Raw genomic sequence first — 67,917 nt, 5'->3', positions numbered from 1 at the left:
TCGCGTGGCCCCACAGCCCGTGGGGCTGCGGGCTTTGTGGCGGCCGTCAGCCTCCCCGCCACCGGCGCCCACCAGGTGCAGCCGCGCCAGCCTGCGAAGCATTTTCCGGTAGGGCCACGGCTCTGACGACAACTCCCAAGCCCGAAGAGCCAGGAAGGAAAGCCATGCCTCGTTGGAAAGCTCTTTGGCAGCTGCTCACGTGGCCCCACAGCCCGTGGGGCTTCGGGCTTTGCGGCGGCCGTCAGCCTCCGCGCCACCGGCGCCCACGTGGCGCCGCTGCGCCCGCCTGCGAAGCATTTTCCTGTAGGGCCGCGGCTCTGGTGGCAGCTCCCACGCCCGAAGAGCCAGGAGGGAAAGCCGTGCCTCGTTGGAAAGCTCTTTGGCAGCCGCTCGCCTGGCCCCACAGCCCGTGGGGCTGCGGGCTTTGCGGCGGCCGTCAGCCTCGGAGCCACCGGCGCCCACGTGGCGCCGCCCCACCAGCCTGCGAAGCATTTTCTGGTAGGGCCGCAACTCTGGCGACAGCTCCCACGCCCGAAGAGCCAGGAGGGAAAGCCATGCCTCGTTGGAAAGCTCTTTGGCAGCCTCTTGCGTGGCCCCACAGCCCGTGGGGCTGCGGGCTTTGTGGCGGCCGTCAGCCTCGGAGCCACCGGCGCCCACCAGGTGCAGCCGCGCCAGCCTGCGAAGCATTTTCCTGTAGGGCCGCGGCTCTGGCGACAGCTCTGACGCCCGAAGAGCGAGGAGGGAAAGCCGTGCCTCGTTGGAAAGCTCTTTGGCAGCCGCTCGCCTGGCGAAACAGCCTGTGGGGCTGCGGGCTTTCCGGCGGCCGTCAGCCTCGCTGCCACCGGCGCCCATGTGTCGCCGCCTCACCAGGCTGCGAAGCATTTTCCGGTAGGGCTGCGGCTCTGACGACAACTCCAAGGCCGAAGAGCCAGGAGGGAAAGCCGTGCCTCGTTGGAAAGCTCTTTGGCAGCCGCTCGCGTGGCCCCACAGCCTGTGGGGCTGCGGGCTTTCCGGCGGCCGTCAGCCTCGCTGCGACCGGCGCCCATGTGTCGCCGCCTCACCAGGCTGCGAAGCATTTTCCGGTAGGGCCGCAACTCTGGCGACAGCTCCCAAGCCCGAAGAGCCAGGAGGGAAAGCCGTGCCTCGTTGGAAAGCTCTTTGGCAGCCGCTCGCCTGGCGAAACAGCCCGTGGGGCTGCGGGCTTTGCGGCGGCCGTCAGCCTCGGAGCCACCGGCGCCCACGTGGCACCGCCCCACCAGCCTGCGAAGCATTTTCCGGTAGGGCCGCAACTCTGGCGACAGCTCCCACGCCCGAAGAGCCAGGAGGGAAAGCCGTGCCTCGTTGGAAAGCTCTTTGGCGGCCGCTCGCCTGGCGAAACAGCCTGTGGGGCTGCGGGCTTTGCGGCGGCCGTCAGCCTCGGAGCCACCGGCACCCACCAGGTGCAGCCGCGCCAGCCTGTGAAGCATTTTCCGGTAGGGCCGTGGCTCTGGCGACAGCTCCCACGCCCGAAGAGCCAGGAGGGAAAGCCGTGCCTCGTTGGAAAGCTCTTTGGCAGCCGCTCGCCTGGCGAAACAGCCTGTGGGGCTGCGGGCTTTGCGGCGGCCGTCAGCCTCCCCGCCACCGGCACCCACCAGGTGCAGCCGCGCCAGCCTGCGAAGCATTTTCCGGTAGGGCCGTGGCTCTGGCGACAGCTCCCACGCCCGAAGAGCCAGGAGGGAAAGCCGTGCCTCGTTGGAAAGCTCTTTGGCAGCCAATCGCGTGGCCCCACAGCCCGTGGGGCTGCGGGCTTTGTGGCGGCCGTCAGCCTCCCTGCCACCGGCGCCCACGTGGCGCCGCTGCGCCAGCCTGCGAAGCATTTTCCTGTAGGGCCGCGGCTCTGGCGACAGCTCCCACGCCCGAAGAGCCAGGAGGGAAAGCCGTGCCTCGTTGGAAAGCTCTTTGGCAGCCGATCGCGTGGCCCCACAGCCCGTGGGGCTGCGGGCTTTGTGGCGGCCGTCAGCCTCCCCGCCACCGGCGCCCACCAGGTGCAGCCGCGCCAGCCTGCGAAGCATTTTCCAGTAGGGCCGCGGCTCTGGCGACAGCTCCCACGCCCTAAGAGCGAGGAGAGAAAGCCGTGCCTCGTTGGAAAGCTCTTTGGCAGCCGCTCGCCTGGCGAAACAGCCTGTGGGGCTGCGGGCTTTGCGGCGGCCGTCAGCCTCGCCGCCAACGGTGCCCACGTGGCGCTGCCGTGCCAGCTTGCGAAGCATTTTCCGGTAGGGCTGCGGCTCTGACGACAACTCCCAAGCCCGAAGAGCCAGGAGGGAAAGCCATGCCTCGTTGGAAAGCTCTTTGGCAGCCGCTCGCGTGGCCCCACAGCCCATGGGGCTGCGGGCTCTGCGGCGGCCGTCAGCCTCGCCGCCACCGGCGCCCACGTGGCGCCGCTGCGCCAGCCTGCGAAGCGTTTTCCGGTAGGGCCGCGGCTCTGGCAACAGCTCCCACGCCCGAAGAGCCAGGAGGAAAAGCCATGCCTCGTTGGAAAGCTCTTTGGCAGCCGCTCGCGTGGCCCCACAGCCCGTGGGGCTGCGGGCTTTGCGGCGGCCGTCAGCCTCGGCGCCACCGGCGCCCACGTGGTGCTGCCGCGCCAGCTTGCGAAGCATTTTCCGGTAGGGCTGCGGCTCTGGCGACAGCTCCCAAGCCCGAAGAGCCAGGAGGGAAAGCCGTGCCTCGTTGGAAAGCTCTTTGGCGGCCGCTCGCCTGGCGAAACAGCCTGTGGGGCTGCGGGCTTTGCGGCGGCCGTCAGCCTCGGAGTCACCGGCACCCACCAGGTGCAGCCGCGCCAGCCTGCGAAGCATTTTCCGGTAGGGCCGTTTCTCTGGCGACAGCTCCCACGCCCGAAGAGCCAGGAGGGAAAGCCGTGCCTCGTTGGAAAGCTCTTTGGCAGCCGCTCGCCTGGCGAAACAGCCTGTGGGGCTGCGGGCTTTGCGGCGGCTGTCAGACTCGGAGCCACCGGCACCCACCAGGTGCAGCCGCGCCAGCCTGCGAAGCATTTTCTGGTAGGGCCGTGGCTCTGGCGACAGCTCCCATGCCCGAAGAGCCAGGAGGGAAAGCCGTGCCTCGTTGGAAAGCTCTTTGGCGGCCGCTCGCGTGGCCCCACAGCCCATGGGGCTGCGGGCTATGCGGCGACCGTCAGCCTCCCTGCCACCGGCGCCCACGTGGCGCCGCTGCGCCAGCCTGCGAAGCATTTTCCTGTAGCGCCGCGGCTCTGGCGACAGCTCCCACGCCCGAAGAGCCAGGAGGGAAAGCCGTGCCTCGCTGGAAAGCTCTTTGGCAGCCGCTCGTGTGGCCCCACAGCCCGTGTGGCTGCGGGCTTTGCGGCGGCCGTCAGCCTCGCCGCCAACGGTGCCCACGTGGCGCTGCCGTGCCAGCTTGCGAAGCATTTACCGGTAGGGCTGCGGCTCTGACGACAACTCCCAAGCCCGAAGAGCCAGGAGGGAAAGCCATGCCTCGTTGGAAAGCTCTTTGGCAGCCGCTCGCGTGGCCCCACAGCCCATGGGGCTGCGGGCTCTGCGGCGGCCGTCAGCCTCGCCGCCACCGGCGCCCACGTGGCGCCGCTGCGCCAGCCTGCGAAGCGTTTTCCGGTAGGGCCGCCGCTCTGGCGACAGCTCCCACGCCCGAAGAGCCAGGAGGAAAAGCCAGGCCTCGTTGGAAAGCTCTTTGGCAGCCGCTCGCGTGGCCCCACAGCCCATGGTGCTGCGGGCTATGCGGCGACCGTCAGCCTCCCTGCCACCGGCGCCCACGTGGCGCCGCTGCGCCAGCCTGCGAAGCATTTTCCTGTAGGGCCGCGGCTCTGGCGACAGCTCCCACACCCGAAGAGCCAGGAGGGAAAGCCGTGCCTCGTTGGAAAGCTCTTTGGCAGCCGCTCGCCTGGCGAAACAGCCTGTGGGGCTGCGGGCTTTGCGGCGGCCGTCAGCCTCGGCGCCACCGGCGCCCACGTGGCGCTGCCGCGCCAGCCTGCGAAGCATTTTCTGGTAGGGCTGCGGCTCTGACGACAGCTCCCAAGCCCGAAGAGCCAGGAGGGAAAGCCGTGCCTCGTTGGAAAGCTCTTTGGCGGCCGCTCGCGTGGCCCCACAGCCCGTGGGGCTGCGGGCTTTGCGGTGGTTGTCAGCCTCGGAGCCACCGGCGCCCACGTGGCGCCGCCCAACCAGCCTGCGAAGCATTTTCCGGTAGGGCCGCAACTCTGGCGACAGCTCCCAAGCCCGAAGAGCCAGGAGGGAAAGCCATGCCTCGTTGGAAAGCTCTTTGGCAGCCGCTCGCCTGGCGAAACAGCCCGTGCGGCTGCGGGCTTTGCGGCGGCCGTCAGCCTCGGAGCCACCGGCGCCCACGTGGCGCCGCCCCACCAGCCTGCGAAGCATTTTCCGGTAGGGCCGCAACTCTGGCGACAGCTCCCAAGCACGAAGAGCCAGGAGGGAAAGCCGTGCCTCGTTGGAAAGCTCTTTGGCAGCCGCTCGCGTGGCCCCACAGCCCGTGGGGCTGCGGGCTTTGTGGGGTCGTCAGCCTCCCCGCCACCGGCGCCCACCAGGTGCAGCCGCGCCAGCCTGCGAAGCATTTTCCGGTAGGGCCGCGGCTCTGGCGACAGCTCCCACGCCCGAAGAGCCAGGAGGGAAAGCCATGCCTCGTTGGAAAGCTCTTTGGCAGCCTCTTGCGTGGCCCCACAGCCCGTGGGGCTGCGGGCTTTGTGGCGTCCGTTAGCCTCCCCGCCACTGGCGCCCACCAGGTGCAGCCGCGCCAGCCTGCGAAGCATTTTCCGGTAGGGCTGCGGCTCTGACGACAGCTCCCACGCCCGAAGAGCCAGGAGGGAAAGCCGTGCCTCGTTGGAAAGCTCTTTGGCAGCCGCTCGCGTGGCCCCACAGCCCGTGGGGCTGCGGGCTTTCCGGCGGACGTCAGCCTCAGCGACACCGGCGCCCACGTGGCGCCGCCGCGCCAGCCTGCGAAGCATTTTCCTGTAGGGCTGCGGCTCTGGCGACAGCTCCCACGCCCGAAGAGCCAGGAGGGAAAGCCATGCCTCGTTGGAAAGCTCTTTGGCAGCCTCTTGCGTGGCCCCACAGCCCGTGGGGCTGCGGGCTTTGTGGCGGCCGTCAGCCTCGGAGCCACCGGCGCCCACCAGGTGCAGCCGCGCCAGCCTGCGAAGCATTTTCCTGTAGGGCCGCGGCTCTGGCGACAGCTCTGACGCCCGAAGAGCGAGGAGGGAAAGCCGTGCCTCGTTGGAAAGCTCTTTGGCAGCCGCTCGCCTGGCGAAACAGCCTGTGGGGCTGCGGGCTTTCCGGCGGCCGTCAGCCTCGCTGCCACCGGCGCCCATGTGTCGCCGCCTCACCAGGCTGCGAAGCATTTTCCGGTAGGGCTGCGGCTCTGACGACAACTCCAAGGCCGAAGAGCCAGGAGGGAAAGCCGTGCCTCGTTGGAAAGCTCTTTGGCAGCCGCTCGCGTGGCCCCACAGCCCGTGGGGCTGCGGGCTTTGCGGCGGTTGTCAGCCTCGGAGCCACCGGCGCCCACGTGGCGCCGCCCCACCAGCCTGCGAAGCATTTTCCGGTAGGGCCGCAACTCTGGCGACAGCTCCCAAGCCCGAAGAGCCAGGAGGGAAAGCCATGCCTCGTTGGAAAGCTCTTTGGCAGCCGCTCGCCTGGCGAAACAGCCCGTGCGGCTGCGGGCTTTGCGGCGGCCGTCAGCCTCGGAGCCACCGGCGCCCACGTGGCACCGCCCCACCAGCCTGCGAAGCATTTTCCGGTAGGGCCGCAACTCTGGCGACAGCTCCCACGCCCGAAGAGCCAGGAGGGAAAGCCGTGCCTCGTTGGAAAGCTCTTTGGCGGCCGCTCGCCTGGCGAAACAGCCTGTGGGGCTGCGGGCTTTGCGGCGGCCGTCAGCCTCGGAGCCACCGGCACCCACCAGGTGCAGCCGCGCCAGCCTGCGAAGCATTTTCCGGTAGGGCCGTGGCTCTGGCGACAGCTCCCACGCCCGAAGAGCCAGGAGGGAAAGCCGTGCCTCGTTGGAAAGCTCTTTGGCAGCCGCTCGCCTGGCGAAACAGCCTGTGGGGCTGCGGGCTTTGCGGCGGCCGTCAGCCTCGGAGCCACCGGCACCCACCAGGTGCAGCCGCGCCAGCCTGCGAAGCATTTTCCGGTAGGGCCGTGGCTCTGGCGACAGCTCCCACGCCCGAAGAGCCAGGAGGGAAAGCCGTGCCTCGTTGGAAAGCTCTTTGGCAGCCAATCGCGTGGCCCCACAGCCCGTGGGGCTGCGGGCTTTGTGGCGGCCGTCAGCCTCCCTGCCACCGGCGCCCACGTGGCGCCGCTGCGCCAGCCTGCGAAGCATTTTCCAGTAGGGCCGCGGCTCTGGCGACAGCTCCCACGCCATAAGAGCGAGGAGAGAAAGCCGTGCCTCGTTGGAAAGCTCTTTGGCAGCCGCTCGCCTGGCGAAACAGCCTGTGGGGCTGCGGGCTTTGCGGCGGCCGTCAGCCTCGCCGCCAACGGTGCCCACGTGGCGCTGCCGTGCCAGCTTGCGAAGCATTTTCCGGTAGGGCTGCGGCTCTGACGACAGCTCCCATGCCCGAAGAGCCAGGAGGGAAAGCCGTGCCTCGTTGGAAAGCTCTTTGGCGGCCGCTCGCGTGGCCCCACAGCCCATGGGGCTGCGGGCTATGCGGCGACCGTCAGCCTCCCTGCCACCGGCGCCCACGTGGCGCCGCTGCGCCAGCCTGCGAAGCATTTTCCTGTAGGGCCGCGGCTCTGGCGACAGCTCCCACGCCCGAAGAGCCAGGAGGGAAAGCCGTGCCTCGTTGGAAAGCTCTTTGGCAGCCGATCGCGTGGCCCCACAGCCCGTGGGGCTGCGGGCTTTATGGCGGCCGTCAGCCTCCCCGCCACCGGCGCCCACCAGGTGCAGCCGCGCCAGCCTGCGAAGCATTTTCCTGTAGGGCCGCGGCTCTGGCGACAGCTCCCACGCCCTAAGAGCGAGGAGAGAAAGCCGTGCCTCGTTGGAAAGCTCTTTGGCAGCCGCTCGCCTGGCGAAACAGCCTGTGGGGCTGCGGGCTTTGCGGCGGCCGTCAGCCTCGCTGCCACCGTCGCCCACGTGGCGCCGCTGCGCCAGCCTGCGAAGCATTTTCCTGTAGGGCCGCGTCTCTGGCGACACCTCCCACGCCCGAAGAGCCAGGAGGGAAAGCCATGCCTCGTTGGAAAGCTCTTTGGCAGCCTCTCGCGTGGCCCCACAGCCCGTGGGGCTGCGGGCTTTGTGGCGGCCGTCAGCCTCGGCGCCACCGGCGCCCACATGGCGCCGCCGCGCCAGCTTGCGAAGCATTTTCCGGTAGGGCCGCAACTCTGGCGACAGCTCCCAAGCACGAAGAGCCAGGAGGGAAAGCCATGCCTCGTTGGAAAGCTCTTTGGCAGCCGCTCGCCTGGCGAAACAGCCCGTGGGGCTGCGGGCTTTGCCGCGGCCGTCAGCCTTGGAGCCAACGGCGCCCACGTGGTACCGCCGCACCAGCCTGCGAAGCATTTTCCGGTAGGGCTGCGGCTCTGGCGACAGCTCCCGCGCCCGAAGAGCAGGGAGGGAAAGCCATGCCTCGTTGGAAAGCTCTTTGGCAGCCGCTCGCGTGGCCCCACAGCCCGTGTGGCTGCGGGCTTTGCGGCGACCGTCAGCCTCCCCGCCACCGGCGCCCACCAGGTGCAGCCGCGCCAGCCTGCGAAGCATTTTCCGGTAGGGCCGCGGCTCTGGCGACAGCTCCCACGCCCGAAGAGCAGGGAGGGAAAGCCATGCCTCGTTGGAAAGCTCTTTGGCAGCCTCTTGCGTGGCCCCACAGCCCGTGGGGCTGCGGGCTTTGCGGCGGCCGTCAGCCTCGGCGCCACCGGCGCCCACGTGGCGCTGCCGCGCCAGCCTGCGAAGCATTTTCTGGTAGGGCTGCGGCTCTGACGACAGCTCCCAAGCCCGAAGAGCCAGGAGGGAAAGCCGTGCCTCGTTGGAAAGCTCTTTGGCGGCCGCTCGCGTGGCCCCACAGCCCGTGGGGCTGCGGGCTTTGCGGCGGTTGTCAGCCTCGGAGCCACCGGCGCCCACGTGGCGCCGCCCAACCAGCCTGCGAAGCATTTTCCGGTAGGGCCGCAACTCTGGCGACAGCTCCCAAGCCCGAAGAGCCAGGAGGGAAAGCCATGCCTCGTTGGAAAGCTCTTTGGCAGCCGCTCGCCTGGCGAAACAGCCCGTGCGACTGCGGGCTTTGCGGCGGCCGTCAGCCTCGGAGCCACCGGCGCCCACGTGGCGCCGCCCCACCAGCCTGCGAAGCATTTTCCGGTAGGGCCGCAACTCTGGCGACAGCTCCCAAGCACGAAGAGCCAGGAGGGAAAGCCGTGCCTCGTTGGAAAGCTCTTTGGCAGCCGCTCGCGTGGCCCCACAGCCCGTGGGGCTGCGGGCTTTGTGGGGGCCGTCAGCCTCCCCGCCACCGGCGCCCACCAGGTGCAGCCGCGCCAGACTGCGAAGCATTTTCCGGTAGGGCCGCGGCTCTGGCGACAGCTCCCACGCCCGAAGAGCCAGGAGGGAAAGCCATGCCTCGTTGGAAAGCTCTTTGGCAGCCTCTTGCGTGGCCCCACAGCCCGTGGGGCTGCGGGCTTTGTGGCGGCCGTCAGCCTCCCCGCTACTGGCGCCCACCAGGTGCAGCCGCGCCAGCCTGCGAAGCATTTTCCGGTAGGGCTGCGGCTCTGACGACAGCTCCCACGCCCGAAGAGCCAGGAGGGAAAGCCGTGCCTCGTTGGAAAGCTCTTTGGCAGCCGCTCGCGTGGCCCCACAGCCCGTGGGGCTGCGGGCTTTCCGGCGGACGTCAGCCTCAGCGACACCGGCGCCCACGTGGCGCCGCCCCACCAGCCTGCGAAGCATTTTCCTGTAGGGCTGCTGCTCTGGCGACAGCTCCCACGCCCGAAGAGCCAGGAGGGAAAGCCATGCCTCGTTGGAAAGCTCTTTGGCAGCCTCTTGCGTGGCCCCACAGCCCGTGGGGCTGCGGGCTTTGTGGCGGCCGTCAGCCTCGGAGCCACCGGCGCCCACCAGGTGCAGCCGCGCCAGCCTGCGAAGCATTTTCCTGTAGGGCCGCGGCTCTGGCGACAGCTCTGACGCCCGAAGAGCGAGGAGGGAAAGCCGTGCCTCGTTGGAAAGCTCTTTGGCAGCCGCTCGCCTGGCGAAACAGCCTGTGGGGCTGCGGGCTTTCCGGCGGCCGTCAGCCTCGCTGCCACCGGCGCCCATGTGTCGCCGCCTCACCAGGCTGCGAAGCATTTTCCGGTAGGGCTGCGGCTCTGACGACAACTCCAAGGCCGAAGAGCCAGGAGGGAAAGCCGTGCCTCGTTGGAAAGCTCTTTGGCAGCCGCTCGCGTGGCCCCACAGCCCGTGGGGCTGCGGGCTTTGCGGCGGTTGTCAGCCTCGGAGCCACCGGCGCCCACGTGGCGCCGCCCCACCAGCCTGCGAAGCATTTTCCGGTAGGGCCGCAACTCTGGCGACAGCTCCCAAGCCCGAAGAGCCAGGAGGGAAAGCCATGCCTCGTTGGAAAGCTCTTTGGCAGCCGCTCGCCTGGCGAAACAGCCCGTGCGGCTGCGGGCTTTGCGGCGGCCGTCAGCCTCGGAGCCACCGGCGCCCACGTGGCACCGCCCCACCAGCCTGCGAAGCATTTTCCGGTAGGGCCGCAACTCTGGCGACAGCTCCCACGCCCGAAGAGCCAGGAGGGAAAGCCGTGCCTCGTTGGAAAGCTCTTTGGCGGCCGCTCGCCTGGCGAAACAGCCTGTGGGGCTGCTAGCTTTGCGGCGGCCGTCAGCCTCGGAGCCACCGGCACCCACCAGGTGCAGCCGCGCCAGCCTGCGAAGCATTTTCCGGTAGGGCCGTGGCTCTGGCGACAGCTCCCACGCCCGAAGAGCCAGGAGGGAAAGCCGTGCCTCGTTGGAAAGCTCTTTGGCAGCCGCTCGCCTGGCGAAACAGCCTGTGGGGCTGCGGGCTTTGCGGCGGCCGTCAGCCTCGGAGCCACCGGCACCCACCAGGTGCAGCCGCGCCAGCCTGCGAAGCATTTTCCAGTAGGGCCGCGGCTCTGGCGACAGCTCCCACGCCCTAAGAGCGAGGAGAGAAAGCCGTGCCTCGTTGGAAAGCTCTTTGGCAGCCGCTCGCCTGGCGAAACAGCCTGTGGGGCTGCGGGCTTTGCGGTGGCCGTCAGCCTCGCCGCCAACGGTGCCCACGTGGCGCTGCCGTGCCAGCTTGCGAAGCATTTTCCGGTAGGGCTGCGGCTCTGACGACAGCTCCCAAGCCCGAAGAGCCATGAGGGAAAGCCATGCCTCGTTGGAAAGCTCTTTGGCAGCCGCTCGCGTGGCCCCACAGCCCATGGGGCTGCGGGCTCTGCGGCGGCCGTCAGCCTCGCCGCCACCGGCGCCCACGTGGCGCCGCTGCGTCAGCCTGCGAAGCGTTTTCCGGTAGGGCCGTGGCTCTGGCGACAGCTCCCATGCCCGAAGAGCCAGGAGGGAAAGCCGTGCCTCGTTGGAAAGCTCTTTGGCGGCCGCTCGCGTGGCCCCACAGCCCATGGGGCTGCGGGCTATGCGGCGACCGTCAGCCTCCCTGCCACCGGCGCCCACGTGGCGCCGCTGCGCCAGCCTGCGAAGCATTTTCCTGTAGCGCCGCGGCTCTGGCGACAGCTCCCACGCCCGAAGAGCCAGGAGGGAAAGCCGTGCCTCGTTGGAAAGCTCTTTGGCAGCCGCTCGCCTGGCGAAACAGCCTGTGGGGCTGCGGGCTTTGCGGCGGCCGTCAGCCTCGGAGCCACCGGCGCCCACGTGGCGCCGCTGCGCCAGCCTGCGAAGCATTTTCCGGTAGGGCCGCGTCTCTGGCGACAGCTCCCACGCCCGAAGAGCCAGGAGGGAAAGCCGTGCCTCGTTGGAAAGCTCTTTGGCAGCCGATCGCGTGGCCCCACAGCCCGTGGGGCTGCGGGCTTTGTGGCGGCCGTCAGCCTCCCCGCCACCGGCGCCCACCAGGTGCAGCCGCGCCAGCCTGCGAAGCATTTTCCTGTAGGGCCGCGGCTCTGGCGACAGCTCCCACGCCCTAAGAGCGAGGAGAGAAAGCCGTGCCTCGTTGGAAAGCTCTTTGGCAGCCGCTCGCCTGGCGAAACAGCCTGTGGGGCTGCGGGCTTTGCGGCGGCCGTCAGCCTCGCTGCCACCGGCGCCCACGTGGCGCCGCTGCGCCAGCCTGCGAAGCATTATCCGGTAAGGCCGCGGCTCTGGCGACAGCTCCCACGCCCAAGAGCAGGGAGGGAAAGCCGTGCCTCGTTGGAAAGCTCTTTGGCAGCCGCTCGCCTCGCGAAACAACCTGTGGGGCTGCGGGCTTTGCGGCGGCCGTCAGCCTCGCTGCCACCGGCGCCCACGTGGCGCCGACGCGCCAGCCTGCGAAGCATTTTCCGGTAGGCCCGCGGCTCTGGCGACAGCTCCCACGCCCGAAGAGCCAGGAGGGAAAGTCGTGCCTGCTGGAAAGATCTTTGGCAGCCGATCGCGTGGCCCCACAGCCCGTGGGGCTGCGGGCTTTGCGGCGGCCGTCAGCCTCGGTGCCACCGGCGCCCACGTGGCGCCGCCGCGCCAGACTGCGAAGCATTTTCCGGTAGGGCCGCGGCTCTGGCGACAGCTCCCACGCCCGAAGAGCCAGGAGGGAAAGCCATGCCTCGTTGGAAAGCTCTTTGGCAGCCTCTCGCGTGGCCCCACAGCCCGTGGGGCTGCGGGCTTTCCGGCGGACGTCAGCCTCAGCGACACCGGCGCCCACGTGGCGCCGCCGCGCCAGCCTGCGAAGCATTTTCCTGTAGGGCTGCGGCTCTGGCGACAGCTCCCACGCCCGAAGAGCCAGGAGGGAAAGCCGTGCCTCGTTGGAAAGCTCTTTGGCAGCCGCTCGCCTGGCGAAACAGCCTGTGGGGCTGCGGGCTTTGCGGCGGCCGTCAGCCTCGCTGCCACCGGCGCCCATGTGTCACCGCCTCACCAGGCTGCGAAGCATTTTCCGGTAGGGCCACGGCTCTGGCGACAGCTCCCACGCCCGAAGAGCCAGGAGGGAAAGTCGTGCCTCACTGGAAAGCTCTTTGGCAGCCGCTCGTGTGGCCCCACAGCCCGTGTGGCTGCGGGCTTTGCCGCGGCCGTCAGTCTCGCCGCCAACGGTGCCCACGTGGCGCCGCTGCGCCAGCCTGCGAAGCGTTTTCCGGTAGGGCCGCGGCTCTGGCGACAGCTCCCACGCCCGAAGAGCCAGGAGGAAAAGCCATGCCTCGTTGGAAAGCTCTTTGGCAGCCGCTCGCGTGGCCCCACAGCCCGTGGGGCTGCGGGCTTTGCGGCGGCCGTCAGCCTCGGAGCCACCGGCACCCACCAGGTGCAGCCGCGCCAGCCTGCGAAGCATTTTCCGGTAGGGCCGTGGCTCTGGCGACAGCTCCCACGCCCGAAGAGCCAGGAGGGAAAGCCGTGCCTCGTTGGAAAGCTCTTTGGCAGCCGCTCGCCTGGCGAAACAGCCTGTGGGGCTGCGGGCTTTGCGGCGGCCGTCAGCCTCGGAGCCACCGGCGCCCACGTGGCGCCGCTGCGCCAGCCTGCGAAGCATTTTCCGGTAGGGCCGCGTCTCTGGCGACAGCTCCCACGCCCGAAGAGCCAGGAGGGAAAGCCGTGCCTCGTTGGAAAGCTCTTTGGCGGCCGCTCGCGTGGCCCCACAGCCCATGGGGCTGCGGGCTATGCGGCGACCGTCAGCCTCCCTGCCACCGGCGCCCACGTGGCGCCGCTGCGCCAGCCTGCGAAGCATTTTCCTGTAGGGCCGCGGCTCTGGCGACAGCTCCCACGCCCGAAGAGCCAGGAGGGAAAGCCGTGCCTCGTTGGAAAGCTCTTTGGCAGCTGCTCGCCTGGCGAAACAGCCTGTGGGGCTGCGGGCTTTGCGGCGGCCGTCAGCCTCGGAGCCACCGGCGCCCACGTGGTGCCGCCCCACCAGCCTGCGAAGCATTTTCCTGTAGGGCCGTGGCTCTGGCGACAGCTCCCACGCCCGAAGAGCCAGGAGGGAAAGCCGTGCCTCGTTGGAAAGCTCTTTGGCAGCCGCTCGCCTGGCGAAACAGCCTGTGGGGCTGCGGGCTTTGCGGCGGCCGTCAGCCTCGCTGCCACCGGCGCCCATGTGTCACCGCCTCACCAGGCTGCGAAGCATTTTCCGGTAGGGCCGCGGCTCTGGCGACAGCTCCCACGCCCGAAGAGCCAGGAGGGAAAGTCGTGCCTCGCTGGAAAGCTCTTTGGCAGCCGCTCATGTGGCCCCACAGCCCGTGTGGCTGCGGGCTTTGCGGCAGCCTTCAGCCTCGCCGCCAACGGTGCCCACGTGGCGCTGCCGTGCCAGCTTGCGAAGCATTTTCCGGTAGGGCTGCGGCTCTGACGACAACTCCCAAGCCCGAAGAGCCAGGAGGGAAAGCCATGCCTCGTTGGAAAGCTCTTTGGCAGCCGCTCGCGTGGCCCCACAGCCCATGGGGCTGCGGGCTCTGCGGCGAACGTCAGCCTCGCCGCCACCGGCGCCCACGTGGCGCCGCTGCGCCAGCCTGCGAAGCGTTTTCCGATAGGGCCGCGGCTCTGGCGACAGCTCCCACGCCCGAAGAGCCAGGAGGGAAAGCCGTGCCTCGTTGGAAAGCTCTTTGGCAGCCGCTCGCCTGGCGAAACAGCCTGTGGGGCTGCGGGCTTTGCGGCGGCCGTCAGCCTCGGAGCCACCGGCACCCACCAGGTGCAGCCGCGCCAGCCTGCGAAGCATTTTCCGGTAGGGCCGTGGCTCTGGCGACAGCTCCCACGCCCGAAGAGCCAGGAGGGAAAGCCGTGCCTCGTTGGAAAGCTCTTTGGCGGCCGCTCGCGTGGCCCCACAGCCCATGGGGCTGCGGGCTATGCGGCGGCCGTCAGCCTCCCTGCCACCGGCGCCCACGTGGCGCCGCTGCGCCAGCCTGCGAAGCATTTTCCTGTAGGGCCGCGGCTCTGGCGACAGCTCCCACGCCCGAAGAGCCAGGAGGGAAAGCCGTGCCTCGTTGGAAAGCTCTTTGGCAGCCGCTCGCCTGGCGAAACAGCCTGTGGGGCTGCGGGCTTTGCGGCGGCCGTCAGCCTCGGAGCCACCGGCGCCCACGTGGCGCCGCCCCACCAGCCTGCGAAGCATTTTCCTGTAGGGCCGCGGCTCTGGCGACAGCTCCCACGCCCGAAGAGCCAGGAGGGAAAGCCGTGCCTCGTTGGAAAGCTCTTTGGCAGCCGCTCGCGTGGCCCCACAGCCTGTGGGGCTGCGGGCTTTGCGGCGGCCGTCAGCCTCGGAGCCACCGGCGCCCACGTGGCGCCGCCCCAACAGCCTGCGAAGCATTTTCCGGTAGGGCCGCGGCTCTGGCGACAGCTCCCAAGCACGAAGAGCCAGGAGGGAAAGCCGTGCCTCGTTGGAAAGCTCTTTGGCAGCCGCTCGCCTGGCGAAACAGCCTGTGGGGCTGCGGGCTTTGCGGCGGCCGTCAGCCTCGCTGCCACCGGCGCCCACGTGGCGCCGCTGCGCCAGCCTGCGAAGCATTATCCGGTAGGGCCGCGGCTCTGGCGACAGCTCCCACGCCCAAGAGCAGGGAGGGAAAGCCGTGCCTCGTTGGAAAGCTCTTTGGCAGCCGCTCGCCTCGCGAAACAGCCTGTGGGGCTGCGGGCTTTGCGGCGGCCGTCAGCCTCGCTGCCACCGGCGCCCACGTGGCGCCGCCGCACCAGCCTGCGAAGCATTTTCCGGTAGGCCCGCGGCTCTGGCGACAGCTCCCACGCCCGAAGAGCCAGGAGGGAAAGCCGTGCCTCGTTGGAAAGCTCTTTGGCAGCCAATCGCGTGGCCCCACAGCCCGTGGGGCTGCGGGCTTTGTGGCGGCCGTCAGCCTCCCTGCCACCGGCGCCCACGTGGCGCCGCTGCGCCAGCCTGCGAAGCATTTTCCAGTAGGGCCGCGGCTCTGGCGACAGCTCCCACGCCCGAAGAGCCAGGAGGGAAAGCCGTGCCTCGTTGGAAAGCTCTTTGGCGGCCGCTCGCGTGGCCCCACAGTCCGTGAGGCTGCGGGCTTTCCGGCGGCCGTCAGCCTCGGTTCCATCGGCGCCCACCAGGTGCAGCCGCGCCAGCCTGCGAAGCATTTTCCGGTAGGGCCGCGGCTCTGGCGACAGCTCCCACGCCCGAAGAGCCAGGAGGGAAAGCCGTGCCTCGTTGGAAAGCTCTTTGGCAGCCGCTCGCGTGGCCCCACAGCCCGTGGGGCTGCGGGCTTTGCGGCGGCCGTCAGCCTCGGCGCCACCGGCGCCTACGTCGCGCCGCCACGCCAGCCTGCGAAGTATTTTCCGGTACGTTACTTCCGGGTGGTCACGTGGGGAGCGGCGTCTGCCGGTCGCGTTTCCGTCGGGCGGGAGGATGGTAGGCGGTCCCCGCTCCCGGGACGGACCCCCCCCCGCTCCCGGGACGGTTCCCCCCCTCCCCGCGTCCCCCCCCCGCGTCCCCGGGCTCCCAGCCCGGCCCCGGCCCCACCCCCCCCGTCCTCCGGCTCGGACCCCCCCTGCGTCCTCCGGCTCGGACCCCCCCGCTCCCGGGACGGTTCCCCCCCCGCGTCCCGTCCCCTGGCTCCCAGGCCGGCCCCGGCCCCGGCCCCCCCCGCCGCGTCCTCCGGCTCGGACCCCTCCTCCCTCCCTCCCTCGCGTACCCCCCCATCGGGACGGTTCTCCCCCCGCGTCCCCGGGCTCCCGGGCCGGCCCCCCCCTGCTCCCGGGCCGGCGTCCCCCCGCTCCCGGGCCCGCAGCACCCCCGCTCCCTGTTCCTTTGCGAGGAGACGGGCCCCGGCCCTCCTCCCCAGCCGAGGCACTGCCGGCAGATGTCCTCCCCCCGTCCTGTTCCCGACAGCGGCGGCCGCCCCTGGCTGCGCTTGGTCGCCTCTCGATGCAGGTGCCAGGAGCATCCGGGTGGGGAAAGCAGCGTCTCCAGGAGCTCCTGCTGCAGGGGGGGCTCCCGCTGGGGCGAGTGGTCGGGGAACTGCTGCCCCTTCTCTTTCTCTCCCGGAGGCCGCGGTTGTCCGCTCCTCCCCGGGGTTGTCGTGGGCTGCCTTTGCCACAGACTTGCCTGGGCTGTCTCCGTTCAGCCCCGTTCTCCCTCCTGGTGTGGGCGACCTGGGACTGGTGGACGTTTACTGGCTTTGAACAGGAGCTGCTGCGGGTGAAGCTTAAGATGCTTGAAAAACGTGAAACAGCCAGAGAACAACATCAAGGTGATTGAGCCAGAAGGTGCTTCCTGCGGCAGGGAAGAGACAGCCAAGCATTTCTGGGTGAGGAAGGGTCCCCTCTGAGTTGTCCTCAGCAGACCAGATTGCTGATATGTACCGCAGGGTCCGTACGCGTATCCAAAATCACGGTATGGCCATGGGGAAGGGTTGTGTGCGTGCAAGGCTGCACATCTGGGAAGCTTCATATCGCAAGAGCTGTAAGACACCGCTGTGTTCTCTTAGGTGGAGGATGGTCAAGTGACCAGCGCTGCAGAAGAGGAAGGGACAGAGAAAGAGAGAGGCACCTGAACTGGAAAATTCTGTGGGCAGCGCTGAAAGCAGGAGCTGCGGTGAGTCCCAGGCTTTGGGGCCGTGTCCCACTCGTCAGGAGCCTCCGTTGGCTGCAGTCTTCACAGACCTTCACGAAAGAAGGACGCTTTAGATTGCCACCTAGCTTTACGCCAGAAGTTTTTTTCCTGTCTTGGCAGAATTCCAGCTGCCAGCGTTTCTCCGTGGTCGCCCTTCCTTCTGCCGTGATGGTACAGGACAGACGGAAAGAATCCGGAGTGCTCTGCGAGTACGAGGTGCGTCTGCGATGCGCGTCTGCTTTTTTCCTGAGGTACTTGTAGTGTGGACTCTGAAGTTAACGGGAAGGATGTGCCAGCGCTCCTCCTATAGTTTTTCTGTGAAATATTTTAACAAAATCCTTATCGCTTCCCGCTGTCAGGAAAGAGGGGAGGGTAAGTGACTTCAGATTTGTAAATTCTCAGCGGCACGGACTAAGGTGAGATAAATCTCAAGGTCCATACAGAAACATTTATTAGCTTACCAAAATGGTTAGTATAGATCTTAACAAGCCCACGATAATTGGTTAGGTATATAAAAAATTATGGCAGGTGTTGGGGTGTACATTGTGTTAGTTAACACCAGGTGTAGGACAACTTATGGCAAGCGGTGCTTAAGGTCGTACTTAAGGTCATCTTAAGGTCATCACTTCACAGCTCTAACTGTTACTTAACAATTCCAAGAGAAAAGAGAAACTGAGGGACAGAGAGAGGAAAAGACAGAGAAAAAGACAGAGATAAAGAGATCGCGGGTCCTGGTTCCAGCGTCTTTTTCAGGGATTCTTCCCAGGCATAATCTTCTTCTTTCTTGGGAAGAATCTTCCCAGGCACTATCTATTTCTTTTGTTTCTTTTTTGTTCCCTCGGGGCACTTATTTTCCCCTTTTACGTTTGCTGAATCAGCACGGTCCGCCCTCCTTGCTGAGGACGGGCTCAGCTCAGGTTTCTCCCTTCTCCCCGGTGACGTGTGCCATGATTTGGGTGGAGAGACGAGTGCCATGGTGACACATGTTTAGCGTGATCTCTGTAATCTTCATTAGCACATGCAGGGCGTGCGCTTTCACGTGCGTTTCGCGGATAATGAAGCAAAGGTCACTCATGGGACACAACGGCCTCGAGAACTGAGAACGAGCGAGCTCAGGGCACGAGTGGCAGAACCGACCTGTCTTCACAAGACAGTTCTCCCACACTTTCAGCCGCCAGAAGTGTGAGCCTCATCAGCTGTTTGAAGGCCAGGCCTGCGTTATTTATTTCCTTGCGAGTGTTTGAGGCGTTCCACTGAAGGCTTGGAGGGGCTCCTGCCCCTCGGCAGGGAATTTACAGTCCGTCCCTCACAATCCTAAAAACAAAATAAAGTCTGTCCTGGAGCACGTTACGCCTCTGCAAAGCTTACTTCCCTCCATTTATTTTTCTCTTCCTGAAAGCATATTCTTCTCTTTCTGGGTGCTCACTGTCAAACGATACTGTGAAAATAATTCTGTACTAGAAGAGGGAAGGAACTGTTTGTAAGAGTTCACATGTCCAGAAGAAGCAGGCTTTGCTTTCACGATAAAAACTTTATGCTTTCTCAGTCAATAAGTCTTTAAAATATTTCACAGCGGTACTCGAAAACCTCACTGAGATACTGGCATCTGTCCTAAAGGCGATTGAGGTCAAAGAGGAGACATGGACAAAACGGGACAAACGGGCATCGCCTCTCTGTGTTCTCCAGGCTTTGCCGTGAAGCAGCAGCAGCGTTTAACTCGTGACGGCGAATCCTGTGGTTTTGGTTGTGGTTTTGGTGAGTTACGGCTTCAACAATGTCCTTTTTCTGTAACCTCGGGAGGAAGTTCATTTCCTTCCGCAGGCCCAAGTGCCGCGCGTCTCCCCCCAGTTGCTGGCATCGCCGGCCTTTGGGTTCTCGGTTGGAACAGTCGAGATACCATAAAAACGCGTTCCTCTGCGCCTTCAGCACAGCCAAAAGCATTCGCGAATCTGCCGGTCCTTTTTGGTAGCCCTACGGATCGCGGCGCCGGCGATTTGATTCCCCGCCCCCAAAAGTAAAACCATTTGGAGGAGTTTTTTCTCTCACTGATTTTTCTATGTTAAATGAAGCTAAAAAAAAAAAAGTGAGAGTTGTATAATCGACAAACTGACTTGCGTAGTTTAAACTGCAGCCGCCTAAACGGCTGTAGTGTACAATTTATGAGGTGTACCTGGGCAGTTAGGTATTTGTTCGAAATGTTTAAAAGGAGAGACAACTGAATGTTACGCGGTTTTCCCCCCCGTTTTTTTGGCAGAGTGCTCTGAAGTACTTTACTTCTGTTGGCTTTCAGTGCCGCCTTTTCCCGGCAGCCAGTAGTGTCTCTCTCGGGCAGCGCCGCTGCCCCGATGTCCCTCCTCCTCCTCGTGTAGCACACAAAAAACCCCCCGTGGTCAAATCATAGCTGTGTATTTTGGAGACGGATAGTTTAATAGTATCCGTTCACAGCTGTGCAAGTTAAATTAGCGCCGAAGGAAAGCCAAGTACTTTCACAGGGTAAGTATTTTCACTGGGTGGATGTAAACTTCATGCACACCTTCTCAGTGAAAGGGAAAGGGCCAGGTGTTTCCCAGCACCAGCCGGAGGGTTCGCCCTTATGCTAAGAACGTGTTCAAAATGGCACTGATTAGTCTTAATCCTGACTTTTAAGAGTTCAAATGGCGCTGGCTTTTGAAGGCTGTGCTGTATTTCGAGCTGAGCTGTTTCCCCAGCTCCTGTCCCGTCCCTCCGTCTGACGGAATTCCTCTGCTCTCTTCTGTGCTGTTTTTTTGGGATGCTGAGCTATAATTGGGGATTTTTGTTTTCCAGGTGCCTCGTCGTAGGCGTCTCGTGCTGCTCGAGAGATGCCCCAGCCCAGGTTTGCAGCCGGTGGCGGAGCCCCCCTGAGGAGAAGGGGCCAGCCCTGGGTCTGGGCGTTTTAAGCCTTTTTTTGGGGTGAATAGAAGGGTGTCTGTGTGTGTGTGTCTTGGGGGGTGATGGTGTCATTTGGGGCACCCCGATGTCACTGGGGCAGCGATGATGCAGCAGAGGAGCAGGTGAGTGGGAGATGGGGGGGGGGGTTACGTGGAGTTGCCCCCCCAAAAGAAGTGGGTCGCGGCCCCAGAATGTCTGAAAATTCTTGGGATGCATTAAAAAATGTGAAAACCTGTAACTATGGGCAGGATGCATTGAAATAGGGAATGAGAAACATACATATATATAAATTATGTATGTAAAAGTTCAAAATAAAAACCTCTGTCTCTAAGGATTCTGTGATTCTGTGTTATATGAAAGATCCTAGAATATAAAAATACTTAGATGCGTTTATAAAAAGATATTAGTGTCAAACTAGGTGTGTAGGCAGACAGCCTAAATAGATATTCGGTATCAAAAGCGTTAACGTAGGAAATGGGCAACGTAAATTCCCTAAACGTACAGATGTGTGTCAATACCGGAGCGGGTGCTGCCGCCTGGCGGCTGAAGGCGCGTCCTGCAGGTGGGGGGCGGCGCATGCGCAGTGCCCGCGCCTCCCGGCCCCCCTCGGCCCCCGCCGCCGGCGCCGCGTGGGTTCCGCAGCTCGTGCGCAGGCGCGGCTTCGCGGAGGCCCGTCCGGCCGCAGTCTCAAGAGAGCGGCGGCCGGAGGGCGAACCAGGACCGCCGGGACTCTGGCGAGCTCCGCGCCACCTGGAGCGGCATCGGTGCCGCCCGCCCGGCCTCCAGAGCGGCCATCGGCCCCTCCGCATCAGCTCTTACACGTTACCACGGCCCCGTCAGTGCCCGGCAGTTTTCCGGGTTTCCATCTACGTGACCTCGCGGTCCTCCAGGACCCCGGAAGTGCCCCCTCAGTCCTCCGACGCGCGTCTCCGTGGCACTTCGGTCCTCCAGGACCCCGGAAGTGCCCCCTCAGTCCTCCGACGCGCGTCTCCGTGGCACTTCGGTCCTCCACGACCCCGGAAGTGCCCCCTCAGCCCTCCGACGCGCGTCTCCGTGGCACTTCGGTCCTCCACGACCCCGGAAGTGCCCCCTCAGTCCTCCGACGCGCGTCTCCGTGGCACTTCGGTCCTCCACGACCCCGGAAGTGCCCCCTCAGTCCTCCGACGCGCGTCTCTATGGCACTTTAGTCCTCCAGGAGCCCGTCCGTAAATGCTCATAAGTCTTCTGGAAATCATATGCTTCCAACACTCTTCCAAAACGATAAAACACGATTATCAGTTAACCACAAAAATATCTGAAGATCGCAAAAATAATGCAACCCCTGCAGAGCTCTCTTCTCCACAGCAACAACTGGACAGAAATCACACAAAAGCGGTAAGAGAATCACCAGAGGTTAGTCCCAAATGGAAATAAAAAGGGGAGGCGCTTCGCCTGCTGGGAACTTAAGGCAGGAGAAGCAAAGCTGCTGCTCCCGCTGCCACCCGCCTTCACGTCTTCTGGGGGTTGGCCCTGCCCCTTTCCCAGGGGATTGTGGGAAGGGCGGTGGGCGGGGCCTGAGGGCGGTGGGCGGGGCCCGGGGTACACGAGCCCCAGCCCGGGCTCAGGAGCTCATTCTGCTGCTGGGCCCCGTGGGATGGGTGCTCTGCTGGTCCCTTGCTTTGCTGCAGCTTTGGGACAGGCTCAGCTGTTTGGGCAGGCGTGTTTCGGCATTTAGGGAGGCAGAGGTGAGAAGGCTGAGCTGAGACCTTCGGGAGCAGTAAACATCCAGCTGCCTGTATGGTAGAAAGTTGACTGGTATGCTCCTTTTTTTTTCGGGTCATAACTTTGTGATGAGTGTTTAAGGGGTGCCCAGATGGTTTAATAGTATGCTTTTCTTTGTTCTAGGAGCACTGCATTTTCCTAGAATTTCTGACTTTATTGAAGATAGAACTGTGGGTTTTTCACCAGTTTTGCAGTATGCTGTGTAAATTGCTGATATTGTTTCTCTTAATTGGGTTGATGATGAGATTATCTTATGGGGGTTAGGGTGAGCGTTTTGTATGCATCTGCATATATGGCACCAGCATTTCTCAAGAAAGCAGCAGGGACATAAGGCATAGCGTCGTTCAGGGTATGGCATGGCTCATCACCTTTCCCCGTTGCCCATGGAGTGCCACGGTGTCCCTAGAGTTTTTGCAGCGGGCAGCAGGTGCACCTTCAGGTGCTTTTATGCTTCTGGGGGTTGGCCCCACCCTTTACCCAGGGGATTGTGGGAAAGGTGGTGGGTGGGGCCTGAGGGCCTCAGGTGGGGCCCGGGGTATATGAGCCACAGCTTCAGGGCAGGACCTTGTTCTGCTGCTGGTCTTTTCCAGGGTCAGAGCTCTGGAGCTTCTTAAGTGTTGTTTTGGAGCTTGTGCAGCTGTTTGGGAAGGCTTGTTTTAGCGTTTAAACTAGCATAGGTAAGACATCAGAGGTAAGGCTTCTCAATGTAAGGGTGGTTGCCATAGAAAGTGGAGTTGTATGTTATCTTTTTTTTTTTCCCCCCATATCTTTAGTTTTGTAGGGAGCATTTGGTTTGTTTAAATGGCTTAATAGTATGTATCTTTTTTTTTTTTGCTTATGGCAGGTGGTGTGTTTTACTATAATTTCTGACTTCATTGAAGATAAAATCTTGTGTTTTTTTCCAATTTTGATGTACACTATGTTAGTTGGTGTTTTTATTAGTCTTAATTGTGTGTGTTATGAGATACTGGAGTAGGATTTAGGGTGAGTGTTTTGTACGTATCTATATATTGAGTTTGTTTGTTTTGAGGAAGCAGCAGGGATGGCTCATCATTTTGCCCCAGAGCATGCAGGGTATCACGGTGGCCCTAAAGCTCTTGCGGGAGGCTACCAGTAGGTTCTGTAACTGTTTTCCCGGCTTTCCAGGTCTGTAGCAGAGCCCGGAGTCTCTATGAAGGCGGAAGACAGGAGGCGCCTGCCAAACACAGGGCAGGGCTCAGAACAGCAGGTCCTGAGGAGCAGTTGGAAAATAAGGGGCAGGAGTTGTGGGGAAGCAGTGGGCCTCCTTCCCTGATGGTTCAGGAGGGGGATGGCTAGGAGAGGGAGGCGGGTTCATGTGTCTTTCTCAAACCAGTTTTGTAATTGGGTTTGGTTGTTGATGGTATCTAGTCTGCTCTAGGCTCTCGCATTTGAGGCAAGACGGATAGTATTGAGGAGGAGCACAGGACTGGTGGTTTGGCAGAAGCGCAGTGCAAATGCTGTGTTTCTTGGTATCTTAGGTGCCGTGAATAACTGTCGCTACAGCATCCGACTCTAGAATCTGTGTGGAGCAGGCAATCAGACTGCATCAGCATTCAGGAGGCTTGAGGGGTTTTGTGGAGGAGGTCGTCATCTCCTCTCAGGATGCTTATTGCTGGTGTTGTGGCTGCTTTTGTGATGACTTTCTCTTTTCCTTTTCCTTTTGCAGAGGAAGAGTAAGCCGGTGACTGCAGGAACGTATCGGATGGTTGTGTTTTGTGGACTACGTCGAGGATGGAATCAGATGCTAGCCCTCCAAAAGCTAAGTTGAGAGACCAGCACTGGAGAGGGGTGGAGGCTGACAATTGTGTAATGGGGTCTTTGACGTTAGTGTAGGGGGGAGGGCTGTTCTGGGGCACAGTCTCCTTTGGGCAGGTAAACAATGTAGCTTACTGTCCAGTGTGATGTTAGCGCATCCTAGGCAGGGCAGTTGCAGCCTGTGTGTGTTGTCGTGTCGTTCGTGTGGTCTGTGTTTTGCATCCTAGACCCTTTTTTTGGGTCTTGAGATCATCTTTAAGCTCCAGGAGCACGGAATGTGCATTGGGTGCCATCCTTATGGTGTCGAACACCTGCACCCGTGGGCGTAGCACCAACCGTCTGCCTCTCTTCTTGCATTAGCATCTTAAAGCGTGCATCGGTCTTGCATCTTGGAACTTTCTGGATGGCCCGCGTCAGCGACTGGGGCTTCTTCCCTGTGTCGTTAAGTTCTTAGGTCTTGAAGCTAGGCTTCCTGTGTGTCCATCTTGTCAGGCTCAACAGTCCCTTCTCAGGAACTGTGAAGTTCTACACTTTGTTTCAGGGGGTTCTGTGGAGCCTCTTCACATCGTCACCATCACGGTCCTGCAGGCTGTCTTGCCCGACGATGACTTTGGTCCCGGTGTCATCCTTCTTGCTGAGAGTTTTCTCTCATCCTTGAGGCGCGTCGTTTGTTGTGTTCTGTGTAGCGTCAGTCTGTGTGTGTTTGGCTTGGGGCTGCCCTGCCTGGGTGTGTAGCGTCCAGGGTAGGCAGAATCACGACAGCAGTCTGTACTGAATATGAGGATCTGTCTAGACCCAGGCAAAGGTTGCTCAGTCGTCTCGAATTGATTAGCTTTCGAGAGGCTGTGTGGACGGGTGTTTCATTAGTGGGCGCTGGCATAAGCGGAGACAAGTTGGGGAGGGTGTTCATGGCTAGTGAAGGGGACAGTATCTCAAAGATGGTAAACCTGCATTGTGTGGGGTGTAATGTTTGCAGGCGTCTCTTCTTTGGATGACAGGCTGTAGTTGGACTTATGTGAACAGGGTTCCTAAGTAGAAACAAGACCTTTGGAATTAAGCTACTGCTCTGCATTAGGGTAATGTTTGATGTTGGTGTGTTGCTTTTTCTTCAGATGCAGAGAGATGAGGTGGCCAGGGATACACAGGGGAGCTGATGGGGGTGCAGGACAAAGGTGGCTGAGCCCGAGGTCTTAAAGGGAAGATGTGACCGGCGGCTCCATGAATACATTTGGCCACTTCTTCTTTTTTTCATGTGAATGTGAGGTTACGTAGCCATGTGTGGAAGTGCTGGTCTGAGGTACAACAGAACTGGTGTTGTTTGCAGTCACTTTACTTTTCAAGTAAGTCTCTTCCAATGAAGTGAACTCTCTGAAAATAATGACGTATTTTTCAGGTAGTATCTGCCTTCAGAGCACCAAGAACTTATATTTACACTTAATGCGAAGGGATGCCGTGCGGAGAGGCTCTTGCTTATACTTATTCCTACAACAGCACAGCCCAGCTAACTTTTATATATGCCCTGTTGGAGGGTTGGAAGCAGAAAAGCGTAGAGGGGTTGTACCCATAGTGAAGAGTAGACGGGACCGGTGACCCGAATCTGACTGATAGGGTATTCCATCCCATCCTCATCACGCTCAGTATAAAAGCGGAGGGATCAAAGGGGTCGGTACCTGTTGTCTGGCCTCTGAAGACTCCTCTGTCTGTTCATTGTCCTTTGACCTCGATCCGTGCATTTATGCAACCAGGTCCGGAGTCTGGTTCCGGACTGTCACGGAGTCTGGTTCCGGACTTTGCCAGTGAAGCAGCGGTCATCCTGGGAGCTCTGTATCGGGTTGTGTATGTCCTGTATATATTTAATTGTTTTCTTGTTACTGTTGTCTTTTCTTGGTATTATTTTGCTGTTAAGATTTCATTACAGTTCAGTTTATCTTTCAGTCCCTAAGTCTCTCTCTCTTGTTCTTTTCTGCCTCAGGAGAGAAGTTAAAAGGGAGCATGTGTCACTTGTTTTACTGCATGGCCTAAGGCACAACAGCAATGATGACAGACAGGGCACCGGAGCAGACTCGGCCGAGGAGAGCGGCGGCCCCAAGCCTTGGTTCTTTCTCAGCCACTGCATTACAGGCGGCACACAAGCCTCTGCTTGCACTCTGTCTGTCGGTCCGATCCAGAACACAGTTCTGGCAGAAGTCGGATAATATGCGTCGTCTTGCTAGAAATGCTGTATGACTCGTTGTGGGGTTTCTTTTACAAGGAAACTAAAGCACATTGAGTCTTGATAAAAATATTGTTATTGTGCTTCATGATCTTCTGGCCTATTTAGGTTAGGATGATGTCTTTCTCTTTATGTCTACGCCCTGCAGAAGTTTAATTAAGTTTACTTACCTACCGGGCCCTGTTGCTGACACAGTTGATGTAGTTGTAATAAAAGAGCACATATTGTCCGTTCCTCTAAGGGTCGCTTTCTCTGTTTTGGTGTTTTGCATGCTGTACTTCTCAGGCCTGTGAGGAAAGGAGCAGCTTTTCCTCTGGCAGGCTCTATGCCTTGTGGAGGTCAGCCAGGCCCTTTCCCAGGTGCTGGTGGGAAGGGCGTTGGGCGGGGCCCGGGGTATATAACCCACAGCCTCTGCTGGGGCAGCTCGTTCTGCTACCAGGTGTCTCCAGGGTCAGAGCTCTGCCTGTCCTTCAGTCGATTGCAGCTTTGGAGGCGGCTCAGCTCCTTGGGTGGAGATGTTATCCCATTTAGAGAATAGCAGGTAAGAAGCTGGAGGTGGCAAGACCTTCAGGACCAGGTGAGGTTTGGCAGCGTGTATAGTAGAGAGCGGCCTCATGTGCCGGTTCTCTTCCTTGTGGTTTTTCAGGTGAGTCGCGTGGTAATGAGTCTTAGGGGGCGGTGAGATAGTTTAAGGGTATGGTTTTCTCTCTTCCAGGCATGGCGCATTTTCCTGGAATCCCTGACTGTATTGAAGACGGAACTTTCTTGTTTGTGTTTTTTTTTTTTCCCCCACTAGCTTTGCTGTATCCCAGATAAGATGCCAATAGAATTTGTCTCAATCGGGCAGATGATGAGATTACTTTGCAGGGACTGGGTGAGCACCTTGTCTGCAGCTGTAGATGGAGTTTCCACATTTCTCAGGAAAGCAGCAGGGCCATAAAGCATAACGTATTTCAGGATGTGGGGTGCCTTGTCACCTTCCCCCACCGTGCTCAGGGTTTTGCCGTGTCCCTGGAGCCTTTGCGGCTTGTGGCAGGCCCCTGGTATAGGTCAGATCAGGGCTTCACTGACTCTGTGGGTCTGCAGCAGAGCCCAGAGTCCGTGGGAAGACAGAAGATAGGAGGTGGTGGTGGGACGCAGGGAGAGGCTGGGAAGAGTGGCTCTCAAGAAGTGTCCAACGCCGGGTGTTCGGGCTGGCAAATAAAGGGTGGGATCTATGGGGAAGAAGTGGGGCTCCTTCCCTGGCAGCTCAGGGAGAAGAGAAGGGGTTTCTAAAGTTTTGGCACTGGGGGAGGGCTAGAAAAGGTAGCCGGGTTCATGAGTCCTTCTTGGACAGGTTTTGCAGATGGGTTCGGGTGTCGTCGGAGCCTGGTGTGCTCTAGGCTCTCGCATTTGAGGCGAGCCAGATAGTATCGAGGAGGAGCACGGGACTGGTGGTTTGGCAGTAGCGCAGTGGTAATGCTGTGTTTCTTGGTATCTTAGGTGCCGTGAATAACTGTTGCCGCAGCGTCAGACTCTGGAATTGGCGCTGAGCGGGCGAGCAGAATGCCTCGGTGTTCACGAGGCTGAGGGTGTTGTGGAAGAGGTCGGCATCTCCTCTCAGGATGCTTATTGCTGGTGCTGTGGCTGCTTTTGGGATAACTTTTTTTTTTCTTTTCCTTTTGCAGAGGAAGAGGAGGAAGCTGGTGACCACAGGAACGTACTGGATGGCTGTTTTCTGTGGACTGCCTCAAGGATGGATTCGGACCCCTGGCCCTCCAAAAGCTAAGTTGAGAGACTGGCGCTCGAGAGGGGACGAGGTTGAGAATTGCAAAAAGGTGTCTTTGAAGTTGGCGTAGGGGAGAGGTTTGTCCTGGAGGGCAGTCTCCTTTAGGCACGTAAGGGATGCGGCTTACTGTTCGGCATTCCCGGGCAGGGTGGTTCCAGCCTGTGTGTGTTGTTGTCTTTCGTGTGGTCCGTGTTCTGTGTCTTAGACCTTTCTTGGGTCTCGAGGTCGTCTTTAAGCTCCAGGAGCACGGCATGGCGCCTCAGGCGCCATCCCTAGGGTCTCGAACGCCTGCACCCATGGGCATAGCACCATTCGGCTGCTGGTCGTCTTGCGTTAGAAGCTTAAAGCTTGCATTGGTCTTGCGTCTTGGAAGTTTCCGGATGGCCCGCGTCTACAACTGGGACTTCTTCCCTATGTCATTATGTTCTTAGGTCTTGAAGCCAGGCTTCCCCCGCATACATCTTATCAGTCTTGACAGTCCCTTCTTATCACAGATGATGATGTCCTACGCTCTGTTTCAGGGGCTTCCATAGAGCCTCTTCACATCACCACCACGGTCTCCAGGTCGTCTTGCCCGACGGTGACTTCCGTCTGGGTGTCATCCTTCTTGCTGAGAGTTTTCTCTCATCCTTGAGATGCGTTGTTTTTAGCGTTTTGTGTAGTGTTGGTCTGTGCTTGTGTGTGTGTCTGGCTCGGAGCCCCCCTGCCCGGGTGTGTAGAGTCCAGGGCAGGCAGAATAGTGACGAGAGTCTACAGTTAATATGTGGATCTGTGGCGACCGAGGCAAAGGTTGGGTAGTCATCTGGAATTAATTTGCTCTCAGTAGGTTGGGTGCGTGGGTGTTTTATTAGTGGGTGTTGGCATAAGCAGAGCCAAGTCGGAGAGGCTGTTCACAGTCAGTGAAGGACACAGTATCTCAAAGATGTTCAGGCTGCTTTGTGTGGGGTGTAATGTTTGTGGGCTTTTTCTGTGTTTTTTTTTTTTTTTTGATGGCAGGCTGTAGTTGGATCTAATTGAACAGTGTTCCGAAGTAGAAACAAGACCTTTGGAATTAAGCTATCGCTCTGCATCGGCGTAATGTTGGATTTTTTTTTTTTTCTCTTTTTAGATGCCGAGAGATGAGATGTGCAGGGTGACGTAGGGGAGCCGAGAGGAGCGCTGTACGGAGGTGGCTCGGCATGTGGCATTAGAGGGAAGATGTGACTGGCGCCTCTATGAATACAATTGGGTACTTTTTTTTTCATGTGAATGAAGACAGAAGATAGGAGTTGATGGTGTGGCGGTTTGGCAGAAGCGCAGTGGTAATGTTGTGTTTCTTGGTCTCTTAGGTGCTGTGAATAACTATCATTGCAGCCTCGGACTCCGGAATCGGCGCAGAGCGGGCAAGCAGAACGCCACGGCATTCGGGAGGCTGAGCGTGTCGTCGAAGAGGTTGGCATCTCCTCTCAGGATGCTTATTGCTGGTGCTGTGGCGGCCTCTGGGATTATGTTTTATTTTCCTTTTGCAGAGGAAGAGGAGGAACCTGGTGACTGCGGAAATGTATCGGATGGCTGGTTTTTGCGGACCGCATCGAAGAAGGATTCAGATGGCTGGCCCTCCAAAAGCTAAGTTGACAGTCAGGCGCCGGAGAGGGGCCGAGGTGGACAATTGCAAAATGGGGTCTTTGACGTTAGCGTAGTGGCGAGGGCTGTCCCGGGGCACAGTCATATTTAGGAAGGTAAAGGATGTTGCTTACTGCTCAGTGTGACGCTAGCGTGTCCCGGGCAGGGCAGTTCCAGCCCGTGCGTGTTGTCATGTCGTTCATGTGGTCTGTGTTGTGTATCTTCGCCCCTTCTTGGGTCTCGAGGTCATCTTTGAGCTCCAGGAGCACGACGTGGGGCCCTGGGCGTCATCCTTAGGGTCTCGAATGCTTGGGCCTGTGGGCGTAGCACCATTCATCTGATGCTCTTCTTGCGTTAGCATCTTAAAGCGTGCATCAATCTTGCCTCTCGGAAGTTTCTGGACGGCCCACTTCCACGTCTGGGAGTTCTTCCCTGCGTCGTTACGTTCTTAGGTCTTGAAGCCAGACTTCCTGCACGTCCATCTTAGCGGGCTCAACAGTCCATTCTTATTACGTACCATCACGTTCTACAGTTTGCTTCAGGGGGTTCCGTAGAGCGTCTTCATGTTGACATCATCACGATCCCACAGATTTTCTTGCACGACGGTGACTTTGGTCCCCGTGTCATCTTTCTTGCTGAGAGTTTTCTCTCATCTTTGAGGCGTGTCGTTCGTAGCGTTCCGTGTAGTGTCTGTCCGTAACCGTGAGTGTTTGGCTCGGGGCTGCCCTGCCTGGGCACGTAGTGTCCAGGGTGGGCGGAATCCTGTGGAGAGTCTATATGTAGTACATGAATCCCAGTAGATCGGGGCAAAGGTGTTAGAGTTGTCTCAGGGTAGCCTTTGGGAGGCTGTGTAGACACCTCTTCTGTTTTGTTTGGGAAGAGCAGAGGCATGTTGGAAAGGCAATACAGCAGCAGTGAAGAAGAGTTCATGTGGAAGAGGGTACAGCTGGTTTTGGTGCGGATTTTTTTTTTTGTAATTTTCTTTGTGTACGGTTGTATTTGGACCTTAGATGGTATTTGTAAAAAGGTGCAAGGCTTTTTGTTGTTATGACTCTATTGCTCTGCCTCAGGGTGATTTCTCTGATGTCGTTCTTGCAGATGCAACAGGACAAGCTTGGCGGGGCAGCGTAGGAGAGGAGAGCAATGTAAGAAGGTGAGTCAGCACGTGGTATTAGAGAGAAGATGTGGCTCTGAGTACTGTATGTATTGGTTCTTTCCAATTTGAAGTTTTGAAGCAATGAATGACATGGGATGTGGGGATGGGGATGAGTCAGTCACTTCAGCCCACCCGCCGCTGCTGACCTTATCACATCTGCCTCAGAGGGAGCAACTTTCAAGTTTTAAAGCAACCCATGTCTGTTGGGTTTTATGGGTGGTTTGCGAGCCTTCAGGTTGCACGCCTCGGGGGAGGATGGGCGGGCAAGGTGAGGGAGTGGGAGATGGGGAATTTGGTAGGGTTTTGGGCAGTATCTCGGCGTGTGTTTCTTCGGTTGGTGTGACATGCAGGGTCAGAGGGGCGATGCTGCACACCCACTGAGTAGTCCCAGCAAGTGAGGCGGTTGTGGACACGTTGGCGTCTAATAGCCCAGTGCTACATTGCGGCTCAGGGGAGTGTTTGTCTTTGGTTTTGCAGGCGCCGCAGGCATCCGGAGCCGGACGAGCGTTGGAGGTGAGCTGGGTAGCAGAGAGGTAGCGCATGGGGGTGGTGGTTTCCCGTAAGCTCAAGAGTAATATTGTGTGTCTTAGGTGTTTTAGGTGCCAGAACCAGAGTGTGCCACAAAGTCCAAACCCAGAATCCATGCGGAGCAGGTGAGCAGAAGGGTACGGCGCGTGTGATGCGGGGTACAGTTGCAGTACAACTTAGTGTTGATGGACGTGATGGTGCCTGATGGCACCATTTTGTGCAAATCGGGATTACGTTGCTCAGTAACTTCCTTGACTGCCATTTGAGATGGTCTTGTGTCGTACGCTTAAGAATTTGGTTCCGTACTATGTTCTTGTATATTTGAAATAGTATTGCTCCGCCTCACTCAGTATCGGTTTCGCATCGTGTTGCCCCGTCACGCTCTTGATTGCTCTGTGTTCTATTCTGGCATCGTACCACACCGTGTTGCGTGGTTTTTTTTTTTTTAATCGGTTGTTCTTTGACTGTGTAATGCCTTGTACCGCCCTCTATTGCGTTATGTCTCGTGTTATATTGCCCCGTCGTAGCCTTGACTGCCTTCTGATCTGTTCGGGCCTCGTACCACGCTGTATTGCGGGTTTTTTAATCGGTTGTTCTTCATCTGGCTTTCTAATGCCTTGTACCGCCCTGTATTGTGTAACATCTTGCATTATATTGCCCCGTCATAGTCTCGACTGCCTTCTGATCCACTCTGGCATCGCACCGCACTGTATTGTGTGGTTTTTAATCGGTTCTTCTTTATTTGACTGTGTAATGCCTTGTACTGCTGTGTATTGTGTTACTTCTCATGTTATAGTGTGCTGTCGTTGTCTTGACTGCCTTCTGATGTTTTCTGGTATTACAGTTGAACGTATGCTGGGTTTCTTAATCGGTTGTTCTTCGTTTGGCTGCATGTTGCCTTGTTACCACCTGGTATGGTGTTGTGTCTTGCATTGTATTGCCCTGTCACTGTCTCGACGGTCATTTTACACGTTCCGTCCTAGGACCGCGCTGTATTGTGAATTCTTTCATGGGTTGTTGTTTCCTTGACTGTGTCGCCTGGTAGGGCCCCGTATCGCGTTACGTCTTGCCTTGTATTGCTCTGTCATTGTGGTGACCGACATCTGATATATTCTACCGTTGTATGGCACCGTACCGTCAATTCTTTCATTGTCTGCTCTGCATTTGATTGTATGTTGCCTTGTACTGCCCTGTGTAAGGTTAGATCTTGCATGGTGTTGCCCTGTCGTTGTCTTGCCAGTTATTTTAGAGTCTCTGGCACAGTATTGTGCAATTTTTAACCGGTTGTTCTGTATTTGACCGCTGTTGCGATGTCACCCCCCTTTTTCCTCCAGGCTGCTGCTCGAGCTATAACGACCAGCAGGAGTCGCTACGAGTGGCACTTGAACTTTGTGGGGTGGCTGGCACCAGAGTCAAGACACTGTGAGTCAGTTAGCTTGCTATAGACCTAGCGGACAGACCAAGAGCCCTTTGAGCTTCCTTGCAAGGCAGCGGCCTGTTTGCCAGCGTTTCCCGGGGACACTCACTTAAGGTTCTGCTCCTCTAGGTTGAGAGAAGCCTTGCCGCAACAGATTCTGGGTAAGTGACTAACAGTATGCCAGACTTTGCCATCTTAGCTGAGCGATACGAAGGGTTTGATCACGCAGATATGATCCTTTAGAGGTGAACCGTTGCCCAAGTCCGGGGCGAGGATGGGATCCAGCCGCACCTAGACTCCTCTCGGAGAAGGAGTTTAGAAAGCAAGGGGGTCCTTTCCGAGCCTCGTGACTCAACAGGAGGGTCTCCCAGACAGCGTGTCAGACCCTGGCCCTGAGGCAGTAAATGACCCGGGGTGCGTGGCCATATGGAACCTGGTAAAGTGCCATCACGTGCGCTGCTACCTTTAGTGAATCACTGTTATGTTTGTTAATGTTTCTCTACCTCTCTCTTAGGAGTGAATTTTATCATTGCGCCCGCCACAACTGCATATGGCCTGTGTTACATCTTGCATTGCATTGCCCTGTCGTCTTGACGGTCACGTTAGAGAATCTGTCCTAGGTCTGGACTGTAGTTTGATGTCTCTCATGGGTTCTGATGTGGCTGTGTATTGCCTTGTCCGGCCCCGTGTGGTGTTACGTCTTCCATTGTATTGCTCTGTTGTTGTCTTGATTGTCATCTGATCTATTCTGCCGTTGTAGGCCACCATATTGTCACTTCCTTCATCAGCTGTTTTTTATGAGCCATGTAAAGGGTTGACGGCACAGACATAATCCTTTAGAGGTGAACCGTTGCCCAAGTCCGGGGCTAGGAATTGGATCCAGCCGCACCTAGACTCCTCTCCGAGAAGGAGTTTAGAAAGCAAGGGGGTCCTCTCCGAGCTAGGAATTGGATCCAGCCGCACCTAGACTCCTCTCCGAGAAGGAGTTTAGAAAGCAAGGGGGTCCTTTCCGAGCCTCGTGACTCAACGGGAGGGTCTCCCTGACAGCTCGTCTGACCCTGGCCCCTAGGCAGGAAATAATCCAGGGTCCGTGGCCACGGAACCTGATAAAGCGCCGTCATGCGCACTGCTGCCTTTGGAGAATCACTGTGTTGATGTTTCTGAATGTTTCTCTACTTTTCTCTTAGGAGTGAAGTGAATGGCTCCACCTGCCACAACTGCATATTGCCTTGTCCGGCCCCGTGTTGGGTTACGTCTTGCCTTGTATTGCCCTATCGTTGTCATGATTGCCACCTGACCCATGGTGTCATAGTAGTGCACTGCATTGTGAATTTTTTGACTGTCTGTTATTTATTTGACTGAGTATTGGCTGGCAGTGGCCTGTATTGTGTTATCTTGCACCGTATTGCCCTGTATTTGCCGTGACTGCCCTCTGAGACTTCCTGAGATCGTAGGGCGTTCTGTTGTGGGTTTTGTAATTGGCTGTTCTTTGTGTGACTGTGTATTGCTTTGTGCTGCCCTGTATTGTGTTACAGCTCGTGTTGCATTACTCTGTCATTGTTTTGACTGCGTTTTGGGACAGTGTCATAGTGCTGCACTGGATTATGGGTATTTTAACTGTTCTTGACTTGGCTGCGCGTTGCCTTTTACTGCTCTGTGTGATGTTAGGTCTTGCACTGTATTGGTCTGTCGTTGTCTTGGCTGTTACTTTGGACTGTCTGGGATTGTACTTATTTATTGTGAAAGTTCCATTGGTTGTTCCTTATTTGACTGCTGGGGTGGTGCGGGCGCCCCTTCGTTTTGGCGCCCCAATCATCCATGGAGTTGTTCTGAGTGGTACTTGAAGTTGGGGGATGGTTGGCAACACAGTGGGGACCTAGATATTTTGTTCCTGTGCTGATGTGACTATAAGTCAATTAGCTTACCCCATAAATAGTGGACAGCCCAAGAGCCTTTTGACTTCTGCATGGCAGGGGCCTCCGTGCCAGGATCTCCCCTTGAGCAGGGACGCTCAATTAAGGTTCTGCTCCTCGAGACAGAGATGCCTTGCCGCAACAGATTCTCAGTAAGTGACTAATAGCATACAAAACCTTGTAGCCTTAGCTCAGTGATATAAAGGGTCGATGGCGCAGATACAATCCTTTAGAGGTGAACCGTTGCCTAAGTCCGGGGCTAGGAATTGGATCCAGCCGCACCTAGACTCCTCTCCGAGAAGGAGTTTAGAAAGCAAGGGGGTCCTTTCCGAGCCTCGTGACTCAACGGGAGGGTCTCCCTGACAGCTTGTCTGACCCTGGCCCCTAGGCAGTAAATAATCCGGGGTGCGTGGCCATATGGAATCTGGTAAAGCGCCGTCACATGCGCTGCTGCCTTTGGAGAATCACTGTGTTGATGTTTCTGAATGTTTCACCGCTTCTCTCTTAGAAGCGAAGTTAGCCGCTCGGCCTGCCACAACTGCGTATTGCCTTGTCCGGCCCTGTATGGCATCACGTTTGGCATTGTATTGTCCTCTATTTGCCCGGACTGCCATCTGATCTGTTCCGGCATTGTACTGGTGTGTATTGTGGGTTTTTTAATCGGTTGTGCGTTATTTGAATGCGTATTGCCCTGTCTAGTGTTGTATCTTGCATTGTACTGCCCCGTCATTCCGTTCACTGTCACTTTAGATGTTCTGGGATTGCAGCGATCCGTATTGTGCAGGTTTTATTCGTTAGTCTGTGTTTGACCGTGTATTGCCTTGTTACCACCTTGTATTGTGTTGCGGCTTGCATTGTATCGCCATGTTATTGTTCTGAGTGCCATCTGATACATTTTGGTGTTGTACAGCCCTGCATTGTTACGTCTTCCATTGTATAGCTCTGTCACTGCCTCGACTGCTGTCTCACGCGTTTTGGCATTGCATCGCACGGTATTGCGGGATACTTAATCAGTTATTTATTTGACCGTGTATTTCACTGTACTGCCCTGTATTGCGTTATTTCTTGCCTTGTATTGCTCTGTCATTGTCTTGACTGGCATCTCCATTTATTTTTGTTTTCTCCCGCACTGTATTGCGGTTCTTCTAATTGGTTGGTATTTAGTTGACTGCGTCTTCAGTTCTGCTCTGTCGTGTAATGTTGCATCTTGGATCGTGTCGCCCTATAGTTGTTTTGACTGCCACCCGAGACCGTGTGGGATCGTACTGCACCGTATTGTGGCGTTTTGATGGGTTGTTTCCTATATTATTCTGTATCGTGTTGTAGCAACCTGTATTGTGTTACATTGTGCGTTGTGTTGCCATGAAATAGTCTTAACTGTCCTTTTACACTCTCTGGGGTTGTACCGCACCGAACTGAGGGTGTTTTTGATCGGCTGTTCTATATTTGACTACGTATTGCTTTGTACTGCCCTGTATTTTCCTGAGTCTTGCGTCGTATTGCCCTCTCACCGTGCTGCGAGCCATCTGATGTATTCTGGCGTTGACAGGCACTGTATTGAGGGCTTCTTAGGCTGTTGTACTCTATTTGACCGTGCATCAATTTTGTGATCGGTCATTCCCTATTTGACTGTGTATTGGCCTTGTACTGCCCTGTGTAAAGTTACGTCTCGCATTGTATTGCCCTGTCATAGTATTGCCTGTCATAGTCTGTCATAGCACCAGGATGTGCCCTTGAGCGGGGACGCTTGCTTCAGGTTCTGCTCCTCAAGGCTGAGAGATCCCTTGCCGCAACAGAGTCTCGGTAAGTGACTAATACCACGCTAAACCTCGTAGCCTTAGCTCAGTGATATAAAGGGTTGATGGCGCGGATACAATCCTTTAGAGGTGAACCGGTGCCCAAGTCCAGGGCTAGGAATTGGATCCAGCCGCACTTAGACTGCTCTTCAAGAAGGAGTTTAGAAAGCAAGGGGGTTGTGGCTCGACGGGAGGGTCTCCCTAACAGCTCGTCTGACCCTGGCCCCTGTGCAATAAATGATCTGGGGTACGTGGCCACGGAACCTGGTAAAGGGATGTTACGTTCACTGCTGCCTTTGTCGAAACACTGTGTTGATGTTTCTAAATGTTTCTCTACTTCTCTCAGGACTGAAGTGAATCGCTCCACCCGCCACAACTGCATATTGCCTTGTCCGGCCCCGTATTGGGTTACCTCTCGCCTTGTATTGCCCTGTCCTTCTTTTGGTTGCCATCTGACCCATGTGAATTCACTGCACTGTGAATTTTGTGACTGTCTGTTATTTATTTGACTGAGTATTGCCTTGTACTGCCTTGTGTACTGCGACGTAGTGCTTTGTCTTGCCCTGTAATTGCCTTGACTGCCATCCGAGATGTTTTGAGATCGTACGGCAGCGTAGTGCGGGTTTTCTGGTCAGCTGTTCTCTATTTGACTGTGTACGGCCTTGCGCTGCCCTGCACGGTGTTCTGTCTCGCGTTGTCATTGTCTCGACCGACGTGTGTGATTGTTTGCCATTGTTTGCCAGTGTGGTTTGGGTATTGTAGTTTACTGTTCTTCATTTGACTGCGTATTGCCTTGTACTGACCTGTATAACGTTATGTCTTGCACTGCATTGCCCTGGCATTGTCTTGACCGACATCTGAGACGGTCTGGCATTGTACTGTACTGTATTGGGAGTCTTGTAATTTGCTCTAATTTATTTGTCTGCGAATCGGGTTGTACTGCCCTGTATACTGTAACGTGTGGCATTGTACCGCCTGTCACTGGCTTAACGGTGGCTTTAGAGATTCTATCGTAAGACCGCACTCCGTTGTGAATTTCTCTATTGGTGATTCTGTGACGGCGTATTGCCTCGCACGGCCCAGTACTGTGTTACGCTTGACGTTGCATCGCTCTGTCATTGTCTTCAATGAGATGTGACACTTGGTAACATACGATGGCACTGTATTGCCAATTTTTCCAGTGGCTATGCTTAATTTGAGCATGTATTGATGTGTAGCGCTCTGTATGATGTTAAGTCGTACACTGTCTTGACTTAATAATAGAAATGCTAGAGGCTGGCGTGGTGCCAAGTGGGAAAGGGTGGCTGTGAGACTCTGAAGGCAGCAGGAAAGCCCGCAGCCCGAGGTGGTGCCGCCGCGCCAGCCTCCAAACCATTTTCCGGTAGGGCCGCGGCTCTGGCGACAGCTCCCACGCCGGAAGAGCCAGGAGGGAAAGCCATGCCTCGCTGGAAAGCTCTTTGGCAGCCGCTCGCGTGGCCCCACAGCCCGTGGGGCTGCGGGCTTTGCGGCGGCCGTCAGCCTCCACGCCACCGGCGCCCATGTGGCGCCGCCGCGCCACGCTGCGAAGCATTTTCTGGTAGGGCCGTGGCTCTGGCGACAGCTCCCACGCCCGAAGAGCCAGGAGGGAAAGCCGTGCCTCGTTGGAAAGCTCTTTGGCAGCCGCTCGCGTGGCCCCACAGCCCGTGGGGCTGCGGGCTTTGCGGCGGCCGTCAGCCTCGGAGCCACCAGCGCCCACCTGGCGCCACCCCACCAGCCTGCGAAGCATTTTCCAGTAGGGCCGCGGCTCTGGCGACAGCTCCCACGCCCGAAGAGCCAGGAGGGAAAGCCGTGCCTCGTTGGAAAGCTCTTTGGCAGCCGCTCGCGTGGCCCCACAGCCCGTGGGGCTGCGGGCTTTGTGGCGGCCGTCAGCCTCCCCGCCATCGGCGCCCACCAGCTGCAGCCGCGCCAGCCTGCGAAGCATTTTTCTGTAGGGCCGCGGCTCTGCCGACAGCTCCCACGCCCGAAGAGCCTGGAGGGAAAGCCGTGCCTCGTTGGAAAGCTCTTTGGCAGCCGCTCGCCTGGCGAAACAGCCCGTGGGGCTGCGGGCTTTGCGGCGGCCGTCAGCCTCAGAGCCACCGGCGCCCACGTGGCGCCGCCCCACCAGCCTGCGAAGCATTTTCCGGTAGGGCCGCAACTCTGGCGACAGCTCCCACGCCCGAAGAGCCAGGAGGGAAAGCCGTGCCTCGTTGGAAAGCTCTTTGGCAGCCGATCGCGTGGCCCCACAGCCCGTGGGGCTGCGGGCTTTGCGGCGGCCGTCAGCCTTGCCGCCAACGGTGCCCACGTGGCGCTGCCGCGCCAGCTTGCGAAGCATTTTCCGGTAGGGCCGCGTCTCTGGCGACAGCTCCCACGCCCGAAGAGCCAGGAGGGAAAGCCGTGCCTCGTTGGAAAGCTCTTTGGCAGCCGCTCGCGTGGCCCCACAGCCCGTGGGGCTGCGGGCTTTGCGGCGGCCGTCAGCCTCGGCGACACCGGCGCCCACGTGGTGCCGCCGCACCAGTCTGCGAAGCATTATCCGGTAGGGCTGCGGCTCTGGCGACATCTCCCAAGCCCGAAGAGCCAGGAGGGAAAGCCGTGCCTCGTTGGAAAGCTCTTTGGCAGCCGCTCGCCTGGCGAAACAGCCCGTGTGGCTTCGGGCTTTGCGGCGGCCGTCAGCCTCGCCGCCAACGGTGCCCACGTGGCGCTGTCGCGCCAGCTTGCGAAGCATTTTCCGGTAGGGCTGCGGCTCTGACGACAACTCCCAAGCCCGAAGATCCAGGAAGGAAAGCCGTGCCTCGTTGGAAAGCTCTTTGGCAGCCGCTCGCCTGGCGAAACTACCCGTGGGGCTGCGGGCTTTGCGGCGGCCGTCAGCCTCGGAGCCACTGGCGCCCACGTGGCGCCGCTGTGCCAGCCTGCGAAGCATTTTCCTGTAGGGCCGCGGCTCTGGCGACAGCTCCCACGCCCGAAGAGCCAGGAGGGAAAGCTGTGCCTCGTTGGAAAGCTCTTTGGCAGCCGCTCGCCTGGTGAAACAGCCTGTGGGGCTGCGGGCTTTGCGGCGGCCGTCAGCCTCGGAGCCACCGGCGCCCACGTGGCGCCGCCCCACCAGCCTGCGAAGCATTTTCCGGTAGGGCCGCGGCTCTGGCGACAGCTCCCACGCCCGAAGAGCCAGGAGGGAAAGCCGTGCCTCGTTGGAAAGCTCTTTGGCAGCCGCTCGCATGGCCCCACAGCCCGTGGGGCTGCGGGCTTTGCGGCGGCCGTCAGCCTCTCCGCCAACGGTGCCCATGTGGCGCCGCCGCGCAAGTATGCAGAGCTTTTTGCGGTAGGGCCGCGACTCTGGCGACAACTCCCACGCCCGAAGAGCCAGGAGGGAAAGCCGTGCCTCGTTGGAAAGCTCTTTGGCAGCCGCTCGCGTGGCCCCACAGCCCGTGGGGCTGCGGGCTTTGCGGTGACCGTCAGTCTCCCCGCCACCGGCGCCCACCAGGTGCAGCCGCGCCAGCCTGCGAAGCATTTTCCTGTAGGGCCGCGGCTCTGGCGACAGCTCCCACGCCCGAAGAGCAGGGAGGGAAAGCCGTGCCTCGTTGGAAAGCTCTTTGGCAGCCGCTCGCCTGGCGAAACAGCCCCTGGGGCTGCGGGCTTTGCGGCGGCCGTCAGCCTCGGAGCCACGGGCGCCCAGGCTGGCGCCGTTGCGCCAGCCTGCGAAGCATTTTCCGGTAGGGCCGCGGCTCTGGAGACAGCTCCCAAGCACGAAGAGCCAGGAGGGAAAGCCGTGCCTCGTTGGAAAGCTCTTTGGCAGCCGATCGTGTGGCCCCACAGCCCGTGGGGCTGCGGGCTTTGTGGCGGCCGTCAGCCTCCCCGCCACTGGCGCCCACCAGGTGCAGCCGCGCCAGCCTGCGAAGCATTTTCCTGTAGGGCCGCGGCTCTGGCGACAGCTCCCACGCCCGAAGACCTAGGAGGGAAAGCCGTGCCTCGTTGGAAAGCTCTTTGGCAGCCGCTCGCCTGGCAAAACAGCCTGTGGGGCTGCGGGCTTTGCAGCGGCCGTCATCCTCGCTGCCACCGGCGCCCACGTGGCGCCGCTGCGCCAGCCTACGAAGCATTTTCCGGTAGGGCCGCGGCTCTGGCGACAGCTCCCACGCCCGAAGAGCCAGGAGGGAAAGCCATGCCTCGTTGGAAAGCTCTTTGGCAGCCGCTCGCGTGGCCCCACAGCCCGTGGGGCTGCGGGCTTTGCGGCGGCCGTCAGCCTCAGCGCCACCGGCGCCCACCAGCTACAGCCGCGCCAGCCTGCGAAGCATTTTCTGGTAGGGCCGCGGCTCTGGCGACAGCTCCCACGCCCGAAGACCCAGGAGGGAAAGCCGTGCCTCGTTGGAAAGCTCTTTGGCAGCCGCTCGCGTGGCCTCACAGCCCGTGGGGCTGCGGGCTTTGCGGCGGCCGTCAGCCTCGGCACCACCGGCGCCCACGTGGCGCCGCCGCGCCAGCTTGCGAAGCATTTTCCAGTAGGGCCACGGCTCTGACGACAACTCCCAAGCCCGAAGAGCCAGGAGGGAAAGCCGTGCCTCGTTGGAAAGCTCTTTGGCAGCCGCTCGTGTGGCCCCACAGCCCGTGGGGCTGCGGGCTTTGCGGCGGTTGTCAGCATCGGAGCCACCGGCGCCCACGTGGCGCCGCCCCACCAGCCTGCGAAGCATTTTCCGGTAGGGCTGCAACTCTGGCGACAGCTCCCAAGCACGAAGAACCAGGAGGGAAAGCTGTGCCTCGTTGGAAAGCTCTTTGGCAGCCGCTCGCGTGGCCCCACAGCCCGTGTGGCTGCGGGCTTTGCGGCGGCCGTCAGCCTCAGCGCCACCGGCGCCTACCAGCTACAGCCGCGCCAGCCTGCGAAGCATTTTCCTGTAGGGCCGCGACTCTGGCGACAGCTCCCACGCCTGAAGAGCCAGGAGGGAAAGCCGTGCCTCGTTGGAAAGCTCTTTGGCAGCCGCTCGCGTGGCCCCACAGCCCGTGGGGCTGCGGGCTTTGCGGCGGCCGTCAGCCTCGGCGCCACCGGCGCCTAAGTGGCGCTGCCGCGCCAGCTTGCGAAGCATTTTCCGGTAGGGCTGCAGCTCTGGCGACAGCTCCCACGCCCGAAGAGCCAGGAGGGAAAGCCATGCCTCGTTAGAAAGCTCTTTGGCAGCCGCTCGCGTGGCCCCACAGCCCGTGGGGCTGCGGGCTTTGCGGCGGTTGTCAGCCTCGGAGCCACCGGCGCCCACGTGGCGCCTCCCCACCAGCCTGCGAAGCATTTTCCGGTAGGGCCGCAACTCTGGCGACAGCTCCCAAGCACGAAGAGCCAGGATGGAAAGCCATGCCTCGTTGGAAAGCTCTTTGGCAGCCGCTCGCGTGGCCCCACAGCCCGTGGGGCTGCGGGCTTTGCGGCGGCCATCAGCCTCCCCGCCACCGGCGCTTACCAGGTGCAGCCGCGCCAGCCTGCGAAGCATTTTCCTGTAGGGCCGCGACTCTGGCGACAGCTCCAACGCCTGAAGAGCCAGGAGGGAAAGCCGTGCCTCGTTGGAAAGCTCTTTGGCAGCCGCTCGCCTGGCAAAACAGCCTGTGTGGCTGCGGGCTTTGCGGCGGCCGTCAGCCTCGCCGCCAACGGTGCCCACGTGGCGCTGCCGCGCCAGCTTGCGAAGCATTTTCCGGTAGGGCTGCGGCTCTGACGACAACTCCCAAGCCTGAAGAGCCAGGAAGGAAAGCCATGCCTCGTTGGAAAGCTCTTTGGCAGCCGCTCGCGTGGCCCCACAGCCCGTGGGGCTGCGGGCTTTGCGGCGGCCGTCAGCCTCGGCGCCACCGGCGCCCACGTGGCGCCGCTGCGCCAGCCTGCGAAGCATTGTCCGGTAGGGCCGCGGCTCTGGCGACAGCTCCCAAGCCCGAAGAGCCAGGAGGGAAAGCCGTGCCTCGTTGGAAAGCTCTTTGGCAGCCGCTCGTTTGGCGAAACAGCCTGTGGGGCTGCGGGCTTTGCGGCGGCCGTCAGCCTCGCTGCCACCGGCGCCCACGTGGCGCCGCCGCGCCAGCCTGCGAAGCATTTTCGGGTAGGGCCGCGGCTCTGGCGACAGCTCCCAAGCCCGAAGAGCCAGGAGGGAAAGCCGTGCCTCGTTGGAAAGCTCTTTGGCAGCCTCTTCCGTGGCCCCACAGCCCGTGGGGCTGCGGGCTTTGCGGCGGCCGTCAGCCTCTCCGCCAACGGTGCCCATGTGGCGCCGCCGCGCAAGTATGCAGAGCTTTTTGCGGTAGGGCCGCGACTCTGGCGACAGCTCCCACGCCCGAAGAGCCAGGAGGGAAAGCCGTGCCTCGTTGGAAAGCTCTTTGGCAGCCGATCGCGTGGCCCCACAGCCCGTGGGGCTGCGGGCTTTGTGCCGGCCGTCAGCCTCCCCGCCACCGGCGCCCACCAGGTGCAGCCGCGCCAGCCTGCGAAGCATTTTCCTGTAGGGCCGCGGCTCTGGCGACAGCTCCCACGCCCGAAGACCTAGGAGGGAAAGCTGTGCCTCGTTGGAAAGCTCTTTGGCAGCCGCTCGCCTGGCGAAACAGCCTGTGGGGCTGCGGGCTTTGCGGCGGCCGTCATCCTCGCTGCCACCGGCGCCCACGTGGCGCCGCTGCGCGAGCCTACGAAGCATTTTCCGGTAGGGCCGCGGCTCTGACGACAGCTCCCACGCCCGAAGAGCCAGGAGGGAAAGCCGTGCCTCGTTGGAAAGCTCTTTGGCAGCCGCTCGCCTGGCGAAACAGCCTGTGGGGCTGCGGGCTTTGTGGCGGCCGTCAGCCTCCCCGCCACCGGCGCCCACCAGGTGCAGCCGCGCCAGCCAGCGAAGCATTTTCCTGTAGGGCCGCGGCTCTGGCGACAGCTCCCACGCCCGAAGAGCCAGGAGGGAAAGCCGTGCCTCGTTGGAAAGCTCTTTGGCAGCCGCTCGCGTGGCCCCACAGCCCGTGGGGCTGCGGGCTTTGCGGCGGCCGTCAGCCTCCGCGCCACCGGCGCCCACGTGGCGCCGCCGCACAAGCCTGCGAAGCATTTTCCGGTAGGGCCGCGGCTCTGTCGACAGCTCCCACGCCCGAAGAGCCAGGAGGGAAAGCCGTGCCTCGTTGGAAAGCTCTTTGGCAGCCTCTCGCGTGGCCCCACAGCCCGTGGGGCTGCGGGCTTTGCGGCAGCCGTCAGCCTCGGCGCCACCGGCGCCCACGTGGTACCGCCGCACCAGCCTGCGAAGCATTTTCCGGTAGGGCTGCGGCTCTGGCGACAGCTCCCACGCCCGAAGAGCAGGGAGGGAAAGCCATGCCTCGTTGGAAAGCTCTTTGGCAGCCGCTCGCGTGGCCCCACAGCCCGTGGGGCTGCGGGCTTTGCGGCGGCCGTCAGCCTCGGAGCCACCAGCGCCCACGTGGCGCCGCCGCACGAGCCTGCGAAGCATTTTCCGGTAGGGCCGCGGCTCTGGCGACAGCTCCCACGCCCGAAGAGCCAGGAGGGAAAGCCATGCCTCGTTGGAAAGCTCTTTGGCAGACGCTCGCGTGGCCCCACAGCCCGTGTGGCTGCGGGCTTTGCGGCGACCGTCAGCCTCGGAGCCACCGGCGCCCACCAGGTGCAGCCGCGCCAGCCTGCGAAGCATTATCGGGTAGGCCCGCAACTCTGGCGACAGCTCCCACGCCCGAAGAGCCAGGAGGGAAAGCCGTGCCTCGTTGGAAAGCTCTTTGGCAGCCGCTCGCCTGGCGAAACAGCCCGTGGGGCTGCGGGCTTTGCGGCGGCCGTCAGCCTCGGAGCCACCGGCGCCCACGTGGCGCTGCCCCACCAGCCTGCGAAGCATTTTCTGGTAGGGCCGCAGCTCTGGCGACAGCTCCCATGCCCGAAGAGCCAGGAGGGAAAGCCGTGCCTCGTTGGAAAGCTCTTTGGCAGCCGCTCGCGTGGCCCCACAGCCCGTGTGGCTGCGGGCTTTGCGGCGACCGTCAGCGTTGCCGCCAGCGGCGCCCACGTGGCGCCGCCGTGCCAGCCTGCGAAGCATTTTTGGGTAGGGCCGCGGCTCTGGCGACAGCTCCCACTCCCGAAGAGCCAGGAGGGAAAGCCGTGCCTCGTTGGAAAGCTCTTTGGCAGCCGATCGCGTGGCCCCACAGCCCGTGGGGCTGCGGGCTTTGCGGCGGCCGTCAGCCTCGGCGCAACCGGCACCCACATGGCGCTGCCGCGCTAGCCTGCGAAGCATTTTCCGGTAGGGCCGCGGCTCTGGCGACAGCTCCCTCGCCTGAAGAGCCAGGAGGGAAAGCCGTGCCTCGTTGGAAAGCTCTTTGGCAGCCGCTCGACTGGCGAAACAGCCCGTGGGGCTGCGGGCTTTGTGGCGGCCGTCAGCCTTAGAGCCACCGGCGCCCACGTGGCGCCGCCCCACCAGCCTGCGAAGCATTTTTCCGGTAGGGCCGCAACTCTGGCGACAGCTCCCAAGCCCGAAGAGCCAGGAGGGAAAGCCGTGCCTCGTTGGAAAGCTCTTTGGCAGCCGATCGCGTGGCCCCACAGCCCGTGGGGCTGCGGGCTTTGCCGCGGCCGTCAGCCTCCCCACCACTGGCGCCCACCAGGTGCAGACGCGCCAGCCTGCGAAGCATTTTCCTGTAGGGCCACGGCTCTGGCGACAGCTCCCACGCCCGAAGACCTAGAAGGGAAAGCTGTGCCTCGTTGGAAAGCTCTTTGGCAGCCGCTCGCGTGGCCTCACAGCCCGTGGGGCTGCGGGCTTTCCGGCTGACGTCAGCCTCAGCGACACCGGCGCCCACGTGGCGCTGCCGCGACAGCGTGCGAAGCATTTTCCGTTAGGGCTGCGGCTCTGACGACAGCTCCCAAGCCCGAAGAACCAGGAGGGAAAGCCATGCCTCGTTGGAAAGCTCTTTGGCAGCCGCTCACCTGGCGAAACAGCCCGTGGGGCTGCGGGCTTTGTGGCGGCCGTCAGCCTCCCCGCCACCGGCGCCCACCAGGTGCAGCCGCGCCAGCCAGCGAAGCATTTTCCAGTAGGGCCGCGGCTCTGGCGACAGCTCCCACGCCCAAAGAGCCAGGAGGGAAAGCCGTGCCTCGCTGGAAAGCTCTTTGGCAGCCGCTCGCGTGGCCCCACAGCCCGTGGGGCTGCGGGCTTTCCGGCGGACGTCACCCTCAGCGACACCGGCGCCCACTTGGCGCCGCCGCGCCAGCATGCGAAGCATTTTTCGGTAGGGTCGCGACTCTGGTGACAGCGCCCACGCCCGAAGAGCCAGGAGGGAAAGCCGTGCCTCGTTGGAAAGCTCTTTGGCAGCCGCTCGCGTGGCCCCACAGCCCGTGTGGCTGCGGGCTATACGGCGGCCGTCAGCGTCGGCGACACCGGCGCCCACGTGGCGCTGCCGCACCAGCCTGCGAAGCGTTTTCCGGTAGGGCCGCAACTCTGGCGACAGCTCCCAAGCACGAAGAGCCAGGAGGGAAAGCCGTGTCTCGTTGGAAAGCTCTTTGGCAGCCGATCGCGTGGCCCCACAGCCCGTGCGGTTGCGGGCTTTGCGGCGACCGTCAGCGTCCCCGCCACCGGCGCCCACCAGGTGCAGCCGCGCCAGCCTGCGAAGCATTTTCCTGTAGGGCCGCGGCTCTGGCAACAGCTCCCATGCCCGAACAGCCAGGAGGGAAAGCCGTGCCTCGTTGGAAAGCTCTTTGGCAGCCCCTCACGTGGCCCCACAGCCCGTGGGGCTGCGGGCTTTGCGGCGACCGTCAGCCTCCCCGCCACCGGCGCCCACCAGGTGCAGCCGCTCCAGCCTGCGAAGCATTTTCCGGTAGGGCCGCGGCTCTGGCGACAGCTCCCACGCCCGAAGAGCCGGGAGGGAAAACCATGCCTCGTTGGAAAGCTCTTTGGCAGCCGCTCGCATGGCCCCACAGCCCGTGGGGCTGCGGGCTTTGTGGCGGACGTCAGCCTCGGAGCCACCGGCGCCCACGTGGCGCCGCCGCACGAGCCTGCGAAGCATTTTCCGGTAGGGCCGCAACTCTGGCGACAGCTCCCACGCCCGAAGAGCCAGGAGGGAAAGCCGTGCCTCGTTGGAAAGCTCTTTCGCAGCCGCTCGCGTGGCTCCACAGCCCGTGTGGCTGCGGGTTTTGTGGCGGCCGTCAGCCTCGGCGCCACCGGCGCCCACCAGGTGCAGCCGAGCCAGCCTGCGAAGCATTTTCCTGTAGGGCCGCGGCTCTGGCGACAGCTCCCACGCCCGAAGAGCGAGGAGAGAAAGCCGTGCCTCGTTGGAAAGCTCTTTGGCAGCTGCTCGCCTGGCGAAACAGCCTGTGGGGCTGCGGGCTTTGCGGCGGCCGTCATCCTCGCTGCCACCGGCGCCCACGTGGCGCCGCTGCGCCAGCCTGCGAAGCATTTTCCGGTAGGGCCGCGTCTCTGGCGACAGCTCCCACGCCCGAAGAGCCAGGAGGGAAAGCCGTGCCTCGTTGGAAAGCTCTTTGGCAGCCGATCGCGTGGCCCCACAGCCCGTGGGGCTGCGGGCTTTCCGGCGGACGTCAGCCTCAGCGACACCGGCGCCCACGTGGCGCCGCCGCGCCAGCCTGCGAAGCATTTTCCTGTAGGGCTGCGGCTCTGGCGACAGCTCCCACGCCCGAAGAGCCAGGAGGGAAAGCCGTGCCTCGTTGGAAAGCTCTTTGGCAGCCGTTCGCCTGGCGAAACAGCCCGTGGGGCTGCGGGCTTTGCGGCGGCCGTCAGCCTTGGAGCCACCAGCGCCCACGTGGCGCCGCCCCACCAGCCTGCGAAGCATTTTCCGGTAGGGCCGCAACTCTGGCGACAGCTCCCAAGCACGAAGAGCCAGGAGGGAAAGCCGTGCCTCGTTGGAAAGCTCTTTGGCAGCCAATCGCGTGGCCCCACAGCCCGTGGGGCTGCGGGCTTTGTGGCGGCCGTCAGCCTCGGAGCCACCGGCGCCCACCAGGTGCAGCCGCGCCAGCCTGCGAAGCATTTTCCGGTAGGGCCGCGGCTCTGGCGACAGCTCCCACGCCCGAAGAGCCAGGAGGGAAAGCCGTGCCTAGTTGGAAAGCTCTTTGGCAGACGCTCGCGTGGCCTCACAGCCCGTGGGGCTGCGGGCTTTGCAGCGGCCGTCAGCCTCGGCGCCACCGGCGCCCACGAGGCGCCACCGCGCCAGCTTGCGAAGCATTTTCCAGTAGGGCCACGGCTCTGACGACAACTCCCACGCCCGAAGAGCCAGGAGGGAAAGCCGTGCCTCGTTGGAAAGCTCTTTGGCAGCCGCTTGCGTGGCCCCACAGCCCGTGGGGCTGCGGGCTTTGCGGCGGCCGTCAGCCTCGGAGCCACCAGCGCCCACGTGGCGCCGCCCCACTAGCCTGCGAAGCATTTTCCGGTAGGGCCGCGGCTCTGGCGACAGCTCCAAGGACGAAGAGCTAGGAGGGAAAGCCGTGCCTCGTTGGAAAGCTCTTTGGCAACCGCTCGCCTGGCCCCACAGCCCGTGGGTCTGCGGGCTTTGCGGCGGCCCTCAGCCTCCGCGCCACCGGCGTTCACGTGGCGCCGCCGCACAAGCCTGCGAAGCATTTTCCGGTAGGGCCGCGGCTCTGACGACAGCTCTCACGCCCGAAGAGCTAGGAGGGAAAGCCGTGCCTTGTTGGAAAGCTCTTTGGCAGCTCGCGTGGCCCCACAGCCCGTGGGGCTGCGGGCTTTGCGGCGGCCGTCAGCCTCGGCGCCACCGGCGCCCACGTGGCGCTGCCGCGCCAGCTTGCGAAGCATTTTCCGGTAGGGCTGGAGCTCTGACGACAGCTCCCAAGCCCGAAGAGCCAGGAGGGAAAGCCATGCCTCGTTGGAAAGCTCTTTGGCAGCCGCTCGCGTGGCCCCACAGCCCGTGGGGCTGCGGGCTTTGCGGCTGTTGTCAGCCTCAGAGCCAGCGGCGCCCACGTGGCGCCGCCCCACCAGCCTGCGAAGCATTTTCCGGTAGGGCCGCAACTCTGACGACAGCTCCCAAGCCCGAAGAGCCAGGAGGGAAAGCCATGCCTCGTTAGAAAGCTCTTTCGCAGCCACTCGCCTGGCGAAACAGCCCGTGCGGCTGCGGGCTTGGCGGCGGCCGTCAGCCTCGGAGCCACCGGCGCCCACGTGGCGCCGCCCCACCAGCCTGCGAAGCATTTTCCGGTAGGGCCGCAACTCTGGCGACAGCTCCCAAGCCCGAAGAGCCAGGAGGGAAAGCCGTGCCTCGTTGGAAAGCTCTTTGGCAGCCGATCGCGTGGCCCCACAGCCCGTGGGGCTACGGGCTTTGTGGCGGCCGTCAGCCTCCCCGCCACTGGCGCCCACCAGGTGCAGCCGCGCCAGCCTGTGAAGCATTTTCCTGTAGTGCCGTGGCTCTGGCGACAGCTCCCACGCCCGAAGAGCCAGGAGGGAAAGTCGTGCCTCGTTGGAAATCTCTTTGGCAGCCGCTCGCGTGGCGAAACAGCCTGTGGGGCTGCGGGCTTTGCGGCGGCCGTCAGCCTCCCCGCCACCGGCGCCCACCAGGTGCAGCCGCGCCAGCCTGCGAAGCATTTTCCGGTAGGGCCGCGGCTCTGGCGACAGCTCCCACGCCCGAAGAGCCAGGAGGGAAAGCCGTGCCTCGTTGGAAAGCTCTTTGGCGGTTGCTCTCGTGACCCCACAGCCCGTGGGGCTGCGGGCTTTGCGGCGGCCGTCAGCCTCGCTGCCACCGGCGCCCACGTGGCGCCGCTGCGCCAGCCTGCGAAGCATTTTCCGGTAGGGCCGCGTCTCTGGCGACAGCTCCCACGCCCGAAGAGCCAGGAGGGAAAGCCATGCCTCGTTGGAAAGCTCTTTGGCAGCCTCTCGCGTTGCCCCACAGCCCGTGGGGCTTCGGGCTTTGCGGCGGCCGTCAGCCTCCGCGCCACCGGCGCCCACGTGGCGCCGCTGCGCCAGCCTGCGAAGCATTTTCCTGTAGGGCCGCGGCTCTGGTGACAGCTCCCACGCCCGAAGAGCCAGGAGGGAAAGCCGTGCCTCGTTGGAAAGCTCTTTGGCAGCCGCTCGCCTGGCGAAACAGCCTGTGGGGCTGCGGGCTTTGCGGCGGCCGTCAGCCTCGGAGCCACCGGCGCCCACGTGGCGCCGCCCCACCAGCCTGCGAAGCATTTTCCGGTAGGGCCGCAACTCTGGCGACAGCTCCCAAGCCCGGAGTGCGAGGAGGGAAAGCCGTGCCTCGTTGGAAAGCTCTTTGGCAGCCAATCGCCTGGCGAAACAGCCCGTGGGGCTGCGGGCTTTGTGGCGGCCGTCAGCCTCCCCGCCACCGGCGCCCACCAGGTGCAGCCGCGCCAGCCTGCGAAGCATTTTCCGGTAGGGCCGCGGCTCTGGCGACAGCTCCCACGCCCGAAGAGCCAGGAGGGAAAGCCGTGCCTCGTTGGAAAGCTCTTTGGCAGCCGCTCGTCTGGCGAAACAGCCTGTGGGGCTGCGGGCTTTGCGGCGGCCGTCAGCCTCGCTGCCACCGGCGCCCACGTGGCGCCGCCGCGCCAGCCTGCGAAGCATTTTCCGGTAGGGCCGCGGCTCTGGCGACAGCTCCCACGCCCGAAGAGCCAGGAGGGAAAGCCGTGCCTCGTTGGAAAGCTCTTTGGCAGCCTCTTCCGTGGCCCCACAGCCCGTGGGGCTGCGGGCTTTGCGGCGGCCGTCAGCCTCACCGCCAACGGTGCCCATGTGGCGCCGCCGCGCAAGTATGCAGAGCTTTTTGCGGTAGGGCCGCGACTCTGGCGACAGCTCCCACGCCCGAAGACCCAGGAGGGAAAGCCATGCCTCGTTGGAAAGCTCTTTGGCAGCCGCTCGCGTGGCCCCACAGCCCGTGGGGCTGCGGGCTTTGCGGCGACCGTCAGCCTCCCCGCCACCGGCGCCCACCAGGTGCAGCCGCGCCAGCCTGCGAAGCATTTTCCAGTAGGGCCGCGGCTCTGGCGACAGCTCCCACGCCCGAAGACCTAGGAGGGAAAGCCGTGCCTCGTTGGAAAGCTCTTTGGCAGCCGCTCGCCTGGTGAAACAGCTTGTGGGGCTACGGGCTTTGCGGCGGCCGTCATCCTCGCTGCCACCGGCGCCCACGTGGCGCCGCTGCGCCAGCATGCGAAGCATTTTCCGGTAGGGCCGCGTCTCTGGCGACAGCTCCCACGCCCGAAGAGCCAGGAGGGAAAGCCGTGCCTCGTTGGAAAGCTCTTTGGCAGCCGCTCGCGTGGCCCCACAGCTAGTGGGGCTGCGGGCTTTGCGGCGGCCGTCAGCCTCGGCGCCACCGGAGCCCACCAGCTACAGCCGCACCAGCCTGCGAAGCATTTTCCGGTAGGGCCGCGGCTCTGGCAACAGCTCCCACGCCTGAAGAGCCAGGAGGGAAAGCCGTGCCTCGTTGGAAAGCTCTTTGGCAGCCGCTCGACTGGCGAAACAGCCCGTGGGGCTGCGGGCTTTGTGGCGGCCGTCAGCCTCCCCGCCACCGGCGCCCACCAGGTGCAGCCGCGCCAGCCTGCGAAGCATTTTCTGGTAGGGCCGCGGCTCTGGCGACAGCTCCCACGCCCGAAGAGCCAGGAGGGAAAGCCGTGCCTCGTTGGAAAGCTCTTTGGCAGCCGCTCGCGTGGCCTCACAGCCCGTGGGGCTGCGGGCTTTGCGGCGGCCGTCAGCCTCGGCGCCACCGGCGCCCACGTGGCGCCGCCGCGCCAGCTTGCGAAGCATTTTCCAGTTGGGCCACGGCTCTGACGACAACTCCCAAGCCCGAAGACCCAGGAGGGAAAGCCGTGCCTCGTTGGAAAGCTCTTTGGCAGCCACTTGCGTAGCCCCACAGCCCGTGGGGCTGCGGGCTTTCCGGCGGCTGTCAGCCTCGGAGCCACCAGCGCCCACGTGGCGCCGCCCCACCAGCCTGCGAAGCATTTTCCGGTAGGGCCGCGGCTCTGGCGACAGCTCCCACGCCCGAAGAGCCAGGAGGGAAAGCCGTGCCTCGTTGGAAAGCTCTTTGGCAGCCGCTCGCGTGGCCCCACAGCCCGTGGGGCTGCGGGCTTTGCGGCGGTTGTCAGCCTCGGAGCCACCGGCGCCCACGTGGCGCCGCCCCACCAGCCTGCGAAGCATTTTCTGGTAGGGCCGCAACTCTGGCGACAGCTCCCAAGCCCGAAGAGCCAGGAGGGAAAGCCATGCCTCGTTGGAAAGCTCTTTGGCAGCCGCTCGTGTGGCCCCACAGCCCGTGTGGCTGCGGGCTTTGCGGCGACCGTCAGCGTCCCCGCCACCGGCGCCCACCAGGTGCAGCCGCGCCAGCCTGCGAAGCATTTTCCGGTAGGGCCGCGGCTCTGGCGACAGCTCCCACGCCCGAAGAGCAGGGAGGGAAAGCCATGCCTCGTTGGAAAGCTCTTTGGCAGCCTCTTGCGTGGCCCCACAGCCCGTGGGGCTGCGGGCTTTGCGGCGGCCGTCAGCCTCGGCGCCACCCGCGCCCACGTGGCGCTGCCGCGCCAGCTTGCGAAGCATTTTCCGGTAGGGCTGCGGCTCTGAGGACAGCTCCCAAGCCCGAAGAGCCAGGAGGGAAAGCCGTGCCTCGTTGGAAAGCTCTTTGGCGGCCGCTCGCGTGGCCCCACAGCCCGTGGGGCTGCGGGCTTTCCGGCGGACGTCAGCCTCAGCGACACCGGCGCCCACGTGGCGCTGCCGCGCCAGCCTGCGAAGCATTTTCCGGTAGGGCCGCGTCTCTGGCGACAGCTCCCACGCCCGAAGAGCCAGGAGGGAAAGCCGTGCCTCGTTGGAAAGCTCTTTGGCAGCCGCTCGCCTGGCGAAACAGCCCGTGGGGCTGCGGGCTTTGCGGCGGCCGTCAGCCTCGCTGCCACCGGCGCCCACGTGGCGCCGCCCCACCAGCCTGCGAAGCATTTTCCGGTAGGGCCGCAACTCTGGCGACAGCTCCCAAGCACGAAGAGCCAGGAGGGAAAGCCGTGCCTCGTTGGAAAGCTCTTTGGCAGCCGATCGCGTGGCCCCACAGCCCGTGGGGCTGCGGGCTTTGTGGCGGCCGTCAGCCTCCCCGCCACCGGCGCCCACCAGGTGCAGCCGCGCCAGCCTGCGAAGCATTTTCCTGTAGGGCTGCGGCTCTGGCGACAGCTCCCACGCCCGAAAAGCGAGGAGGTAAAGCCGTGCCTCATTGGAAAGCTCTTTGGCAGATGCTCGCCTGGCGAAACAGCCTGTGGGGCTGCGGGCTTTGCGGCGGCCGTCAGCCTTGCTGCCACCGGCGCCCATGTGTCGCCGCCTCACCAGGCTGCGAAGCATTTTCCGGTAGGGCTGCGGCTCTGACGACAACTCCCAAGCCCGAAGAGCCAGGAGGGAAAGCCGTGCCTCGTTGGAAAGCTCTTTGGCAGCCGCTCGCGTGGCCCCACAGCCCGTGGGGCTGCGGGCTTTGCGGCGGTTGTCAGCCTCGGAGCCACCGGCGCCCACGTGGCGCCGCCCCACCAGCCTGCGAAGCATTTTCCGGTAGGGCCGCAACTCTGGCGACAGCTCCCAAGCCCGAAGAGCCAGGAGGGAAAGCCATGCCTCGTTGGAAAGCTCTTTGGCAGCCGCTCGCCTGGCGAAACAGCCCGTGCGGCTGCGGGCTTTGCGGCGGCCGTCAGCCTCGGAGCCACCGGCGCCCACGTGGCGCCGCCCCACCAGCCTGCGAAGCATTTTCCGGTAGGGCTGCAACTCTGGCGACAGCTCCCAAGCACGAAGAGCCAGGAGGGAAAGCCGTGCCTCGTTGGAAAGCTCTTTGGCAGCCGCTCGCGTGGCCCCACAGCCCGTGGGGCTGCGGGCTTTGTGGCGGCCGTCAGCCTCACCGCCACCGGCCCCCACCAGGTGCAGCCGCGCCAGCCTGCGAAGCATTTTCCGGTAGGGCTGCGGCTCTGGCGACAGCTCCCACGCCCGAAGAGCCAGGAGGGAAAGCTGTGCCTCGTTGGAAAGCTCTTTGGCAGCCGCTCGCGTGGCCCCACAGCCCGTGGGGCTGCGGGCTTTGTGGGGGCCGTCAGCTTCCCCGCCACCGGCGCCCACCAGGTGCAGCCGCGCCAGCCTGCGAAGCATTTTCCTGTAGGGCCGCGACTCTGGCGACAGCTCCCACGCTCGAAGACCCAGGAGGGAAAGCCGTGCCTCGTTGGAAAGCTCTTTGGCAGCCGCTCGCGTGGCCTCACAGCCCGTGGGGCTGCGGGCTTTGCGGCGGCCATCAGCCTCGGAGCCACCGGCGCCTACGTGGCGCCGCCGCGCGAGCTTGCGAAGCATTTTCCAGTAGGGCCACGGCTCTGACGACAGCTCCCACGCCCGAAGACCCAGGAGGGAAAGCCGTGCCTCGTTGGAAAGCTCTTTGGCAGCCGCTCGCGTGGCCACACAGCCCATGGAGCTGCGGGCTTTGCGGCGGCCGTCAGCCTCGGCGCCACCGGCGCCCACGTGGTACCGCCGCACCAGCCTGCGAAGCATTTTCCGGTAGGGCCGCAACTCTGGCGACAGCTCCCACGCCCGAAGAGCAGGGAGGGAAAGCCATGCCTCGTTGGAAAGCTCTTTGGCAGCCGCTCGCGTGGCCCCACAGCCCGTGGGGCTGCGGGCTTTGTGGCGGCCGTCAGCCTCGGAGCCACCAGCGCCTACGTGGCGCCGCCCCACCAGCCTGCGAAGCATTTTCCGGTAGGGCCGCGGCTCTGGCGACAGCTCCCAAGCACGAAGAGCCAGGAGGGAAAGCCGTGCCTCGTTGGAAAGCTCTTTGGCAGCCGCTCGCGTGGCCCCACAGCCCGTGGGGCTGCGGGCTTTGCGGCGACCGTCAGCCTCCCCGCCACCGGCGCCCACCAGGTGCAGCCGCGCCAGCCTGCGAAGCATTTTCCGGTAGGGCCGCGGCTCTGGCGACAGTTCCCACGCCCGAAGAGCCAGGAGGGAAAGCCATGCCTCGTTGGAAAGCTCTTTGGCAGCCGCTCGTGTGGCCCCACAGCCCGTGGGGCTGCGGGCTTTGTGGCGGCCGTCAGCCTCCCCGCCACCGGCGCCCACCAGGTGCAGCCGCGCCAGCCTGCGAAGCATTTTCCTGTAGGGCTGCGGCTCTGGCGACAGCTCCCACGCCCGAAAAGCGAGGAGGTAAAGCCGAGCCTCGTTGGAAAGCTCTTTGGCAGCCGCTCGCCTGGCGAAACAGCCTGTGGGGCTGCGGGCTTTGCGGCGGCCGTCAGCCTCGCTGCCACCGGCGCCCATGTGTCGCCGCCTCACCAGGCTGCGAAGCATTTTCCGGTAGGGCTGCGGCTCTGACGACAACTCCCAAGCCCGAAGAGCCAGGAGGGAACGCCGTGCCTCGTTGGAAAGCTCTTTGGCAGCTGCTCGCGTGGCCCCACCGCCCGTGGGGCTGCGGGCTTTGCGGCGGTTGTCAGCCTCGGAGCCACCGGCGCCCACGTGGCGCCGCCCCACCAGCCTGCGAAGCATTTTCCGGTAGGGCCGCAACTCTGGCGACAGCTCCCAAGCCCGAAGAGCCAGGAGGGAAAGCCATGCCTCGTTGGAAAGCTCTTTGGCAGCCGCTCGCCTGGCGAAACAGCCCGTGCGGCTGCGGGCTTTGCGGCGGCCGTCAGCCTCGGAGCCACCGGCGCCCACGTGGCGCCACCCCACCAGCTTGCGAAGCATTTTCCGGTAGGGCCGCAACTCTGGCGACAGCTCCCAAGCACGAAGAGCCAGGAGGGAAAGCCGTGCCTCGTTGGAAAGCTCTTTGGCAGCCGCTCGCGTGGACCCACAGCCCGTGGGGCTGTGGGCTTTGCGGCGGCCGTCAGCCTCACCGCCACCGGCGCCCACCAGCTACAGCCGCGCCAGCCTGCGAAGCATTTTCCGGTAGGGCCGCGGCTCTGGCGACAGCTCCCACGCCCGAAGAGCCAGGAGGGAAAGCCGTGCCTCGTTGGAAAGCTCTTTGGCAGCCGCTCGCGTGGCCCCACAGCCCGTGGGGCTGCGGGCTTTGTGGGGGCCGTCAGCCTCCCCGCCACCGGCGCCCACCAGGTGCAGCCGCGCCAGCCTGCGAAGCATTTTCCTGTAGGGCCGCGACTCTGGCGACAGCTCCCACGCCCGAAGAGCCAGGAGGGAAAGCCGTGCCTCGTTGGAAAGCTCTTTGGCGGCCGCTCGCCTGGCGAAACAGCCTGTGGGGCTGCGGGCTTTGCGGCGGCCGTCAGCCTCGGAGCCACCGGCACCCACCAGGTGCAGCCGCGCCAGCCTGCGAAGCATTTTCCGGTAGGGCCGTGGCTCTGGCGACAGCTCCCACGCCCGAAGAGCCAGGAGGGAAAGCCGTGCCTCGTTGGAAAGCTCTTTGGCAGCCGCTCGCCTGGCGAAACAGCCTGTGGGGCTGCGGGCTTTGCGGCGGCCGTCAGCCTCGGAGCCACCGGCACCCACCAGGTGCAGCCGCGCCAGCCTGCGAAGCATTTTCCGGTAGGGCTGCGGCTCTGGCGACAGCTCCCACGCCCGAAGAGCCAGGAGGGAAAGCCGTGCCTCGTTGGAAAGCTCTTTGGCGGCCGCTCGCGTGGCCCCACAGCCCGTGGGGCTGCGGGCTTTGTGGCGGCCGTCAGCCTCCCTGCCACCGGCGCCCACGTGGCGCCGCTGCGCCAGCCTGCGAAGCATTTTCCTGTAGGGCCGCGGCTCTGGCGACAGCTCCCACGCCCGAAGAGCCAGGAGGGAAAGCCGTGCCTCGTTGGAAAGCTCTTTGGCAGCCGCTCGCCTGGCGAAACAGCCCGTGGGGCTGCGGGCTTTGCGGCGGCCGTCAGCCTCGGAGCCACCAGCGCCTACGTGGCGCCGCCCCACCAGCCTGCGAAGCATTTTCCGGTAGGGCCGCGGCTCTGGCGACAGCTCCCAAGCACGAAGAGCCAGGAGGGAAAGCCGTGCCTCGTTGGAAAGCTCTTTGGCAGGCGCTCGTGTGGCCCCACAGCCCGTGGGGCTGCGGGCTTTGCGGCGGCCGTCAGCCTTTGCGCCACCGGCGCCCACGTGGCGCCGCCGCACGAGCCTGCGAAGCATTTTCCGGTAGGGCCGCGGCTCTGGCGACAGCTCCCACGCCCGAAGAGCCAGGAGGGAAAGCCGTGCCTCGTTGGAAAGCTCTTTGGCAGCCGCTCGCGTGGCCCCACAGCCCGTGGGGCTGCGGGCTTTGCGGCGACCGTCAGCCTCCCCGCCACCGGCGCCCACCAGGTGCAGCCGCGCCAGCCTGCGAAGCATTTTCCGGTAGGGCTGCGGCTCTGGCAACAGCTCCCACGCCCGAAGAGCCAGGAGGGAAAGCCATGCCTCGTTGGAAAGCTCTTTGGCAGCCTCTTGCGTGGCCCCACAGCCCGTGGGGCTGCGGGCTTTGTGGCGGCCGTCAGCCTCCCCGCCACTGGCGCCCACCAGGTGCAGCCGCGCCAGCCTGCGAAGCATTTTCCGGTAGGGCTGCGGCTCTGACGACAGCTCCCACGCCCGAAGAGCCAGGAGGGAAAGCCGTGCCTCGTTGGAAACCTCTTTGGCAGCCGCTCGCGTGGCCCCACAGCCCGTGGGGCTGCGGGCTTTCCGGCGGACGTCAGCCTCAGCGACACCGGCGCCCACGTGGCGCCGCCGCGCCAGCCTGCGAAGCATTTTCCTGTAGGGCTGCGGCTCTGGCGACAGCTCCCACGCCCGAAGAGCGAGTAGGGAAAACCGTGCCTCGTTGGAAAGCTCTTTGGCAGCCGCTCGCCTGGCGAAACAGCCTGTGGGGCTGCGGGCTTTGCGGCGGCCGTCAGCCTCGCTGCCACCGGCGCCCATGTGTCGCCGCCTCACCAGGCTGCGAAGCATTTTCCGGTAGGGCTGCGGCTCTGACGACAACTCCCAAGCCCGAAGAGCCAGGAGGGAAAGCCGTGCCTCGTTGGAAAGCTCTTTGGCAGCCGCTCGCGTGGCCCCACAGCCCGTGGGGCTGCGGGCTTTGCGGCGGTTGTCAGCCTCGGAGCCACCGGCGCCCACGTGGCGCCGCCCCACCAGCCTGCGAAGCATTTTCCGGTAGGGCCGCAACTCTGGCGACAGCTCCCAAGCCCGAAGAGCCAGGAGGGAAAGCCATGCCTCGTTGGAAAGCTCTTTGGCAGCCGCTCGCGTGGCCCCACAGCCCGTGCGGCTGCGGGCTTTGCGGCGGCCGTCAGCCTCGGAGCCACCGGCGCCCACGTGGCACCGCCCCACCAGCCTGCGAAGCATTTTCCGGTAGGGCCGCAACTCTGGCGACAGCTCCCACGCCCGAAGAGCCAGGAGGGAAAGCCGTGCCTCGTTGGAAAGCTCTTTGGCGGCCGCTCGCCTGGCGAAACAGCCTGTGGGGCTGCGGGCTTTGCGGCGGCCGTCAGCCTCGGAGCCACCGGCACCCACCAGGTGCAGCCGCGCCAGCCTGCGAAGCATTTTCCGGTAGGGCCGTGGCTCTGGCGACAGCTCCCACGCCCGAAGAGCCAGGAGGGAAAGCCGTGCCTCGTTGGAAAGCTCTTTGGCATCCGCTCGCCTGGCGAAACAGCCTGTGGGGCTGCGGGCTTTGCGGCGGCCGTCAGCCTCGGAGCCACCGGCACCCACCAGGTGCAGCCGCGCCAGCCTGCGAAGCATTTTCCGGTAGGGCCGTGGCTCTGGCGACAGCTCCCACGCCCGAAGAGCCAGGAGGGAAAGCCGTGCCTCGTTGGAAAGCTCTTTGGCGGCCGCTCGCGTGGCCCCACAGCCCGTGGGGCTGCGGGCTTTGTGGCGGCCGTCAGCCTCCCTGCCACCGGCGCCCACGTGGCGCCGCTGCGCCAGCCTGCGAAGCATTTTCCTGTAGGGCCGCGGCTCTGGCGACAGCTCCCACGCCCGAAGAGCCAGGAGGGAAAGCCGTGCCTCGTTGGAAAGCTCTTTGGCAGCCGCTCGCCTGGCGAAACAGCCTGTGGGGCTGCGGGCTTTGCGGCGGCCGTCAGCCTCGGAGCCACCGGCGCCCACGTGGCGCCGCCCCACCAGCCTGCGAAGCATTTTCCTGTAGGGCCGCGGCTCTGGCGACAGCTCCCACGCCCGAAGAGCGAGGAGGGAAAGCCGTGCCTCGTTGGAAAGCTCTTTGGCAGCCGATCGCGTGGCCCCACAGCCCGTGGGGCTGCGGGCTTTGTGGCGGCCGTCAGCCTCCCCGCCACCGGCGCCCACCAGGTGCAGCCGCGCCAGCCTGCGAAGCATTTTCCAGTAGGGCCGCGGCTCTGGCGACAGCTCCCACGTCCTAAGAGCGAGGAGAGAAAGCCGTGCCTCGTTGGAAAGCTCTTTGGCAGCCGCTCGCCTGGCGAAACAGCCTGTGGGGCTGCGGGCTTTGCGGCGGCCGTCAGCCTCGCTGCCACCGGCGCCCACGTGGCGCTGCTGCGCCAGCCTGCAAAGCATTTTCCAGTAGGGCCGCGTCTCTGGCGACAGCTCCCACGCCCGAAGAGCCAGGAGGGAAAGTCGTGCCTCGCTGGAAAGCTCTTTGGCTGCCGCTCGTGTGGCCCCACAGCCCGTGTGGCTGCGGGCTTTGCGGCGGCCGTCAGCCTCGCCGCCAACGGTGCCCACGTGGCGCTGCCGTGCCAGCTTGCGAAGCATTTTCCGGTAGGGCTGCGGCACTGACGACAACTCCCAAGCCCGAAGAGCCAGGAGGGAAAGCCATGTCTCGTTGGAAAGCTCTTTGGCAGCCGCTCGCGTGGCCCCACAGCCCATGGGGCTGCGGGCTCTGCGGCGGCCGTCAGCCTCGCCGCCACCGGCGCCCACGTGGCGCCGGTGCGCCAGCCTGCGAAGCGTTTTTCGGTAGGGCCGCGGCTCTGGCGACAGCTCCCATGCCCGAAGAGCCAGGAGGAAAAGCCATGCCTCGTAGGAAAGCTCTTTGGCAGCCGCTCGCGTGGCCCCACAGCCCGTGGGGCTGCGGGCTTTGCGGCGGCCGTCAGCCTCGGCGCCACCGGCGCCCACGTGGTGCTGCCGCGCCAGCTTGCGAAGCATTTTCCGGTAGGGCTGCGGCTCTGACGACAGCTCCCAAGCCCGAAGAGCCAGGAGGGAAAGCCGTGCCTCGTTGGAAAGCTCTTTGGCGGCCGCTCGCCTGGCGAAACAGCCTGTGGGGCTGCGGGCTTTGCGGCGGCCGTCAGCCTCGGAGCCACCGGCACCCACCAGGTGCAGCCGCGCCAGCCTGCGAAGCATTTTCCGGTAGGGCCGTTTCTCTGGCGACAGCTCCCACGCCCGAAGAGCCAGGAGGGAAAGCCGTGCCTCGTTGGAAAGCTCTTTGGCAGCCGCTCGCGTGGCCCCACAGCCCATGGGGCTGCGGGCTATGCGGCGACCGTCAGCCTCCCTGTCACCGGCGCCCACGTGGCGCCGCTGCGCCAGCCTGCGAAGCATTTTCCTGTAGGGCCGCGGCTCTGGCGACAGCTCCCACGCCCGAAGAGCCAGGAGGGAAAGCCGTGCCTCGTTGGAAAGCTCTTTGGCAGCCGATCGCGTGGCCCCACAGCCCGTGGGGCTGCGGGCTTTGCGGCGACCGTCAGCCTCCCCGCCACCGGCGCCCACCAGGTGCAGCCGCGCCAGCCTGCGAAGCATTGTCCTGTAGGGCCGCGGCTCTGGCGACAGCTCCCACGCCCGAAGAGCGAGGAGAGAAAGCCGTGCCTCGTTGGAAAGCTCTTTGGCAGCCGCTCGCCTGGCGAAACAGCCTGTGGGGCTGCGGGCTTTGTGGCGGCCGTCAGCCTCGGCGCCACCGGCGCCCACATGGCGCCGCCACGCCAGCTTGCGAAGCATTTTCCGGTAGGGCCGCAACTCTGGCGACAGGTCCCAAGCACGAAGAGCCAGGAGGGAAAGCCATGCCTCGTTGGAAAGCTCTTTGGCAGCCGCTCGCCTGGCAAAACAGCCCGTGGGGCTGCGGGCTTTGCCGCGGCCGTCAGCCTCGGAGCCACCGGCGCCCACGTGGCGCCGCCCCACCAGCCTGTGAAGCATTTTCCGGTAGGGCCGCAACTCTGGCGACAGCTCCCAAGCACGAAGAGCCAGGAGGGAAAGCCGTGCCTCGTTGGAAAGCTCTTTGGCAGCCGATCGCATGGCCCCACAGCCCGTGGGGCTGCGGGCTTTGTGGCGGCCGTCAGCCTCCGCGCCACCGGCGTCCACCAGGTGCAGCCGCGCCAGCCTGCGAAGCATTTTCCTGTAGGGCCGCGGCTCTGGCGACAGCTCCCACGCCCGAAGAGCGAGGAGGGAAAGCCGTGCCTCGTTGGAAAGCTCTTTGGCAGCCGCTCGCCTGGCGAAACAGCCTGTGGGGCTGCGGGCTTTGCGGCGGCCGTCAGCCTCGCTGCCACCGGCGCCCATGTGTCGCCGCCTCACCAGGCTGCGAAGCATTTTCCGGTAGGGCTGCGGCTCTGACGACAACTCCCAAGCCCGAAGAGCCAGGAGGGAAAGCCGTGCCTCGTTGGAAAGCTCTTTGGCAGCCGCTCGCGTGGCCCCACAGCCCGTGGGGCTGCGGGCTTTGCGACGGTTGTCAGCCTCGGAGCCACCGGCGCCCACGTGGCGCCGCCCCACCAGCCTGCGAAGCATTTTCCGGTAGGGCCGCAACTCTGGCGACAGCTCCCAAGCCCGAAGAGCCAGGAGGGAAAGCCATGCCTCGTTGGAAAGCTCTTTGGCAGCCGCTCGCCTGGCGAAACAGCCCGTGCGGCTGCGGGCTTTGCGGCGGCCGTCAGCCTCGGAGCCACCGGCGCCCACGTGGCACCGCCCCACCAGCCTGCGAAGCATTTTCCGGTAGGGCCGCAACTCTGGCGACAGCTCCCACGCCCGAAGAGCCAGGAGGGAAAGCCGTGCCTCGTTGGAAAGCTCTTTGGCGGCCGCTCGCCTGGCGAAACAGCCTGTGGGGCTGCGGGCTTTGCGGCGGCCATCAGCCTCGGAGCCACCGGCACCCACCAGGTGCAGCCGCGCCAGCCTGCGAAGCATTTTCCGGTAGGGCCGTGGCTCTGGCGACAGCTCCCACGCCCGAAGAGCCAGGAGGGAAAGCCGTGCCTCGTTGGAAAGCTCTTTGGCAGCCGCTCGCCTGGCGAAACAGCCTGTGGGGCTGCGGGCTTTGCGGCGGCCGTCAGCCTCGGAGCCACCGGCACCCACCAGGTGCAGCCGCGCCAGCCTGCAAGGCATTTTCCGGTAGGGCCGTGGCTCTGGCGACAGCTCCCACGCCCGAAGAGCCAGGAGGGAAAGCCGTGCCTCGTTGGAAAGCTCTTTGGCGGCCGCTCGCGTGGCCCCACAGCCCGTGGGGCTGCGGGCTTTCTGGCGGCCGTCAGCCTCCCTGCCACCGGCGCCCACGTGGCGCCGCTGCGCCAGCCTGCGAAGTATTTTCCGGTAGGGCTGCGGCTCTGGCGACAGCTCCCACGCCCGAAGAGCAGGGAGGGAAAGCCATGCCTCGTTGGAAAGCTCTTTGGCAGCCGCTCGCGTGGCCCCACAGCCCGTGGGGCTGCGGGCTTTGCGGCGGCCGTCAGCCTCGGAGCCACCAGCGCCTACGTGGCGCCGCCCCACCAGCCTGCGAAGCATTTTCCGGTAGGGCCGCGGCTCTGGCGACAGCTCCCACGCCCGAAGAGCCAGGAGGGAAAGCCGTGCCTCGTTGGAAAGCTCTTTGGCAGCCGCTCGCGTGGCCCCACAGCCCGTGGGGCTGCGGGCTTTGCGGCGACCGTCAGCCTCCCCGCCACCGGCGCCCACCAGGTGCAGCCGCGCCAGCCTGCGAAGCATTTTCCGGTAGGGCCGCGGCTCTGGCGACAGCTCCCACGCCCGAAGAGCCAGGAGGGAAAGCCATGCCTCGTTGGAAAGCTCTTTGGCAGCCTCTTGCGTGGCCCCACAGCTAGTGGGGCTGCGGGCTTTGTGGCGGCCGTCAGCCTCCCCGCCACTGGCGCCCACCAGGTGCAGCCGCGCCAGCCTGCGAAGCATTTTCCGGTAGGGCTGCGGCTCTGACGACAGCTCCCACGCCCGAAGAGCCAGGAGGGAAAGCCGTGCCTCGTTGGAAACCTCTTTGGCAGCCGCTCGCGTGGCCCCACAGCCCGTGGGGCTGCGGGCTTTCCGGCGGACGTCAGCCTCAGCGACACCGGCGCCCACGTGGCGCCGCCGCGCCAGCCTGCGAAGCATTTTCCTGTAGGGCTGCGGCTCTGGCGACAGCTCCCACGCCCGAAGAGCCAGGAGGAAAAGCCATGCCTCGTTGGAAAGCTCTTTGGCAGCCTCTTGCGTGGCCCCACAGCCCGTGGGGCTGCGGGCTTTGTGGCGGCCGTCAGCCTCGGAGCCACCGGCGCCCACCAGGTGCAGCCGCGCCAGCCTGCGAAGCATTTTCCTGTAGGGCCGCGGCTCTGGCGACAGCTTTCACGCCCGAAGAGCCAGGAGGGAAAGCCGTGCCTCGTTGGAAAGCTCTTTGGCAGCCGCTCGCCTGGCGAAACAGCCTGTGGGGCTGCGGGCTTTGCGGCGGCCGTCAGCCTCGCTGCCACCGGCGCCCATGTGTCGCCGCCTCACCAGGCTGCGAAGCATTTTCCGGTAGGGCTGCGGCTCTGACGACAACTCCCAAGCCCGAAGAGCCAGGAGGGAAAGCCATGCCTCGTTGGAAAGCTCTTTGGCAGCCGCTCGCCTGGCGAAACAGCCCGTGCGGCTGCGGGCTTTGCGGCGGCCGTCAGCCTCGGAGCCACCGGCGCCCACGTGGCACCGCCCCACCAGCCTGCGAAGCATTTTCCGGTAGGGCCGCAACTCTGGCGACAGCTCCCACGCCCGAAGAGCCAGGAGGGAAAGCCGTGCCTCGTTGGAAAGCTCTTTGGCAGCCGCTCGCCTGGCGAAACAGCCTGTGGGGCTGCGGGCTTGGCGGCGGCCGTCAGCCTCGGAGCCACCGGCACCCACCAGGTGCAGCCGCGCCAGCCTGCGAAGCATTTTCCGGTAGGGCCGTGGCTCTGGCGACAGCTCCCACGCCCGAAGAGCCAGGAGGGAAAGCCGTGCCTCGTTGGAAAGCTCTTTGGCGGCCGCTCGCGTGGCCCCACAGCCCGTGGGGCTGCGGGCTTTGTGGCGGCCGTCAGCCTCCCTGCCACCGGCGCCCACGTGGCGCCGCTGCGCCAGCCTGCGAAGCATTTTCCTGTAGGGCCGCGGCTCTGGCGACAGCTCCCACGCCCGAAGAGCCAGGAGGGAAAGCCGTGCCTCGTTGGAAAGCTCTTTGGCAGCCGCTTGCCTGGCGAAACAGCCTGTGGGGCTGCGGGCTTTGCGGCGGCCGTCAGCCTCGGAGCCACCGGCGCCCACGTGGCGCCGCCCCACCAGCCTGCGAAGCATTTTCCTGTAGGGCCGCGGCTCTGGCGACAGCTCCCACGCCCGAAGAGCGAGGAGGGAAAGCCGTGCCTCGTTGGAAAGCTCTTTGGCAGCCGATCGCGTGGCCCCACAGCCCGTGGGGCTGCGGGCTTTGTGGCGGCCGTCAGCCTCCCCGCCACCGGCGCCCACCAGGTGCAGCCGCGCCAGCCTGCGAAGCATTTTCCAGTAGGGCCGCGGCTCTGGCGACAGCTCCCACGCCCTAAGAGCGAGGAGAGAAAGCCGTGCCTCGTTGGAAAGCTCTTTGGCAGCCGCTCGCCTGGCGAAACAGCCTGTGGGGCTGCGGGCTTTGCGGCGGCCGTCAGCCTCGCTGCCACCGGCGCCCACGTGGCGCCGCTGCGCCAGCCTGCGAAGCATTTTCCGGTAGGGCCGCGTCTCTGGCGACAGCTCCCACGCCCGAAGAGCCAGGAGGGAAAGTCGTGCCTCGCTGGAAAGCTCTTTGGCTGCCGCTCGTGTGGCCCCACAGCCCGTGTGACTGCGGGCTTTGCGGCGGCCGTCAGCCTCGCCGCCAACGGTGCCCACGTGGCGCTGCCGTGCCAGCTTGCGAAGCATTTTCCGGTAGGGCTGCGGCTCTGACGACAACTCCCAAGCCCGAAGAGCCAGGAGGGAAAGCCATGCCTCGTTGGAAAGCTCTTTGGCAGCCGCTCGCGTGGCCCCACAGCCCATGGGGCTGCGGGCTCTGCGGCGGCCGTCAGCCTCGCCGCCACCGGCGCCCACGTGGCGCCGCTGCGCCAGCCTGCGAAGCGTTTTCCGGTAGGGCCGCGGCTCTGGCGACAGCTCCCATGCCCGAAGAGCCAGGAGGAAAAGCCATGCCTCGTTGGAAAGCTCTTTGGCAGCCGCTCGCGTGGCCCCACAGCCCGTGGGGCTGCGGGCTTTGTGGCGGCCGTCAGCCTCGGCGCCACCGGCGCCCACGTGGTGCTGCCGCGCCAGCTTGCGAAGCATTTTCCGGTAGGGCTGCGGCTCTGACGACAGCTCCCAAGCCCGAAGAGCCAGGAGGGAAAGCCGTGCCTCGTTGGAAAGCTCTTTGGCGGCCGCTCGCCTGGCGAAACAGCCTGTGGGGCTGCGGGCTTTGCGGCGGCCGTCAGCCTCGGAGCCACCGGCACCCACCAGGTGCAGCCGCGCCAGCCTGCGAAGCATTTTCCGGTAGGGCCGTTTCTCTGGCGACAGCTCCCACGCCCGAAGAGCCAGGAGGGAAAGCCGTGCCTCGTTGGAAAGCTCTTTGGCAGCCGCTCGCCTGGCGAAACAGCCTGTGGGGCTGCGGGCTTTGCGGCGGCCGTCAGCCTCGGAGCCACCGGCACCCACCAGGTGCAGCCGCGCCAGCCTGCGAAGCATTTTCTGGTAGGGCCGTGGCTCTGGCGACAGCTCCCATGCCCGAAGAGCCAGGAGGGAAAGCCGTGCCTCGTTGGAAAGCTCTTTGGCGGCCGCTCGCGTGGCCCCACAGCCCATGGGGCTGCGGGCTATGCGGCGACCGTCAGCCTCCCTGCCACCGGCGCCCACGTGGCGCCGCTGCGCCAGCCTGCGAAGCATTTTCCTGTAGGGCCGCGGCTCTGGCGACAGCTCCCACGCCCGAAGAGCCAGGAGGGAAAGCCGTGCCTCGTTGGAAAGCTCTTTGGCAGCCGATCGCGTGGCCCCACAGCCCGTGGGGCTGCGGGCTTTGCGGCGGCCGTCACCCTCCCCGCCACCGGCGCCCACCAGGTGCAGCCGCGCCAGCCTGCGAAGCATTTTCCTGTAGGGCCGCGGCTCTGGCGACAGCTCCCACGCCCGAAGAGCGAGGAGAGAAAGCCGTGCCTCGTTGGAAAGCTCTTTGGCAGCCGCTCGCCTGGCGAAACAGCCTGTGGGGCTGCGGGCTTTGCGGCGGCCGTCAGCCTCGCTGCCACCGGCGCCCATGTGTCGCCGGCTCACCAGGCTGCGAAGCATTTTCCGGTAGGGCTGCGGCTCTGACGACAACTCCCAAGCCCGAAGAGCCAGGAGGGAAAGCCGTGCCTCGTTGGAAAGCTCTTTGGCAGCCGCTCGTGTGGCCCCACAGCCCGTGGGGCTGCGGGCTTTGCGGCGGTTGTCAGCCTCGGAGCCACCGGCGCCCACGTGGCGCCGCCCCACCAGCCTGCGAAGCATTTTCCGGTAGGGCCGCAACTCTGGCGACAGCTCCCAAGGACGAAGAGCCAGGAGGGAAAGCCATGCCTCGTTGGAAAGCTCTTTGGCAGCCGCTCGCCTGGCGAAACAGCCCGTGCGGCTGCGGGCTTTGCGGCGGCCGTCAGCCTCGGAGCCACCGGCGCCCACGTGGCACCGCCCCACCAGCCTGCGAAGCATTTTCCGGTAGGGCCGCAACTCTGGCGACAGCTCCCACGCCCGAAGAGCCAGGAGGGAAAGCCGTGCCTCGTTGGAAAGCTCTTTGGCGGCCGCTCGCCTGGCGAAACAGCCTGTGGGGCTGCGGGCTTTGCGGCGGCCGTCAGCCTCGGAGCCACCGGCACCCACCAGGTGCAGCCGCGCCAGCCTGCGAAGCATTTTCCGGTAGGGCCGTTTCTCTGGCGACAGCTCCCACGCCCGAAGAGCCAGGAGGGAAAGCCGTGCCTCGTTGGAAAGCTCTTTGGCAGCCGCTCGCCTGGCGAAACAGCCTGTGGGGCTGCGGGCTTTGCGGCGGCCGTCAGCCTCGGAGCCACCGGCACCTACCAGGTGCAGCCGCGCCAGCCTGCGAAGCATTTTCTGGTAGGGCCGTGGCTCTGGCGACAGCTCCCATGCCCGAAGAGCCAGGAGGGAAAGCCGTGCCTCATTGGAAAGCTCTTTGGCGGCCGCTCGCGTGGCCCCACAGCCCATGGGGCTGCGGGCTATGCGGCGACCGTCAGCCTCGCTGCCACCGGCGCCCACATGGCGCCGCTGCGCCAGCCTGCGAAGCATTTTCCTGTAGGGCCGCGTCTCTGGCGACAGCTCCCACGCCCGAAGAGCCAGGAGGGAAAGCCATGCCTCGTTGGAAAGCTCTTTGGCAGCCTCTCGCGTGGCCCCACAGCCCGTGGGGCTGCGGGCTTTGTGCCGGCCGTCAGCCTCGGCGCCACCGGCGCCCACATGGCGCCGCCGCGCCAGCTTGCGAAGCATTTTCCGGTAGGGCCGCATCTCTGGCGACAGCTCCCAAGCACGAAGAGCCAGGAGGGAAAGCCATGCCTCGTTGGAAAGCTCTTTGGCAGCCGCTCGCCTGGCAAAACAGCCCGTGGGGCTGCGGGCTTTGCCGCGGCCGTCAGCCTCGGAGCCACCGGCGCCCACGTGGCGCCGCCCCACCAGCCTGTGAAGCATTTTCCGGTAGGGCCGCAACTCTGGCGACAGCTCCCAAGCACGAAGAGCCAGGAGGGAAAGCCGTGCCTCGTTGGAAAGCTCTTTGGCAGCCGATCGCGTGGCCCCACAGCCCGTGGGGCTGCGGACTTTGTGGCGGCCGTCAGCCTCCCCGCCACCGGCGCCCACCAGGTGCAGCCGCGCCAGCCTGCGAAGCATTTTCCTGTAGGGCCGCGGCTCTGGCGACAGCTCCCACGCCCGAAGAGCGAGGAGGGAAAGCCGTGCCTCGTTGGAAAGCTCTTTGGCAGCCGCTCGCCTGGCGAAACAGCCTGTGGGGCTGCGGGCTTTGCGGCGGCCGTCAGCCTCGCTGCCACCGGCGCCCATGTGTCGCCGCCTCACCAGGCTGCGAAGCATTTTCCGGTAGGGCTGCGGCTCTGACGACAACTCCCAAGCCCGAAGAGCCAGGAGGGAAAGCCGTGCCTTGTTGGAAAGCTCTTTGGCAGCCGCTCGCGTGGCCCCACAGCCCGTGGGGCTGCGGGCTTTGCGGCGGTTGTCAGCCTCGGAGCCACCGGCGCCCACGTGGCGCCGCCCCACCAGCCTGCGAAGCATTTTCCGGTAGGGCCGCAACTCTGGCGACAGCTCCCAAGCCCGAAGAGCCAGGAGGGAAAGCCATGCCTCGTTGGAAAGCTCTTTGGCAGCCGCTCGCCTGGCGAAACAGCCCGTGCGGCTGCGGGCTTTGCGGCGGCCGTCAGCCTCGGAGCCACCGGCGCCCACGTGGCACCGCCCCACCAGCCTGCGAAGCATTTTCCGGTAGGGCCGCAACTCTGGCGACAGCTCCCACGCCCGAAGAGCCAGGAGGGAAAGCCGTGCCTCGTTGGAAAGCTCTTTGGCGGCCGCTCGCCTGGCGAAACAGCCTGTGGGGCTGCGGGCTTTGCGGCGGCCGTCAGCCTCGGAGCCACCGGCACCCACCAGGTGCAGCCGCGCCAGCCTGCGAAGCATTTTCCGGTAGGGCCGTGGCTCTGGCGACAGCTCCCACGCCCGAAGAGCCAGGAGGGAAAGCCGTGCCTCGTTGGAAAGCTCTTTGGCGGCCGCTCGCGTGGCCCCACAGCCCGTGGGGCTGCGGGCTTTGTGGCGGCCGTCAGCCTCCCTGCCACCGGCGCCCACGTGGCGCCGCTGCGCCAGCCTGCGAAGCATTTTCCTGTAGGGCCGCGGCTCTGGCGACAGCTCCCACGCCCGAAGAGCCAGGAGGGAAAGCCGTGCCTCGTTGGAAAGCTCTTTGGCAGCCGCTCGCCTGGCGAAACAGCCTGTGGGGCTGCGGGCTTTGCGGCGGCCGTCAGCCTCGGAGCCACCGGCGCAAACGTGGCGCCGCCCCACCAGCCTGCGAAGCATTTTCCTGTAGGGCCGCGGCTCTGGCGACAGCTCCCACGCCCGAAGAGCGAGGAGGGAAAGCCGTGCCTCGTTGGAAAGCTCTTTGGCAGCCGATCGCGTGGCCCCACAGCCCGTGGGGCTGCGGGCTTTGTGGCGGCCGTCAGCCTCCCCGCCACCGGCGCCCACCAGGTGCAGCCGCGCCAGCCTGCGAAGCATTTTCCAGTAGGGCCGCGGCTCTGGCGACAGCTCCCACGCCCTAAGAGCGAGGAGAGAAAGCCGTGCCTCGTTGGAAAGCTCTTTGGCAGCCGCTCGCCTGGCGAAACAGCCTGTGGGGCTGCGGGCTTTGCGGCGGCCGTCAGCCTCGCTGCCACCGGCGCCCACGTGGCGCCGCTGCGCCAGCCTGCGAAGCATTTTCCGGTAGGGCCGCGTCTCTGGCGACAGCTCCCACGCCCGAAGAGCCAGGAGGGAAAGTCGTGCCTCGCTGGAAAGCTCTTTGGCTGCCGCTCGTGTGGCCCCACAGCCCGTGGGGCTGCGGGCTTTGCGGCGGCCGTCAGCCTCGCCGCCAACGGTGCCCACGTGGCGCTGCCGTGCCAGCTTGCGAAGCATTTTCCGGTAGGGCTGCGGCTCTGACGACAACTCCCAAGCCCGAAGAGCCAGGAGGGAAAGCCATGCCTCGTTGGAAAGCTCTTTGGCAGCCGCTCGCGTGGCCCCACAGCCCATGG

Source organism: Chroicocephalus ridibundus, chromosome 16, assembly GCF_963924245.1.
Source record: "Chroicocephalus ridibundus chromosome 16, bChrRid1.1, whole genome shotgun sequence".
Lineage (NCBI taxonomy): Eukaryota > Metazoa > Chordata > Aves > Charadriiformes > Laridae > Chroicocephalus > Chroicocephalus ridibundus.
The sequence above is the reverse complement of the archived record's forward strand: the minus strand, read 5'-3'. Positions refer to the sequence as shown.